The sequence below is a fragment of the Lampris incognitus genome, chromosome 13 (genome assembly GCF_029633865.1).
Source record: "Lampris incognitus isolate fLamInc1 chromosome 13, fLamInc1.hap2, whole genome shotgun sequence".
Taxonomy (NCBI): Eukaryota; Metazoa; Chordata; class Actinopteri; order Lampriformes; family Lampridae; genus Lampris; species Lampris incognitus.
The window spans coordinates 28241846-28313934 of record NC_079223.1 but is presented as its reverse complement, the minus strand read 5'-3'; the positions used below and the strand labels follow the sequence as shown (position 1 = coordinate 28313934).

At 43.9% G+C, this 72089-nt stretch overlaps 1 protein-coding gene across 1 annotated transcript; it reads right to left on the bottom strand.

Annotated features, from left to right (window-relative positions):
• Positions 1 to 13644: 13644 nt before the first annotated feature.
• On the bottom strand, positions 13645 to 55930 carry pkdcca (protein kinase domain containing, cytoplasmic a). The gene is made up of 7 exons (XM_056291427.1): positions 55163 to 55930; positions 28527 to 28649; positions 21618 to 21892; positions 21231 to 21310; positions 18658 to 18765; positions 16216 to 16389; positions 13645 to 13730 (listed from the first exon to the last, which is right to left on the bottom strand). The coding sequence occupies exons 1-7, from the start codon at positions 55928 to 55930 to the stop codon at positions 13645 to 13647; spliced, it is 1614 nt and encodes a 537-aa protein (XP_056147402.1).
• Between the last annotated feature and the right edge of the window lie 16159 nt (positions 55931 to 72089).

Below are 72089 nucleotides of genomic sequence, written 5' to 3'. Positions count from 1 at the left end.
CATATTTACACCTATGTTGCCTTTGATATATGCTCTGCTTAATGTAAAAGTTGATGGCTATACCCAAGTTGTTTTTGCATTTTTTCCTCTATGATGCTGTTCTCGTATCATTCCATTTTATAGTTATTAGAGTTTAAGCTGTGTTGCTCACGTTTTCAAGTTAGCCTAATCTTTCTGATACAAGTTTGTCATTTTCTATAGTTTCTCTCAACGCCAGGGGGTTAAGGAATAATTTTAAGCGAAAAGCTTTATTTTTATTTGTGAAACCATGTAAAACAGACTTGTGCTTTTGGAGGTCTCAGTTGGGAAATTATGTTTTTTTTCTTCACATGCTTCACAACGTTCTGCGGGGGTTTGCACTCTTAAAAATAATTTTACAGGGGGTGTATTGCATACAGACTGCGATGAGAATGGTCACTATATCTGTCAGGTTTTTGACACTCACAACACCAACTTGATAATAATAAACATTTATGGATATAACTCCATGTCAGGTAACAATATTTTGCTGAATATTATTGAAAAAATAATTCTCTATTGGCTGGCCAAATATCCTAGTGCTTATCTAATCATAGGTTGGGATTTTAATATTACTTTGGACAACACTATTGACAGGTGGCCACCAGGACTCCAGACTAGTGCCAATACATATCTTAAAATGGTAATGCAAAGATTCAATTTAGTGGATGCCTGGAGAGACCAATACTCTCTTGACAGAATTTTTGCTTGGAGCAATAAATCAAGGTCTTGACAATCTAGAATATAGATTCTTGGTTAATCTCAAACAATCTTAAAGACTCTGCAAATGTTAACATTCTTTCCACCCCATTAACTGATCACAAGGCTGTACAAATTCATATATCTTTACTGCCCTCTACTGTGTCATGAAGCAGTTCAACTCAGGGTTAAAGAATTCATACAAATCTTCTGGAATGAGGCCCAGGCTGATGCTGTATATGGTAGTAAATGGGAGCTTCTAAAATTTGAAGTGGGTAAAGTTTTAGGAAGTACTGTAGTAATCTTGCGAGGGATAAAAGATATGAGGAAGAAAAGGTGATTTCCATGATTACTGCCTTATCCTCTGTGTGTGTGTGATGCACGGGGCGTGTGTGATGCGTCAGTGCAGTAATACTGGGGTAGTAGTGCTTGTAGTTAGTGCATGCTGCATGCTGCTTCTGCTTGCTACTCTCTGCTCTCAGCTACTGCCGCCGGCTAGCCCTCTTTGTCGGGGTGAAAAGAGGAGCCGAGTGCATAAGTCTCCCCTGCCGGTACATAGCCTCTCTACCGCCAAGACTCCTGCAGTGCCTCCTCGTGGCCACACACGGTAACTGGGTACCTTGCGGTCCCTGGCTAAACTGTAGGGGATCTCGGAGCTACAGTGGTCCCCAGAGGTCTAATGCGCAGGCCCATGTGAAGTGGATACGCCCTGGCATTGACCAACCACTGTCCCACTGCCTTGTGGGTAAGTGTAGGACGACAAAGGCTAGGGGAGCACACCCTGAGAGAAAAGCAATGTGCATGGCGGCGCACGATAGGCGGTCCTCTGATGGAGCTCCGGCAGCCTCCTGCAGCTGTGGAAGAGTGCTGGTCGTCTTGGGCCCCCCTTGCCACCAGATCCCACCCTCTCACAGTGAAGAAGTGCTGCTGGGACATGCGCACCCCCAGCAGCACTGTAAATAATCTCTTTGCGCAGGTATCCACCTCTGCCTCGGTGAGACCAGCAACCGGAATATGGATCAAAGTCTGGCGGCGATGGGGTGTCTGGTGACGGGAGCAGGTATGAATGCACTGGAAGCTCCTAATCAGACCCCTGCACGCCAGCGGCACAGGGCTATTCATGGTCGCCAGCAGCTGGGCTTGAGTGGCAGCTGCTCTCGGCAGACCCCTGTGTGTCTGAGCAGCCCTATTTAGGAGCCACACTGCTCACCCCAACTGGGGAGGGGCCTAGAAAAGGTGGCCTAAACATTGCCCACTCAAAACATCCTGGATAGGCTACCGCACCTATCGGGACATTCCACTCTGCGGTCGAAATAAAAAAAAGAAAATAATTCCCTTTAAACTGGCAACATGGAACATAAGAACTCTGCTGGATGTTAATGCTGAAAGACCTCAGCGAAGGACTGCACTAATTGCAGCGGAACTCAATCGCTACAATATTGACATTGCTGCACTCAGTGAAACCAGGTTCCTGGATGAAGGCTCCCTGAAGGAGGACACCTACACCTTCTTCTGGAAGGGATACCCTGCAGGAGGACAACATCAGCATGGTGTGGGATTTGCAATAAAAAACAGCCTCCTACCAAGACTCACTGAAACACCGATTGGCATAAGTGAAAGGCTCATGTCGCTCAGGATCCCTCTGGCCAAGAAACGTTATGCCACCCTCCTAGGTGCCTATGCACCAACACTGCCATCAGAGGATGACGTAAAGGACCGCTTCTATCAGTCACTAGATGAGGCTCTCCGTCATATACCCAAGGAGGACAAGATCTTTTTGCCGGGCGATTTCAATGCCAGAGTGGGGAAAGACAACAAGGTGTGGAGTGGTGTCATTGGTGGGCATGGCATTGGGAAAGTCGATGCAAATGGACTGCGCCTCCTAACCCTCTGTGCTGTGCATGGCTTGGCCATCACAAACTCCCTCTTCCAATTAAAAAATAAGCACAAAACATCCTGGATGCACCCACGCTCCAAACATTGGCACCTATTGGACTACATCATTGTGAGACGTGCTGATACAAAAGACGTCTTACTCACTCGTGCAATGAGAGGTGCTGAGTGCTGGACAGATCACCGGCTCATCATGACCAGGCTCCAGGTGGAGGTACGCCCTGCTGTTCGTCTCCAAAGGTCAGGAAAGAAGAGGCTTGACTGTACCCGGCTAGAAAAGGCTGAGGTCCAGAACAATCTCCGCCTCTCTCTGGCTGAAAACCTGGAAGACATTGAGCTTCTCTTGAGCACGGATGATTCCATTGACAGGAAATGGTCTTCCGTGAGCTCCAGACTCTACAAGGCAGCATCCCAATCCATCGGTTACAAGAGCAGAAAACACCAGGACTGGTTCAATGACAACACAGGCACAATAACTTCCATACTCAAAGGCATGCATAAAGCACACAGTGCTGTCCTCAACAATCCCACATCAGCTACACTCCGGCAACAATGGCAAGCATCCAGGAGAGAGGTGCAGTCAAAACTGCGTGCCCTGCAGAATGAGTGGTGGATATCGAAGGCAAATGAAATACAATCCCATGCCGATAGAAATGATATGCACAACTTTTATGATGCAGTGAAAACCATCTACGGCCCAAGAAACTGCTCTGTCTCCCCCCTGAAGTCTGATGATGGTACCACCCTCATAAAGGACCAGAAACTCATCACAAAAAGATGGGCAGAACATTTTGAGACTCTTTTGAACCAGCCCTCCCCAACAGATCCCTCGATCTTGGATGAACTACCTGTCCGCCCCACCATCCAAGACCTTGACCTTCCACCAACCTTTGAAGAGGTTCATTGTGCAGCTAGGTCGCTGAAAAATAACAAGACCCCCGGCCCTGACAGTATCCCTGCAGAGATTTTTAAACAGGGAGGCTACCTCTGCACCCGTGCACTTTTCCTGTTCATCTCACACGTATGGAAGAACGAAACTGTCCCTCAGCAGTGGAGGGATGCTAACATCATCTCCACATACAAAGGCAAAGGAGACAAGTCCCTCTGTGGCAACAGCCATGGCATTTCACTACTGGCTGTTGCTGGAAAAGTCCTGGCCAAACTCATGTTACACAGGCTGGTAAAACACATCTCAGAGGAGCTGTTGCCTGAGTCGCAGTGTGGGTTTAGGAGGAATAGGAGTACTGTGGACATGGTGTTCACAGCACGGCAACTCCAAGAGAAGTGCAGGGAGCAACATCAGAACCTCTTCATAGCCTTCATCGACCTGTCAAAGGCTTTCGACACAGTCAACAGGGACATCCTATGGAACATTCTCCTGAAGTTTGGCTGTCCACGAAAGTTTGTCAACATCCTTCAAAGATTTCACGTGGGGATGATGGCACGTGTGACCATTGGAGGCCAGGAATCCGAGCCCTTCAGGGTGTGCACCGGGGTACGTCAGGGGTGCATCCTTGCTCCAGTTCTCTTCAACATATTCCTCCTGTGTGTGACATTGCTGCTCCACAAGGAAATCAGGAAGGACAGTGGGGTTACTGCGGACTTCAGACTAGATGGAAACCTATTTAACATCCGTAGGCTCCAAGCGGTCACAAAAATGGCATCGGAGCACATCATTGAGTTACAGTACGCAGATGACTGTGCAGTTGTGGCCCACACACCCGAGGCACTACAAGCTACCCTTGCAGCTGCTGCAAGGGCGTATGGTAGGCTGGGGCTCTCTATAAATGTGACAAAGACTGAAGTAGTATGCCAGTGGGCATCTACTCCTCCATCTCATTCACCAACCTTCAACATCTCCGACAAACCACTTGCAACAGTGGAATCCTTCAAATACCTGGGCAGCTTCCTCTCTGACGACTGCAGCATCGACAGGGAGATGCAAAACCGGATTAAACAAGCGTCATCCTCTTTTGGCAGACTTAGGAGAAGGGTCTTTCAAAACAAAGACCTCAACCTCCACACCAAAATATCTGTCTACTTGGCAGTTGTCATCACGACTCTCCTCTACAGCTGTGAGGCGTGGACCCTGTACAGCCACCACCTCAGGATGCTTGAGGCCTTCCACATCAGATGCATACAATGCATCCTGAGGATAACCTGGCGTGACCGAGTGCCCCATACTGAAATACTCCGCAAGACCAACTGCATCAGCATGGAGGCTACCGTCACCCAGCACCAACTTCGATGGCTCGGTCACGTCATCAGGATGCCAAAGGAGCGCTTACCGCGTAAAGTGCTGTATGGCCAGCTACATCTTGGCCGCCGCTTTGCAGGGGGCCAGAAAAAACGGTACAAAGACCAGCTGAAGACCATCATAAAGAAGTGCGGCCTGAACCCGAGCCAGCTGGAAGACACTGCCGCCCAACGCTCCATCTGGCGGCAGCTCTGTCAACAAGGGGTGCAAAACCTCGAGAAGGACCGCGGTGATCGACGGACCAGAAGACGTCTGAAGAGACATGAAGCCAGTACCACACCTACATCCCCAGTCAGTGATTTCACCTGTTCTGTCTGCGGCAGAAATTGTGGATCGCGGATAGGGCTTTACAGCCATAAGAAGACTCACAAGTGACAGAGGCAGGATTGTCATCATCGGACACGACGGACAACCTAAAGCCTTATCCTCTCTATTTGTCCTGATAAATTGTCCTCAGAAGAAAAAGATACACTGTTTGAATATCAGAACAAATTGGACCAGCTCTATCAATCTAAAGCTAAAGGGGCCTTTGTACGGTCTAGGAAGCATTGGCTGGAAGAAGGGGAACAGAACTCGGCATATTTCTTTAGGTTAGAAAAATCCCAGTCCAAAAGTAAAACCATTCTTCAACTTAGGATAAAGAACATAATTTGTGATGATGCAAACCAGATTGCCAACTTTTGTTCCAATTTCTATAAGAATCTATATAGTTCTCAATATTGTGATGATAGTACTGTCTCATTTTTAGATAAATTGACTGACACTAAGCCAATCACCACTGCTGACAAAGATTTTTGTGATCGTCCAATCTCTCTTAAGGAAACAGTGGACTCAATTAATAGTCTGAAGAACAACAAATCCCCTGGTGTAGATGGTCTTACTTCAGAGTTATATAACTCTTTCTCTGAGGAACTGTCTCCTTTTTTGTTAGAGGTATTTTGTGACAGTATTGCCAAAGGTGTTTCCCCCCCACACACTTTAAAACAGGGCTTAATAACCCTTATTCCTAAGCCCAAAAAAGACTTGCTACTTGTTGACAATTGGCGCCCGATTAGCCTTCTAAATAATGATTACAAAATTTTAGCCATTCTTTTTGCTAAATGCATTAAAACTGTTTTGGATGATATCATAGATGAAACTCAGTCCGGCTTTATGAGGAATAGGCATATCTCTAACAACATTAAGCTAGTACTTTATACATCTGAGTACCCAGAGTTGGTTAGTAATGAAAGTTTCCTCCTTTTCCTGGACTTTTACAAAGCCTTCGATTGAATTGAACACAAATTTATCTTTAAATCACTCAACAAATTTGGTTTTGGTAATTTTTTTTCCAGAGCAATTAGAACATTGTACACTAATGGAATTAGCTCGATTAAATTGAAAAGTGGTACATCCCCCATGCCACGTTGAGTTACAACGTGGCATACGTCAGGGCTGCCCCATCAGTCCTTATTTATTTTTGCTGTCCACCCAACTCTTAACTAATCATATCAAAGCTAGTGGCGTGAAGGGCATGTCTAGTATAGATAGGGAAATCATCATCAGCCAGCTGGCTGATGACGTTACCCTTTTCTTAAAGAACTCCTCTCAAATTCCTCTTTCTCTTAATTCAATTCAGGGGTTTTCTAATGCTTTGGGTCTTCATTTAAATGTAAATAAGTGTGAATTAATGGCTGTAAAGAAATGTGAGTTGGCCTCCATCTGCAATATTCCAATTAAGGACAGAGTCACCTACCTGGGTAGTTGTAAAGTATACCTCCAAGGGCAAATCATAGCTTATTATTCTACAATTAAAAAAAAGAAAAAAAATAACCTCAAAATTAAATGACATTTCTCAACAAATCCTGAATATTGACTCAAAATATGTTCAATCCCCGACCCCTGATCTATATAGGGAACATTTGTGGCTGCAAACTGAATTTAATCTTTTATCCACTGATGAGGCATGATGTCTTATTTTGAAATCCAGACACAATGTCTATGAATTTGGAGATAAAGTGGGTAGATTGGCTTTGCATGCCCGTCAAGCAGCTGCTACTCACTCAATCACAAAAATTTATTCAGGAGAGATGCTGACACATAAATAAAGCTTTTTTTTTTGTTGCAATTTTACTAACTTCTATGCATCAGAATGTAGTGATGACCTTGCTCCCCTACATGCCTTCTTTGAAAACTTGACTATTCCCAGTGTATCAGGAGAACAAAATACCAATATGAGTGCAGACATTTCGATTTCTGAAGTAATTATGGCCATTAAATCTATGCAAAATAACAAGTCACCTGGTCCTGATGGGTTTAAGGCTGACTTTTATATAAAACGTTTTCCCTCCAATTGGCACCAATTCTTCAAGCTATGTTTATAGAGGCACTCTCTTCAGGCATTCTTCCTATGACTTTGAGACAGGCCTCTATATCTCTGCTGGCAAAGAAAGATAAAGATTCATCGTTATGTGCATCATATCATCCTATCTCTTTGCTAAATGTAGATTTTAAAGTATTAGCTCTTAGCTCTTAAAGTATTAGGTCTTAGCTAAGCGCCTGGAGAGTGTGATTCCAAATATCATTTCACCTGATCAAACAGGATTTATTCAAGGCCGGCACTCTTACTCAAAGCTAAGAAAACTATTCAATGTTGTCCACTCGAACCGGTCAAAGTGCCCAGAAGTCGTGAGTTCACTTGATGCTGAGAAGGCCTTTGACCGGGTCGAGTGAATATCTATTTTTCACCCTCCAAAAACTTGGCTTTAAAGACGAATACATTGCCTGGATTAAATTGCTTTATTCCTCTCCCCTTGCAGCTGTAATCTCTAATAACACTCAGTCTGGTTATGTTCCCCTTGGAAGGGGGACAAGACAAGGGTGTCCACTCCAGTGGCGCCGGCATCTGTAATCCTGTACGCACTGTGCATGATGATCTGTATGCACCGTGCGCTATTAGCCAGTGATGTTAACCCCAATCATCGGCCTTCAAATGTATTTGCGTCAAACGGCACGAGTGGCAAAAAAAAACCAAAAACGCACAAAATCATAAAAAAAACACACACGTGCATATAGGATTACGGCTGCTGGCGCCACTGGCCCACTCTCCCCCCTATTGTTTGCACTAGCCATTGAGCCCCTAGCAATAGCACTGCGACACTGTACGGACTGTAAAGGCATACATCGATGTGGGCTAGAGTTTAAAGTTTCTCTCTAACTTAACTCATTCAGAATTCTATACCGTGTTTCGTCATACAGGTCGGGAATTATTTTGCATGCAATGTGGTGCCTTGATGGTAAAGTGTAGTGGAGCTCCAATATTTTAATCATGCATTTAAATCCAGAATCTTCCACTGTTGCAAGTGGCTGCATGTCCTTGGCTATGAACTGCCCTAATGCTTTAGTGATTGAGTGTGATTTTGCTGTCTGAATCGGCGGGCAAAGGCCGTTTCAGAACAACAGGAATAAGTTGCTGCGTCGTTTTTTTGTTTTTGTTTTTATGGGGGGTTGTTTTTTATATTTTGCTGACATTAATGACATGACGTTAATGACACCACGGATAACGCCTGCGTAAATGGGCAAACATGTTCGTCGCGCTCCCGCCTGCGTGTCGAACAATGCCTGCACACTGTTTCCCTACTTGTTATCCCCCCTCTTTATCGGATGTAAAACTAAATCTATTGTAACTGCTCCCAAATACTTTCTTCTGGTACAGACAAAACTACGTTCGGACTGATGTTTGACAAGTGGTTTATTGTCTTCTTTCACAACTTCAAACACCGTGAACAAGAAATGAATCAATTGCATTCACTATAACCTATGAAACAATAAATGAATCACACAAAGGTAGACTGTTTCACAATCACATACCGTGTGCGCATTCTGACCAGAGATTAGGAGTCATTACTTTCTTTTAATGTCGCACTGACCCTCTTTCGCAAAGACACCTTACTCCGTCTGGCGTGATTTCCGACAAGGTACGTATTTCCTCTTAAATTAGTCAACTTGATCACATGACCGATATCTTGCCTATTCAACGTCGCTCACTTATCTGAACAGTAGGTGTCATTATTACCGAAACCAAATGTTGTGTTTACGTCTTAATACTTGAAATTAGACCATTACAATATTCACTGAATTGCAGCAGAACTCTGCTGCTCAAGCAGTCCATCTCCCATGACCACATCAACCCTGTCCTCCAGAACCTCCCCTGGCTCCCTGCCCCACAACGGATTCAATTCAAAGTCCTTCTTCTCACTCACAAAGCCATCCATAACCAGGCCCCCTCCTACCTCACTGACCTGCTCCACTACCATACTCCTTCCTGCAGCCTTCGTTCCTCCGATGACAACCTCCTGTCTCCACCACACAGGACCAAACACCGAACCTCCTGTCTTCACCACACAGGACCAAGTATCAGACCTGCTGTCTCCACCTCACAGGACCAAGCACTGGACCTCCTGTCTCCACCACACGGGACCAAACACCTCCTGTCTTCACCACACAGGACCAAGCACTGGACCTCCTGTCTCCACAACACAGGACCAAGCAGTGGACCTGGGGTGACAGAGCCTTCTCCATAGCTGCCCCCTCCCTCTGGAACCCCGTCCCCAAACACATCAGAGACTGTACCGATCAGTCCACGTTCACATCATCAACATTCACCTATTCAGAATTGCTTTCAATGTGTGATTAATGTTGTGTGTTACATGTTTTTGGTGTATTGCGTTCATGTTAATTTTATCATATGTAAAGTGCATTTGAGTATTTTGAATAGTGCTGTATAACTAAAATGCATAATTATTATTGTTATTTGTCTGTCTTTCTGTTCCTCTTCCGACTCACAAAGAGAAAACCCTTCCAGATTTTTTCCTTTTCTAGGGGAAGGAGGGTGATGGGAATGTTTGGAAGCAGCTGGAGGCTCTGTGACGTTGACACGGCATCAGATAACTTGTTAACAAGCCCGTCTATTGTCCTGAGCAGCGTGGGGTCGACAGGTCACAGGTCAGAGGTCACTGCAGCTAAGTTCCAATAGAGTGGTCACACATAATGAGCTCCCACACTCACACACACACACACACACACACAGTCGCTCTCGCTCTATCAAGAAATGTTCCTCTAGAGTTTGTTGATGTTTTTTCTTATGAAATTTGTGGTCCTGTCTCGGCCCATCGGGGCCCCGTCACCTGACAGAGCCGGTCCTCAGGTACGGGGGGGGGGGGGGGCATTCCTCTGTGAATATAAAATGATGTTTACTCTGAAAACAGGTTTGGTTTAAGTTGTACTCGATTCCTTTTCCCTCTGCCACCAATTACAGAGAGATTCCACATTCCTTCTGCCTGCTGACGCGTCCGTCTGCCGTTCTGTTGTTTCAGTATTGGGTCGGGTCACGGACGGCTGAGCCAGATGACAGATGCCTCACATCAGCAGAGAAAAGCATCATTACGCCAGCCCAGAGGAGGACGCTGCTGTTTCGCAGTCATATTGGTTTGAATGTGTGGCGCGCGGGCGCTGAACATTTTTAGTCATTATTGTTCAGATTTACTGCGATAAAATGTCAATTATTTTCATGCAGATTACTTTATTTATCTATTCAGTTTCATCAGTGGTGACATGTTTTACGTCAGAGCGTCAAGGGTTTAACTTCAAGGCCCCATTCGATGTTGGATTAGACCATAAATCAACATTAACCTGTAAATTAAAGGGCAGAGCATATCTTTGACCACATGACAGTCAAAGTTGGCGTTTAAATGCATGTTGATTTTCTGGTAATCTCTTTTACATAGTCTGTTATGTAAAACTGATTCAGACATATACAGCATTTGAAATTTTAATCCTTAAATGCTAAAACAGGGACATCGTTTGACAGATTACCTGCAAACTCGCTGAGTAGTCTTCTTCACTTGATGAGGGATGGATGGATGTGACAAGGACAGACTTGTGTTTCCTGAGGTTGAAAAGGAGGACACGGGGGCGTCCGGGTAGCGTGGCGGTCTATTCCGTTGCTTCCCAGCATAGAGATCGCCGGTTCGAATCCCCGTGTTACCTCCGGCTTGGTTGGGCGTCCCTACAGACACAGTTGGCCGTGTCTGCGGGTGGGAAGCCGGATGTGAGTATGTGTCCTGGTCGCTGCACTAGCGCCTTCTCTGGTCAGTCGGGGAGCCTGTCCGTGGGGAACTGGGGGGAAGAACATGATCCTCCCATACGTTAAGTCCCCTTGGCGAAACTCCTCACTGTCAAGTGAAAAGAAGCGGCTGGCGACTCCACATGTATGGTCGATGCTACATCCAACGGGGTGTAGGCACGGAAGTAGACGTTGTTGGTTAGGGTTTAAACTATTTGAATTTCCATTGTTAGCAAGCGTTAACATCAGCTATCGTTACAGTACAATCTGGCAATGTTAAGGTCAGCTGTACGCTAGCTAGCTAAATGTTTCAGTGCGCATCGTTTGTTTTTTCAAGCGCACTTCGAGTTTCCGCGCTGTCTATTGGCCGACGCAACAGTCAATCACGGCTACTTCCGTGCCTACACCCAGTTGGAGCTAGCATCAATCCACATGTATCGGAGGAGGCATGTGGTAGTGTGCAGCCCTCCCTGGATCGGCAGAGGGGGTGGAGCAACGGATGGGACGGCTCGAACCGGCGATCCCCGTGTTGGACGTCCGTACCTGTTGGTTGGTTTGACTTCGTGTCGTCACACCTGACAATGTTGACAGTAAAACACAGTCGAGTAATGTGAAAACTACTGTGAAAAGTAACACTAGAAAGTTAATTCCCGGAGAAACAGGTGTTGTCAAGGTGGTTCCACTGGTTTAAACTGATTTTATGGATTAAACTGGTGTAATCTACTAATAAGACACGTTAGCCCCTAGCTAACGGGTCTGACCCTTTAGTCGAGCAGTTAGTGATGTCGCCTTGTGTTGCAGTGCACTCGTGTCGAATCCCGCACCGGGCAAGAAAATAACCGATTACACTGGATTAAATCAGTCTTCTCTTTGAGACAGGAGATTCCCAAAAGTCGACTGTTCAGTTATGTTTGATTTTTTCTTTTTGCAAAAAGTTATTTATTTTAAATATTTCAAAGATTATATAGCATTTTTAAAAATTGCTCACTCATGTCTCCAAAAGGATCTGAACATGCAACATGTAACATGAACATGTCTGAACAAAGGAGCAACATTAAAGTCTGGGGTATTCATTCAAAGTTCAAAGTTTTGGCGAGGAAAAAAGGGAAAATCATGCCAAAAAACCCCGAGTGTTCATGCCCAGCTAGCTCGCTAATGAAGTTAGCCTTTCAGACCAGAATAAAATGTCCAAACAACGTCCCGTTTAAATGTCAGAAAAACCGACCCGCCTCAGTCCGACATCATCTAGCAAACACACGAATAAGCCGGAAAGCAGGAACACACACACACACACACACACACACACACACACACACACACACACACACACACACACACACCTGTGTACTACAAGGCTTTTATTTTCCATATAAAAATAGTTATTTCAGTGACACCAGTGTTCACATTCAATAGAAATACTTCTGTCAGCATTATTTACATGTAACAGTCCTGTGGATGAGAGAGTTGTCATTTTTTTCAGGAATAGATTGATTGATTGCTTGCGTTTGATTCGACTGAGCTTTCACTGAAAGCAGATTTCTGGAGAATCAGTCATTCCTTTCTTGTCCGAACGGCCGACATTTCCTTTGGAAATGTGTCTGGTTTGACTTTACAACTCCGGAGCTGTAAAGTCAAACTAAACACATTTGTGAGCCCACCCAAATAAATACATGATAGAAAGCAGGCGTCGTCATGAAGGTCACATACATTCACATAAAACATCACACAAAACACAAAGATTTGCTCATCATGCACAATTTCAAATCAGTCACAACGTCCTGGTTCTCTGACATCACTTCCTGTCTCAGACTTGTTAGATCTGGATCATATGGTTTGGTTTTTCAGTTTAATTTCTCTGGTGACTTCTGTCTTTTAACCAGAAACATTAGGGTGTTTTTTTGTAATTGTATTTTCTAAGTGTTCGCATGAGGCTGGTCCTGTTCCCTCTTCATCCAAACAGCCTTACAAAGAGACTCAGCGACGGCTGACCGCCCACTCTTCCCTCCGGCCAGCTTTCATTAATCAGCAGTGTTTTACTGTAAATTCACTTCTCCATACACATTTCTTGATACAAGCATTTTAAATGAACTCACTGAGGAAACCCCTTCCTATGACACCCCAGCTAGGGCAAAGGGGTCAAAGGTCAGTCAGATCACGTCTGTTTCCAATAACCGAGTGTTCATCTCCCCCTGGGAAGTCTCTCTCTCTCTCTCGCTCTCTCCCGCAAAGATTTTTCTGTTTTTTTTTTTTTTTTTACAAATTCCTCCCCAGTTTCAATCAAAGTTCATTTCTTACACTTTTAACCTTTTTTCTCCAGCTAACCTGAAAGCATCTTGTCAGCAATGGTACCACTTCTCGTTGAAACTAACGGCTACAGCTTGTGGCAGGTTAGCGGCCATCCATTGACCTGAATAATGATGATATGCCATCCAAGGTCTTTCCTCTCGCTGTGAAGACCTATGATGGAGACGGACGGTTTGCGTCCACAGCCACTCCCTCCCCCGCAGGGCGGATCTTCATTTGGAGGATGTTTTGACTGACAGCGGTCGTTGTCAGTTAGAATCCACTTCCTCCTTTGATACCATTTAACCAATCAGGTGTCTTAGTGCAGTGCCAGGGCCCGCCCCAGAACAGATCAGAACCACTGAGGAGTTTCCTCTTCCTGTGGGCGGGATCAGCTGCCCACCCTGACATAGGTGACCCGTCCGCTGGCAGGGCTCAGTCTGGAGCTGCCCGATTTAAAGCAAACCAACCGGTGACCTGCAGAGAAATAAACCACATTTCCACAGAGGAACATCTCAGATTCAGTCTGTTCATTTTATCTTTGAATTATCTTTGAATTGGAATTCAAGAGGAAAAGAGAGGAGGATGAATAGGTACCATTTTACAATAAGACCACCCTTATAAATTGTTTATAATTAGGTTATTAATTAGGTTGTACACGCTTGATAAACTTGACAAAAACAACTCTCCCTTTAGCTTCAAGCTAACGTAGCCTTGTTTCTCTATTGGCCTCTGGATTCGATAAACTATCTATTCTGTGTTTCATCCTGTTCTGTTGAAATGACTGGTCTTATGATCCTTCTAATGACTCCATATGACATTTTTCACGGCTATTCTTACGGTTAGAACAGTTAAGTGGATGTTTTAGCACTGTGTTTATTATTATCATCAGTATTATTATGATCATTGTCATAACAATAACAATAATATTATTATCATCATCTTAATATTATTATTATTGATATTAATATTATCATCATTATTAAGGTTTTATGCTTGAAGAGCCGAAACCTTATTGTTTTTCTGCTGGTTTATCATTACTTGTCCTACAGAAAAGTTTTTTGCAAATTCCTGTGAGGTGGCACATGATAGAGGCATGGAATTTTGCACAGTAAAATATATTGATGTGCAAATGCTGGCAGTGTTGGGAGTGACGTAGAAGGAGAGGATTAAGAATGAGTATATTAGAGGGACAGCTCAGGTTGAATGGTTTGGAGACAAGATTGAGATGGTTTGGACGTGCGGAGGAGAGATGCTGGGTATATTATGAGAAGGATGCTGAATATGGAGCTGACAGGGAAGAGGAAAAGAGGAATAACACAGAGCAGGTTTATGGATGTGGTAAGGGAGGTCATACAGGTGGCTGGTGTGACAGAGAAAGATGCAGAGGACAGGAAGAGATGGAAACAGATGAGCTGCTGTGGTGACCCTTAACGGGAGCAGCCGAAAGTAGTAGTAGCACTAGTAGTTGTAGTAGTAGCAGTAATAGTGGTAGTAGTTGTTGTAGTACTAGTAGCAGTATTAGTGGTATTGGTACTAGTAGCAGTAGTAACAGAAGCAGTAGTAGTAGTAGATGCAGCAGTAGTTGTAGTACTAGTAGCAGCAATAGTAGTGTTAGTAGCTCTAGTAGCAGTAGTAGTACTAGTAGCAGCAGTAGTAGTAGTAATAGTAGTAGTAGTAGTAGCAGTAGTAGTAATAGTAGTAGTAGCAGCAGTAGTAGTAGTGGTAGTAATCGTAGTAGCAGTAGTAGTACTAATAGCAGTATCCATAGTAATAGTAGTAGTACTAGTAGTAGCAGTAGTAGTAGTAGTAGTGGTAGTAGTAACAACAGTAGTAGTAGTAGTAGTAGTAGTAGTAGCAGCAGTAGTAGTAGTCGTAAATGTTGGTAATGTAAAAACTTTCCTAGTCAGCCAGATGGTGGCACTATAATTAAAGATCTAAACTTCCAGTTTTGATAAGCCATATCTCCCACACCATAGTTCCAAATTGGACCAAACATACTTCACATATTCATGCAGATATGCTCTACAACTTTGCTGCTTGGACCACTATCATCCGCCTGTGACATTTTTCCGCCATATTGAAAAAAAAAAATGTAAACCACATTTTTCCCCTGTCTTCCTAAAGAGGAACTTGACCAGAGTAAAGTATGGGAAAAGCCTCACACATTCTCCATACATATATTTGATATCATTATGTGTTTTGGAGACATTAGCCAGTAAATGTGAAAGAAGATGTGGCCTAAAAGGAAAAGGGCTACAGCTCCATGATATCACAGAAAGTTCATCAGTTCATCTGGACATAACATTTATTGAGAGAAACGTTTCATTACTCATCTAAGTGACCTCTTCAGTCTCAACTGACTGCAGGTATCCCCACCCTTATAAGCAATACAGTGGCATAATGACCGAAACCAACGATCAGTTCCATGTGCAAATTGCCGTGACCATTAACTAGAGCTACAATGGCCGTGTGTACTATTCACAGAGGATTTGGGAATCATTGCAATCACAGCATTGTAAGATGGCAACAGATGTACTCTTAGCCCCCCACCCCTCGGCTCAGGGTTGGTCATTCCCTCTTCACATACATGGCCTCTATGACTCCCCATTCAAACCAGCGTTCCTCCCTATCAAGGATGCGCACTTCCTTGAGGGTGATCACTTACATAAGTGATGAAACGTTTCTGTCAATAAACGTTGTGTCCAGATGAACTGATTCAACTTTCTTTGATTTTCTTACCTGGATTATTTAGTATGCATAAAGACAGCCCCATGATAGTTTGCTTGGTTGTTATGAAACTTTGTGCAGATGATAAAGTGCGATTAAAAAATATGTGTGCAACAGTATTCCAACAAAAACCAATAGGGGGCACTACAAATGCAAACAGGAACAGAGGGAGAGGGCGAATCACTGAGACAATCTGTTGCTGTGGAAACTGTCAATGTCATGTGATCTCTACCTGTCCAGGTTGTCTGATTGGTCAGGACGAAGGCTTTGCAGTGGGCGTGGCTCTCACACACACTGACGGCCTCCTGCAAGCTGAAGACGGACAGCAGACAGCTGTCATGTTGATACGACGGCCAGCATCGGTAATCCTCCCCAGCAACAGACACGTCCAACAGCCCCCGATAATCTGAAAGAGAGGAGAGGGTTTCTGTTTCTGGTGTGACAACCTGAAACATAATTTGAAATGTGTACATGTTAACTGAAATGAGTAAAAATACTGTAAAAAGTGTCAGGCCTTTCATTGGGGAGGTAACTGACATGTCTGACATTCTTGTGTAAGAAGTGGGGTTGTTGTGAAGCGTCTAGTGTGTTGGTGTAGGGTTCTGTGCCTGTCACGTCTCACTCTCAACCTTCACCGCTGGCTAGCAGAAATATGAACAGGAGAGCTGAGCACGCAAGTCTCTCCCTGCCAGTACATAGCCTCTCCAACAGCAAGCCCTATGTAGTGCCTCCTCGTGGCGACACACCTTGGACCCTGGCTGAACTACAAGGGGCTCGGGGGAGGTCTGGCCCCTAGAAGTCCGGTACGCAGGCCCACCAGTGTGTGGATATTTCCTTTTGCCCACAAACCAGCCCCCCGGCTATGGGTTAAATAGTGCCACTACCTAGTGGATACCTCGGGAGAGGAATAGGCTACGGGAGAAAACCACTATAGAAAATCAACATCTACAGGGCTGTTGTTTTTTGTTTTTCTTGCCCTTTTTATCTGTCTAAGTCAGACAGTACTGCTGGCGTCGTGTGTGGCTGCCGCTTCTCCCTCTTGTAGCCCCCCCTTCCCATCCACCCCTGTATGTTTGTGTTATGTTTATCTGTTGTCTTGTTTCACCCCGTTTATTGTAAAGCAACTTTGAGTGTTAGAAAAGCACTACGTAAGATTTATTTATTATCATTATTATTATTAACTACTGAAACCATGTTGAAAAGTGTTGGATGACAATCTGATTTAAACAAAACAAGGCTGCTGGACAATATTACCGTGATATTCATAAGGAATGTTCCACAACACTGGTATACAACCTGCTTCCACATGTAAAAACACCGTGTTTAAGAATCCAGCTGAGAGCTGGGCATCCGAGCAGCATAGTGGTCTATTCCATTGCCTACCAACATGGGGCTCGCTGGTTCGAATCCCCATGTTACCTCCACTTGGTCGGGCGTCCCTACAGACATAATTGGCCATGTCTGCGGGTGGGAAACCGGATGTGGGTATGTGTCCTGGTCACTGCAGTAGTGCCTCCTCTGGTCGGTCTGTCTGTCTGTTTGTGTGTGTGTGTGTGTTTGTCTATCTGTGTGTGTGTCTGTTTGTGTGTATGTGTGTGTGTCTGTCTGCGTGTTTGCTTGTGTGTCTTTTTATCTTTGTATCAGTTTGACGGCATCAGAGACGATGTTAACTTTAGTGGATGTGACGGGGTCAGATGGAAGAAACATCAACAGGAAAAAAACACTTCACTGTGCATTTGATTCCCTTCAACACACATCCTGATGTACCACATAGTCTGTGTGTGTGTGTGTGTGTTTGTGTCGGGGGGGATGGGTTCAAGCCATTGAGCAGTGAAAGGAGAACATGTCTCCTATGATCTTACTCTCATTAGCCCCTTGTTACCACACACACACACATTCACATACACACACACACACAATTTAAAGGTCAAACCTCGTGACCCCCGACCACAATGCATTCCACTGTTGTCTTGGCAACTGCAGCCCAGAGCACGCGCACACACACACTCTCTCTCTCACACACACACACACACACACACACACACACACACACACACACACACACACACACACACACGTAGAGAGAGAATGCAGTCTAATTTCTATAGTTGTATTTTAATAAAGTGATTTATTTCCAATGAAACAAGTGTATGTGCTTTGACAAACAAAAAGAGTTGAATCAGTTCATCCGGATACAACGTTTATTGACAGTAAAGTTTCATCACTCATCTAAGTGACATATTCAGTCTCAACTGACTGCAGGTATCCCCGCCCTTATAAACAATACAGTGGCATAACAACTGAAACCAATGATCAGTTTCATATGCAAATAGGTGTGACCATTAACTAGAGTTACAATGGCCATGTGTACAATTCACAGAGGATTGGGGAATGTCAGCAATCACAGCATTGTAAGATGGTGAAAGATGTACTCTTAGCCCCCCCCCCTTAACTGCATTACTGAGCATGCATAGCAAGACATAAAGACAGACTTATGTATTTCTGGTTTCCCTAAATAGAATTATGAGTTAAATTGAATTGAGACATTTAAACTGTATATGTTTGTGTGTGTGTGTGTGAGAGAGAGAGAGAGAGAGAGAGAGAGAGAGAGAGAGAGAGAACGAGAGAGAGAGAGAGAGAGAGAGAGAGAGAGAGAGAGAGAGACCAGACGTACCTGCTGTGTGTGTGTGTGTGTTGTTTTGCAGGTATCTGCCGGTCTTGTAGAGTTGCAGGATTTTCTCCATCTGAATCAGAGTCTGGTCGATGCCCCAGTTCAGCTCTCCTACAACCATCAACACAGTCTGTGTGAAAACATGTCGGCTGAGATCACTTTCATTATTCATCTACCAACAGGAATGTGAAGTAGATATGTCCAAATGATAAGAGGTGAGGAAGAGAGAAGGTCCTGTCCCTCCTTTACTCTTACTATGACATGGTCTGGGTTCAATGTCGATAAGTAAAAGTCAGGTTCAAACAGGTTTCATGTTTGTTTCTGACACAACAGCGCTGTTGACTCTCATTTATTTGGAAGGAGCTCAGACAACACTCACCTTACCAGGGAGGCCATAGGTCAAAGGTCAATGTGAAACTCTACACCCAGTGAGACTTGATCAGACCAGCTCCTAGTGAGAATATCTAAACTTCTAATAATGGCAAGACAAGGTTTGTATACTGTTGCTGTCTGTTGAATCTCTAACAAGAAGTGTTGTAGTAATCGAGTCCAGGACTCGAACTCGAGTCCGACTCGAGTCCTGATTTTCAGGACTCATGACTCGACTTGGACTTGAGCACTGATGACTCAGACTCAGACTTGGACTTGAGCATTGAGTGCATTCGGACTAGGAAATTGGAAATGGGGACTCGGACTTGTTAATTGATAAAGACTGTTTTTTTGTTTTTGTTAGGTTTTTTGTAATAGGCCCTAATAATTTGGCATAAGATATTGATAGCTATATTAATACTGTAACATTATTCAATTTCGTGCAAGGGCAGGCATGTGTGTTCCACCTACATGCGGATTCACGTGCATACCCTCATGTTCAGTAACAGTTGGTGCTAAGATGCCTAGAGATGCCCCAAATTGTGCACTTTGCTTACATGGATTTTACATCAAATTCAAGCAAGAGCACTGCCAGATGTTTGATATGTAAACGCACTATTGAGGAGAAGACCGGGACAACCTCAAACTTCAACAGACATCTGTCATGTCTGTTGAAGATACATATAGTGCGCCACTCTGGCACCGTAAAAAAGTACATGTATCTTCAGGATACATACACTACAATTTGTATGGATCTTGATGATACATGTACTTTTTTATGGTGCCAGAGTAGAGCACTGGAGCCCATCTTGGAACTTAACTCAGACTCAACCTTGATGACTCGGACTCAGGTAATGGGGACTTGACTCGGACTTGACTCGGGACTCTTCACTGGGGACTCGGACTCGGACTCGAACACTGGGGACTCGAGACTTGACTCGGACTCGAAGTTTAGTGACTCGACTACAGCACTACTAACAAGAATGTTCTGCATACAAACCTGATTGTCTTCCGTAAAGAAAATGAGATACCAGCACCGCCACCGCTCCACTCAGAGCTCACACATCTGATGTGTGTGGTATCTGTGTACTGTGTGTGTGGTATCTGTGCGTGTGTATGTGTGTGTGGTATCTGTGTGTGTGTGTGTGTGTGTGTGTGTGTGTGTGTGTGTGTGTGTTGTTTTGGCTAGTTTTTGTTGATAAAGTTCTGATGAGGTTATGAGGTTGTCAGGTTTGTCTGTTCTCCGAAAAACAGGATAAGATCAGAATCCCTCTCTCACCTCACACACACACACACACACACACACACACACACACACACACACACACACACACACACACACACACACACACACACACACACACACACACACACACACACACACAGCCTGCAGCTTGTTCATGGCTTGCTTGTATTATGATGACATACCATCACTGATGCACAGACAGATATGACGGAGAGAGGGAGGGACAAAAAGAAAGACAGAGAAACAGACACAAAAAGATACACAGAGAGTAAGACAGACAGACAGACAGACAGACAGACAGACAGACAGACACAGAAGAGAGACTCACAGACAGAGACAGACAGACAGAAGGACTCACAGATAGGTACACAGACAGAGACAGACAGATACACAGACAGAGACAGACAAACAGACAGACAGAAAGACACAGACAGAGAGACAAACAGACAGACAAAAAGATACACAGAGACAGACAGACATAGACAGAGAGACACAGACAGAAAGAGAGACAGACACAAAGAAAGACAGACGGACAGACAGATTGAGATAATTTGTATTATCAAATATAATTTACCTGTAAATGTCCTTTTTAAAGATTTTTGACTGTTTTATTAGTTGATTTTGTTTTAATAGTTATTTCATTATCATATCACATTTCTGCTGTCTGATTTGTATTGACTACATTTATTTTTGTTGATCTTATTTCATTCAACATAAACAACTTTTTAATGCTCCAATTGAAGTTTATAATCATTACTATTATAATAACTATATTATCATTGTTATTTTTATCAAACCTATGATTGCTATTCTCATGATCATTATTATTATTGAGTAAGGCCATATTTTGGGAGCACTCAAACTGTTTCATATAAATCAGATGGAAGTGGATGTAACGTGAATGGTTAATAGGTTGGAGAGTAAAAGAAAGGAAGAGCTTTGCATTTTTCTTTCAATTTACCAGTAGCATTTACTATCTGGTCCAGCAGGGGGCGTAGTGCTGGCGGACCACTGTGAGGCAGGAGGTAGGTGAAGAAGAACCTGAAGACAAAACCAGAGAATGCTTTTCTGAAGAGTAATCTGTCCAGTACTTATCAAAATATGATAAGAAAATACAATACGACTAATAAATGTCATAATGGCTAGTAAACCACATAATATGACTAGCAAATACAATAGCTGACTAGTAAATATTATGATTGGCAAATAGCATAAGACTAGTAGATATGACAATATGATTGGTAATAATATAACCTCTATTCTATTTGAATTAGTTTGTCTTGTCTGGTCTGTTGGTTGAACACATAGTCATAGTAGCTGCATCGCAATCCTCTGTTCTTCTGTTCACCTGTAGGCGTTGTAGAGGTTTCGCTTCTCGTTGATGCCCTCGCAGTGCCCCCTGTGGCAGGGCAGGCTGAAGTTGCGTGCGGGAAAGGTGATGGTACAGCGGTCAGGGGTCAAGGAGGTGCAAGAGACCTCCTCAGTACTGGCGTCGTCCAGGTCCGTCACCTTCAGCTCCTCCCCAACCAGAACAAACTGCCTTGGCCGGAAGTCCAGCAGAGACACCGAACCCAGTGGAGAATGAGCCAGGAAATGAAGCAGGCGGACAAGACTCAGACAGATCTACACACACACACACACACACACACACACACACACACACACACACACACAGGTCAAAGCAACATATGCAGATCTAGGTTAACATGATGCTGAAGGAAGCATGTTCTTTAAATAAACCATTATTTTATTTTTAAACTAAACTGATAAAAACTACTGTCTAAACTAAATTAATTAAACTAAACTGTCTAAACTATGCACCCTAAACTGTTTTAACTAAATTAACCTAAAATAACTAAACTAAACTAACTAAAGTCTAAACTGAATACATAAAAACAACTAAATTAAACTAACCTGAAAAAACTAAACTAAACTAAACCAAACTACTAACCTAACCTCTAACCCTAACCTAAACTTAACTAAAATAACCTAACCTAACATAAACTAAACTAACCTATCCTAAACTAAACTAACTTAAATTAAAGTAACATAAACTAACTTAACCTAAACAAGCCTAATCTCAACTTTCCTAAGCTAACTTAAACTAAACTGATCTAAACTAACCTAACCTAAACAAACATAAATTAAACTAACCTAAATTAACCTAACCTAACCTAAACTAGCCTAAACTAAACTAACCTAACCTAACCTAAACTAAACTTAACTAAAATAAACTAATCTAAACTATCCATCCATCCATCCATCATCCAAAGCACTTATCCTGCTCAGGGTCGCGGGGATGCTGGAGCCTATCCCAGCAGTCACTAGGCGGCAGGCGGGGAGACACCCTGGACAGGCCGCCAGTCCATGACAGCCCCCCCCCCCAAACATACACACACACACACACACACACACACACACACACACACACATTCACACCTAGGGACCATATAGTACAGCCTTTTCAACTGACCTACATGTCTTTGGACTGTGTGGGGAAACCGGAGCACCCGGAGGAAACCCATGCAGATATGGAGAGAACATGCAAACTCCACACACAGGAACTAAACCTAAACTAACCTAAACTAACCTAAACTAACCTAACCTAACACAAACTAACCTAACCTAACTTAAACTAAACTAACAAACTTTCCTAAACTAACCTAACCTTAGCTAAACTAACATAACCTAACCTAATGTAAACTAACCCAAACTAACCTAACCTAATCCTAACCTAAACTAACCTAGATTAAACTATTATAACCTAAACTAAAATAACCGAACCTAATCTAACCGAAACTAACCTAAGCTAAACTAATGTAACCTAAACTAAACTGTCCAAACTACGAACCAGCGGTTGAATGCCTTCACCCCTCCCCGTCCCACAAGTCAACTTCAGTCTGTCAGATTAGATCAATCTAAAATATGATTTATTTGTTAATTTTATTCTTTCTATGAAGTGTCTTGAGTCTCTTTTTTTTCTTCTTTCCAGTCATTTTCTGTGACGTGATGGTGTGCGACTGTAGGGGTATGCTGGTTTTTCTTTCTGTCGTACTTTGGAAAATAATAGTAATGATGAAAGACGTTATCTCTCAACAGGGTTTTTAAGTCTTTGTGAGTTCTACTGTGTTTCTACTGTGCAGCCAGAGCCTCTGACGTCACTGACTGAACGACTCCAGTTTCACACACTTCCCTTGGCTGAGCTTACCGTGTGTGTGTGTGTGTGTGTGTGTGTGTGTGTGTGTGTGTGTGTGTGTGTGTAAATAGGTAATATGTACATACGTATGTGTGAATAGGTGTATGAATGTGTATGTGAATGAATATGTGCATGTGTGCACATATTCTTGTGTGTCTGTGTGTATATTTGTTTATATATGTATGTGTATGTCTGCACGCGGGTTGAGGGTTGAGATAGGTTGACTCTGAAAACTCATGGCTTTGACTTTAAATCAAACATTTCTGCTTCCCAGGCAGGCGGAGCTGTTTTTAAATGGATAGTGAAAAAAAAATCCCAGAGCAGTCTGCGTCTCGCCATCACACACTGGGACATAAATCAAACGCTCGCACATTAGCACCTTGTCTGAACAAAGGCTCTCCGCTGAGGTAGGACGCTGGCTGTACTGGTGGTGGCAGCAGGATGGATTGCGGGTAACAGTGATGAAGGTGAGATTATGTCTGCTGTGTGCCAGACATGTTCAGCTGACCCTCAAACGTAGGATACGCCTATTCCGTTGCCCACCAACATGGGGATCGCCGGTTCAAATCCCCATGTTACCTCCGGTTTGGTCGGGCGTCCTTAGTGACACAATTGGCCATGTCTGCGGGTGGGAAGCGGATGTGAGTATGTGTCCTGGTCGTTGCACTAGTGCCTCCTCTGGTGGTTCGGGGCACCTGTTTGGGGGGGGGGGGGACTGGGAGGAATAGCGTGATCCTCCCACGTGCTATGTTCCCCTGGTGAAACTCCTAACTGTCAGGTGAAAAGAAGCGGCTGGCGACTCCACATGTATGGAAGCATGTGGTAGTCTGTAGCCCTCCCCGGGTTGGCAGAGGGGGTTGAACAGTGACCGGGACGGCTCGGAAGAATGGGGTAATTGGCCAAGTACAATTGGGGAGAAAAATTAGGAAAAATCCAGAAAAAAAATTAATCTCCTTTTACTCCATATTGCGACTCTTTATGCTAGGTTGCCAGATTTGTAGAAAATTTGTGCATTGAGTGTTTATTATTGTGATGGATTTTTCCAATTGGCAGATATTTTTGTTTTTTACCAACCTGGGTCTTAATGTCTTGATGCCTGCTCAATAATCCAGGTAAGGAGAGCACAGAAAGTTGAATCAGTTCATCTGGACACAACGATTATTGAGAGAAATGTTTCATCACTCATCTATACAACTTGACTGATTGATTGATTGATTGATCTAAGTGACCTCTTCAGTCTCAACTGACTGCAAGTATCCCCGCACTTATAAACAATACAATACAATAAGGTGAAATGATTCAACTTTCTGTGAACCTGTGTTTTATTTTCATAGTGTTTTCCATCATTCATATCAGTTATGATGTCATTTTACTTGCCATCTTCATTTAGGAGATTTTGGACAGGGGACAACTGCTGGACTCAACTTTACAATGGTGTCTTATGGGACAAGTGAACATGAGTCTTAAATGTGTCCTTTAAACAACAAACCCCCCTAGTGTCTCAGTCAGACTGTGTCCATGACTGTCCATTATCTATGACTTCTCTATTGTGCTGGCTGGATAGCTTATGGGTGGTTACTACTACCTACGGTAAGTATAGGCGGCTACTTCCTGCAGGTTGAACCAGGGAGTAGATCAGCAATGTCATCCATCATTGATACTATTGGACATCTCACATCATAACTTCTAACTTGCACTTCAAAATACCTGGTTTGGATAATTGGCTTAAATTGGACTTGCTGAAACATGTCTGACACTCCTGTTCAGTTGATATTGTAACTCACATGAATGATGGTAATGGTATGAAAATAAGGTGCAAAAACAGAATGATCTTCCAATTGGAAAAATCCATTGCAAACATAAAGAATCAACACACAAATGTTCTACAAATCTGACAACCTTCCATTCCCCATTTGGACTTGGATGGAGCTGATGAACATTACCACAGCTCAGCCTACAGGCTGCTGAATCTGACCTTTTAACTTTCCCCCATTAAATTTCTAACAGTTATGTGTGAATTTTTGTTTTGTGTTCGATTACAGTGTTATATTTGATTAGTTGCCTTACATCTTTTGTTCTCTTTTTCTTTGTGTGTTTTTGTCATGTGACTGTTCTCTATGTTTGCCTTTAAAAAAAATCCCACACACATGTTGAAATGTGGCGGTGCTGATGTGTTCAGAGAGGCCTAGCTGGCGGTGTGTGTGTGTGTGTGTGTGTGTGTGTGTGTGTGTGTGTGTGTGTGTGTGTGTGAGTGAGTGTGAGTGTATATGGGGGGTGTTCTTGCTGATTGACAGGCATTGGGAGCTCTGCCATGAGAGACTTCATCAGGGCAAACAGGAAATGGCCACAGACCCAAATGGAGCGTTTGAAATTCAAAGTGTCCCCAGAGTCTATTAGCACCTCATACCGACCACTAATGTTGGAGGGAACGTTTCAGGAGAAGCTGTTTTTCATTTCATTGGCTGAAGGGAGGGAGGAGGATGGAGAGGCGAGGAGCAGGGACAGATCTTCTATTTGTGTGGAAGAAGAAGAAATATTGAACTAGTGAAAGTTGACAGGGACACAGAGCGAGTCAAACCTCCAACACCTCCTCCCGTCTCTCCTTTCATCCCTCCAAACACACTAACAGGAACCTTATGTACACATCAGCAGAGCTGGCTGGAGAAAGTCGCCGACGTTTATGAGGAACTGGAGATGTTTAAAAGCCTGTTCCCTCCACATACGACTGAGAGACAAGCTGTAGAAAAGTCTTTAAAACACGCTTCACAGAAAGAGAGAGAGGAATGAGAGAACGAACCAAGGAAAGAGACCGGGTTGGGGGGGGGGGGGGGGGGTTGGAGTGTGGCGGAGCTCTGGGATTGGGCCACAGGAAGCAACAGGAAGTCATTAGAGCGCGACGGTGTGGCGATAGCGATCAGCGCCACACAGACAGACAGGAAACAGGCAGCACAGCCCGTCCAGTGTGGACATGTGGGAGCTGTAGGAATCAAATGTAAAATATGAGTCCAACATGTCCATAATGACATTTACATTGCATTAACGTCTATTTGCAGTCTAGTCATTAAGATGAAACTCTGCTCCAGTAAGATTGGAAAGTAGAGTTGTAATGTCAGGAAGACGACCTACATGTTGTGGTTTAGTGTTGTGGCGTGTAACTACACCTCGTATCCCCAATTTACCTCCTACAGATACCTGCAATAGCAAACTGGCTGGAATTTAATAAGGGATCATTGTGTTAGGTTTGTATCTGGAAGTAGGTCTAATACTGACTGCACATTTTCGATGGACTAACTAACATCACATGTTATTTACATCATATCATGACTGGACACTTCAGAGTGCCATGAAACAGCATGAGGAGCACCACACACTTCCCTGAGTTGACCTATCATGATGAAACAGAACGGTCAGGTGGGATTCAGTGAAGGGAGGGAGACTGATATGATGGAGAACCAATCACTGCTGGGCATCTTTACAAGTATGTGGACATCAATATGCTGTTGGCTTATTTCAGTTTGGTCAAAGAAGATCACTTGTGTTCTCCCAATCCCACTCCCATTCTTTCATTCCTTGGATACTTTTGTTGGTGTATGATCTCAAGTCTCATGTCTTACATCTTAACATGCATCTCTGGTGATGTTGATGATGTTTCTGTGAATTCCTACCTCGAATAAAACTGCATGGGAAATACCACGACAAAGAATATTCGGGAGACACTAAGAGATAATAGTGGCATTGGGGAGAAGAAAAAATATATTTTGCCAATTTTCTTACCAATTGTTTTGCTTATAACAACCCCCACCCCCCACCCTCCCACACACATGCTCAACATCACCCATACTGCATATATTTTAGATGCACGTACTCACTCACAAACATTTTGGAGGAGTCACAACCCCCCCCCCCCCATGGTAAAGCTAAACATAAGACGCAATGACGATTTGATGGAGTTAGAAGCGGGTCATGAGGTGCTTCACATCTAAAAAGCTTTAGTACCTGTACAGATACAACAAGTGAGACCAAATGCAAGGAGGTTAAAGGTGAGAGTTATACAGTTTGGCTGCAGTGTGACTGAGAATGTTTTTATTCAGGAGGGAAAAGAAACTTCCTTTTCCTCAAACAGCAAAAATGAAGATGTTGATGGAAAAAGAATCTAAACAACAAATTATTGTTGAGACCAAACAGAGTACTGAAATATTTTACTCCATTGAAAGTATGACTACCTGAACAGGATTACTTAAAGCACCAGTAGGTAACATTGAACTTTCCAATACAAATCCTTCCACCTCTATCTCTGCTGCCTTGTGTCACTCCGCTAAACCAAATGACCTCCGCATCACTCTTCGGCCCCTTACGCCCACCCGTGTACAACCAGGAGATGTCTACGCGAGATTTGTGAAACTTGTATCGTGGTTGATAATGTATGTAAAAAAAAAAGTTCTTCAGCAAACCTCTTACACTAATGTTCATGTGAAGCAGCTATTTTGAGATGGTCTTATTTTTAGGGTTAGGTTTACAACCACAAGCAACCGGCGGGGCAGAGGGGATGCAAATTGATCATGTACACCTTCACCTGCGTTTGTTGAACAGCCAATGGGAACGCCCTCTCTCTGAAATGACCTGTGATTGGCTAAAATCTTCCATCCCAGGCTCGATTTTTTAAAGCCTGAATACAGAGCCAAGAGGAAGTGCAGAAGTCTAGTTTCCTCTCAGATCACTTGAATTACAATATGCTGAAAGGTTATTATATAATTTTTGCCTAATGATGCCATAAAAAAAACGGCCTACCCCAGCTTTAAGGTAACATCTACTTAAGTACAGTTACATTTCAACTTACTTTTTCAGACAACCCCTAAAAGTATAAGTATCATTATCAACCACAGAAAAAAAGTAGGTTTGTTTGCATCTGTGCATAAATGAAAATGTATGAGTCTGTCTGAGTATCTGCATGTGTGTGTATATGTATTTATGAGTGTTTCAGTGTTTCGGTGTGTGTCTGTGCATGTGTATATACATATTTTTCTCTGAGTGTATCTATATATGTGTGTGTGTGTGTCTAACCCTGAAGCGTTGTTCCCAGGGTGTCTGCAGTAGACTGATCATCTCGAGAGGACGGCCCAACTCTGTGATGGCCGTCACTGTGTCCGCTATGTCGTTGGTCTCCTGGTAACAGTAACCATAAAGCTGGCAGCATAAAACACACACACACACACACACACACACACACACACACACACACACACACACACACACACACACACACACACACACACACACACACACACACACACACAGGTTGACAGTTAGTTATAACCAAGTTCAGGCACATATTTAGTGTTGCAGATGATGACTCCCCAAACAATACAAAGCTTGAATGTTCTAAGAGAACAAACAGATTGCCTTTTACTGTGTGTGTGTGTGTGTGTGTGTGTGTGTGTGTGTGTGTGTGTGTGTTGGAGAACAGTGGTTGTTAATATGTGTCACACAGCTGGGGAACAGACTGACCCCCACCTCACCCTACTGGATCTAAACACTGATTTGACCTGCCCCTGTCGCGACCACCCTGATTGACAACTGAGTGTGGCCACTGGCTGCCAAACACAGGGACTCCTGCCAATCAGGGCCTGAATGTCCGGTTGGACAGGCGAGAGTCTACCATGACACATCTGTGTGTTGTCTCTGCATACACCAGTCTCTGCGTGTGAAAACCAGAGATATTTCTGGCAGTGGTGCATGTTGGGATAGATGAGATGCCAGCTCTGTGGTACCAGGGTGTGTGTGTGTGTGTGTGTGTGTGTGTGTGTCTGGCATCCTGACAACTAGTCCCGCCCATGGATACCACTGTGAGCCACAGGAACACAACAGCAGTATGTGTGTGTAGGAACGTACCACCAAACCACTCTGTTATTACTGGAGAAAAGTAAATTCCCAAAGCATTCAATGGGAAAATAATTCTGTGAGAGTTTATTTACAGACCCAGTCCAGTATATACCATGTTTTCCTGTCTTGTGGTATTTTTTTTATCAGGTTTGTTAATGTGAAGTTAATCAAAATATCAGAACTGCTATTGTAGTGAAATGTGACTAAAGCCCTTTTGAGAAACTCTCCTCCTGATTGTCAACATAATTCAGCCATTTCAAAAAAGCAATCAGCTTCTGGTAATACTTGACATCATCTAATACTGTAATTTGATTGGACAGTCAATGACTTGTCATCATCACTCTGTCAGCTGGTCCGTTTTTGAATAGTTGCCTAGCAACATCATGCTAGTTAGCGAGCTAGGTAGCTATGAATAAAGAGTCATGTGAACTCAACCTGCTGAGAATTGTCTGTGTTCAGAGAGGGGGCGCTAACAGTGACAACAAATCAAAGGATATTTCTGAAGATGAAGAAATGACTCCTAACGTTAATATTACACAGTAAACATGTCTGGCTGAATTAAAAACATTAGACTGGATCTGAGAAGGTACAATCTACCAAATGTTCTTTCTGATCCTTTCTATCTCTGGTGTATCTAAGACAATATGTAACCCATGAATATCACATCGTGCAGACATTAGTAGTATGTGATGTGGATGGTTGGTGTCTGGTAGGACTTTGCCAGGAAAAATGATAGGGTGCATATTGTTTTCCATCTTCATCATAGCAGCCAAATGAGGAAGAAGAAGGCAGGTAGTGGTCGGTCCCCCTGGCAGCTCAGATTAGCAGCTGGAATTGGAAGGCTTAGCTGGTTATGTGGACAAAGACCATTGGTGGGGTGAGCGGAGAAAAGGAGGATTATGGGAGATTTCATTTTCTCTCCAGTTTTCAATTTTCTAAAAACAAATACAGGAGGTCAGACTGCCCCCCACCCCCGTTTACTGTGTCTATCGCTGAATTTCAATTAAATTCAATTTAATGAGCTTTACTAGCATGACGGATGTATTCAGATATATTTGAACATGAACAAAATAGAAACAAAATAAGGCATAATACATCAACAGATTCCTCATGTAAAAAGCAATTTCTCTCTCATCAACACTGAACAGCAGCTCTGTGCTGGATTCCTTCAGCCCTGAAGTGCGTGTGCGTCTGTGAGTGTATGTGTGTGTGTGTGTGTGTGTGTGTGTGTGTGCGCGCGCACATGTTTAGGGTGGGGTGGGGGGTCTACTGACATTCTGATACAGAGCAGGAAGTAGACAGGCAGATTGCATGAGGTAGAGCGAGAGACAGTTAGAGAGACCTGGGAATGTTAGTGGAAGGTGTCTGGTAGTGAAGAGGTTAAGGGTTAATCCTGTCCACATTACTATGAACTTCTTGTCTCTCTCTCATTAAAATACAGCCCTCTCTGTAACACACGCTTACACAATCAAAAAATTGTGACACACACACACACACACACACACACACACACACACACACACACACACACACACACACACACACACACCATGTCATCCTATACTTGTGGGGACCCCTCATTAACTACCTAGCCCTTAACCTAACCTAAACCATCATAATGACATGAGTAACCTTAACCCTTAACCTAACCTTAACCTAATCCTAATTCTAACCTTAACCCTAAAACCAATTCCTAACCCTAAAATAGACCCTTTTCCCTCACAGGGACCCATAAAATGTCTTCACAAGGTATATGGTTTCAGGTTTTTCTATCTTATAAATACATGCATGTTAGGGTTAATACTCCTGCCTGTGCCCCTGACCAAGGCAAAGGAGAGAAGAACTGGAGTTGGTCCCCGGGTGCTGCAGCTGCCCACTGCTCCTATACAATAGGATTTCATTGTAAGAATACAATACATTGTAAGAATGCAGTGGCAAAATAAAGTGGCTTTCTTCTAAAGCTTATCTTTCTACCTTAATGGGGACCAAAGCCTGTTTTACACACACACACACACACACACACACACACACACACACACACACACACACACACACACACACACACACACACAAACACACAAACTACCTCTCCAAACATGTTTGATACTGACCACCTCACATCTGCACGGACTTGAGCGTCACCTACCAATTTTAAAGTAGTTTAATTCATACTTGTGAGATAGATCTTTTAGGGTAGCCATTGGCAAGTCACAGTCATCCTCTGTAAAGATGACATGCGGGGTTCCCCAGCGGTCTGTCCTTGGACCACTCTTGTTCTCTCTACATATTAGCCCTGGGGCATGTAATTTGCAGGCATAATGTGAGCTTCTGTTCCTATGCAAATGACAATCAATTGTACCTCTCTTCTCTCCCTAATGATTTTAATCAAATTGATAAACTCTATGACTGCATGCATGGCCTTAAACCCTGGATGGCCACAACTTCCTGCAGCTAAATACTGACAAGACTGAGGTATTTATCAGTGGCCCTGACACAATTTATTCTAAAAACATCTGGGCTCTCTGTCTCAAAATATACTCCAAAACAACGAAGATTGTGGCGTCATCTTTGATAACCACCTCAGCTTGAACAGGCATGTTAACTCAGTTGTCCAGTCATGTTTTTTGCAGCTCAGGAGACTCTCCAAGATCAGTTCAATTTTATCCAGTAGAAATTTAGTTTTGACTATTGTAACTCCCTCTACACGTCTGAGTCAACAGAGTGTACATAAATTACAGCTTGCCCAACACGCAGCAGCCAGACTCCTCACCAAAACCAAAAAGAAAAAAAAGAAAAAAAGAGCACATCACTCCTATTTTAGCTTCTCTTCATTGGCTCCCACTAAAGAATTGATTAGAATTGATTTTAAGATATCATTGGTAACTTTTAAGGTTCTTTTAAGGAACCCAGCCACTGAGGACGCACAAGCCAGTGCATGCTGAGTGCCAGTCCCATACCCGGATAAATGGGGAGGTTTGCGTCAGGAAGGGCATCCGGTGTAAAAACCCTTGCCATATCAAATATGCAGATCATAAATCAGATTTCCATACCAGATCGGTCGAACCCCAGTTTAACAATGAACACCAACGGTACTGTTGGCCAGCAGGGTGCTGGGGGAAACTATGCTTCTGTTGGGTGAAGGAGAAGGAAAGGGGGAAGGCATGTCCAGAGGCAGTGGGAGAGGAGGAAAGGTAAGAGTGTGGAAGTGAGAGTCAGAACTTTGAACGCTGGCACTATGACTGGTAAAGGGAGAGAGCTGGCTCATATGATGGAGAGAAGGATGGTAGCTATACTGTGTGTACAAGAGACCAGGTGGAATGAGAGTAAGGGCAGCAGCATTGGAGATGGGTTCAAACTCTTCTACCATGGTGCAAATGGGAGGAGAAATGGAGTAGGGGTAATTCTGAAGGAAGAGTATGTCAAGAATGTGTTGGAGGTGAAGAGAGTGTGTGACAGAGTGATGAGTATGAAGCTGGAAATCCAAGGTGTGTTGATGAATGTTATCAGTGCATATGCCCCGCAAGTTGAGTGTGTGATGGAAGAGAAAGAAATGAAGTGGTGGAGAGGGTACCCAAGCAGGACAGAGTGGTGATGGGAGCGGATTTCAATGGGCATGTTGGTTAAGGGATGAAGTGATGACGTGATGGACCGGTATGGTGTCAAGGAGAAGAATGTGGAAGGAGAGATGGTGGTGGATTTTGGGAAAAGGATGGAAATGGCAGTGGTGAATACAAATTTCAAGAAGAGGGAGGAACACAGGGTGATGTATAAGAGTGGAGGAAAATGCACACAGGTGGACTATCTCTTATGTAGGAAGCGTGATCTGAAAAGGATTGGAGACTGCAAGGTGGTGACAGGGGTGAACATAGCTAGGCAGCATCGGATGGTGGTCACACAACAGTCCACTAGGACTGTTGTGTGAAGTTCAGGGAGGAATTAAGACAGGCACTGGGTGGTGGCTGGACAACTGCAGTAACAGTGAGGGAGACAGTTAGGAAGGTAATTGGTGTGTCATCTGGACAGAAGAAGGAAGACAAGGAGACTTGGTGGTAGAATGAGGAAGTACAAAAAAAGTATATGTTGGGAAAGAAGTGGGATAGTCAGAGAAATAAAGAACGTAGACAGGAGTACAAGGAAATGCACTGTAAAGTGAAGAGAGAGGTAGTGAAGGCAAAGGAAAAGGTGTATGGTGAGTTGTATGAGAAGTTAGACACTAAGGAAGGAGAAAAGGACTTGTACCGATTGGCTAGACAGAAGGACCGAGTTGGGAAGGATGTGCAGCAGGTTAGGGTGATCAAGGATAGAGATGGCAATGTGCTGACAAGCAAGGAGAGTGTGCTGAGAAGGTGGAAGGAGTACTTTGAGGGGCTGATGAATGAAGAAAATGAGAGAGAGAGAGGGCTGCATGATGTGGAGATAGTGAATCAGGAAGTGCAGTGGATTAGCAAGGAGGAAGTGAGAGCAGCTATAAAGAGGATGAAGAGTGGCAAGGCGGTTGGTCCTGATGACATACCTGTGGAGGCATGGAGGTGTTTAGGAGAGATGGCAGTGGAGCTTTTAACTAGATTGTTTAACACAATCTTGGAAAGTGAGAGGATGCCTAAGGAGTGGAGAAGAAGCAAACTGGTACCAATTTTCAAGAACAAGGGTGTTGTACAGAGCTGGAGCAACTACAGAGGTATAAAGTTGATCAGCCACAGCATGAAGAAATGGGAAAGAGGAGTGGAAGCTAGGTTAAGAGGAGAGGTGATGATTAGTGAGCAGCAGCATGGTTTCATGCCAGGAGAGCACTACAGATGCGATGTTTGCTTTGAGAATGTTGATGGAGAAGTATAGAGAAGGTCAGAAGGAGTGACATTGTGTTTTTGTGGATTTAGAGAAACATATGACAGGGTGCCGAGAGAGGAGGTGTGGTATTGTATGAGGAAGTTGGGAGTGGAAGCGATGCATGTAGAAGTGGTGTAGGATATGTATGAGCACAGTGTGACAGTGGTGAGGAGGATTACATCAAGGATCGGCTCTGAGCCCTCTCTTGTTTGCAATGGCAATGGACAGGTTGACGGATGAGATCAGGCAGGATTCTCCGTGGACTATGATGTTCGCGGGTGACATTGTGATCTGTAGCGACAGTAGGGTGCAGGTTGAGGAGAGCCTGGAGAGGAGGAGGTATGCACTGGAGAGAAGAGGAATGAAAGTCAGTAGAGGCAAGACGGAATACCTATGCGTGAATGAGAGGGAGGACAGTGGAATGGTGGGGATGCAAGGAGTAGGGGTGATGGAGGCGTTTGAGTTTAAATACTTGGGGTCAGCTGTTCAAAGTAACGGGGAGTGCAGAAGAGAAGTGAAGAAGAGAGTGCAGGCAGGGTGGAGTGGGTGGAGAAGAGTGTCAGGAGTGATTTGCGATAGAAGGGTACCAGCAAGAGTGAAAGGGAAGGTTTACAAGATGGTAGTGAGACCAGCTTTGTTGTATGGTTTGGAGACAGTGGCACTGACAAAAAGACAGGAGGCGGAGCTGGAGGTGGCAGAGTTGAAGATGCTAAGATTTTCATTGCAAGTGACAAAGAAAGACAGGATTAGGAACAAATATATTAGAGGGACAGCTCAGGTTGGATGGTTTGGAGACAAAGCAAAAGAGGCAAGATTGAGATGGTTTGGACATGTGCGGAGGAGAGATGCTGGGTATATTGGAAGAAAGATGCTGAATATGGAGCTGCCAGGCAAGAGGAAAAGAGGAAGGTCAAAGAGGAGGTTTATGGATGTGTTGAGGGAGGATATGCAGGTGGCTGTGTGAAAGAGGAAGATGTAAAGGGCAGGAAGAGATGGAAATGGATGAGCCGCTGTGGTGACCCCTAATGGGAACAGCTGAAAGTAGTAGTAGATTGGTAACTTTTGAGGCCCACTCTGGACTTGCACCCAAGTTCTTTTCAGATCCTCTGACGCCATACGTACCCAGTCGGAACCTGAAGTCCTCAACCAAGGCTCTACTAGCCATTCCACAATCTAGGCTGAGGACCAAAGGTGACTGAGCGCTTTCTGTTAGGCCCCCTACTCTATTCTGTTAGAGACCCTACACTGTTCTGTTAGGGACCCTACACTGTTCTGTTAGGGCCACTACTCTGTTCTGTTAGGGCCTCTACACTGTTCCGTTAGGGACCCTACACTGTTCTGTTAGGGCCACTACTCTCTGGAACAACCTCTCTGAGGAGATCAGGCTGACGAGCTCCATAACCTCTTTTAAATCCCTCTTGAAAACAATTTTTATTAGTGTGCTTATTCAGAATTTGTGGTCTGAATTTATCATTTTGTTTATCTCATTTATATTTTATTGCTTCTTAGTCATTGACTATTGATTATATTAATTATTTTATACTGTTTTATTGTACTTAATTTTTCCTCATATGCAGCTCCTCTTGCTTTTATATTTCCTTCCCAATGTTGTTTAACTTTTAAAAATTTTTTACATTATTTTTTATCATTGTTTGTCAACCACTTTTTTGTCTTGTAAAGTAATTTTTAACTGTTTAGAAAAGTGCTTAATAAATAAAGTTATTATTACATTTTTACTACTACTACATATAGTACTACTATGTATTAGTTGACTGTTAAGTCACTTTGGATCAAAGTCTGCTAAATGAGTAAATATGAATGTAATAAATCATCTGGTGTGATCTCAGAATCAGCTGGAATGTTATTCTATTCGTTCAGGATTTGAAAAGCTCTCCAGTACATTCACTGTTAGTGAAGGAGGTCAGAGAGAGGAGCAGGAGGAGAACAGAAGGAAAAGGGTAACGGAATGTTAAACTGATGTAAACAGCCTGCTACATCTCACACACACACACACACACACACACACACACACACACACACACACACACACACACACACACACACTTTGAGGCTTATCTCTCTGTGATCTGCTGGAATCTGTCTTGTTCACACTCAGACTAACATGGAGGAGGGGCAACCAGGAGAGAAAGCACATGTCCCCCAATTTTCAACTTCTTGCCTCCAAGCATGTTTACACACACACACACACACACACACACACACACACACACACACACACACACACACACACACACACACACACACACACACACACACACACACACACACACACACAGGTAGTTAGCAGTACTGTTCACAGCACAGTGTTAGTTCTGGTTATTTTGAATTAAAGTGCCTAACATAATTTCCTTCTCTCGTCTCTGGATTTAAACGTTCAGGTCACTGCTTCTGAGCAAGACACAATTAAAGCTACAACCTCCCCCAATCCGGGGAGGGCTGCAGACTACCACATGTCTCCTCCAATACATGTGGAGTCAAGCAGCCGCTTCTTTTCACCTGACAGTGAGGAGTTTCGCCAGGGGGACGTAGCGTGTCGGAGGATCACCCTATCCCCCCCCCTCCCCCGAACAGGCACCCCGACCGACCAGAGGAGGCGATAGTGCAGTGACCAGGACACATACCCACATCCGGCTTCCCACCCACAGACACGGCCAATCGTCTCTGTAGGGACGCCCGACCAAGCCGGAGGTAACACGGGGAATCAAACCGGCGATCCCCATGTTGGTAGGCATCAGAATAGACCGCCACGCTACCCGGACGCCCCAACGTTATTTTTTATGTACTAACGTTAACAGTGATCCTGGCAAGTGCAGTGGTGTTTGACCATTCTACATGCTTTTACACACCAAGTCCAAATTGTTTTGTTCAAAAATTTGGCATATTGAAACATAAATATGACCTCACCTTTTGTCCACTATGTTTACACATTAACTCTGAAAAAGTAATTTGTCATAAATGTTTCCGGAATAGTTTTGATTTTCTTTTTTTTAATTCACATCAATAAGCTTGCCAAGTTTTTTTTTTAGAGTTGTCAGATCATGATGATGATGGGAGTTTTTAAAAACACATATGAAAAATTTGGATTTGGTGTGCAAAGATCTTGAATGCCAGAGCTTCATTCCAAATGAATGAGAGTCAGCAGTGCTGTTGTATCAAAAACAAGCCAAAAAACCTGGCTTTACTTATTAATGTTGTACTAATCTGTTGGCAAAGATCTTCTACCCGCTTGTTCTGTCATATCTGCTTGTTAGACACAACTTGACTTCTTCAAACTCAACACTAATAATACTAATAATAATAATAATTGTATTTATATAGCTCTACCTGCCTTCTTCTTCCTCATTTGGCTGCTATGATGAAGATGGAAAACACCATACACCCTATCATTTTTCCTGGTAAAGTCCCACCAGACACCAACCATTCATATCATATACTGCTAAAGTCTGCAGGATCTGATGTTCATGGGTCAGATGTCGTCTTAAACACACCAGAGATAGAACGGATCACAGAGGACATTTGTTTGAGTGTAAGCCTTTATGACTGTATCTTTAAACACAACACACTGCAGGACTTCACCTCATCTGTCAATCATTGAACCCAGATCATGCCATTGTAACAGTAAAGGGACAGGACTTCCTTTTTTTAAAGATTTTTTTTCACCCTTATTTGATAGTGATAGTAGAGAGACAGGGAAGGCAGGGCAGAGCGAGGGGATGACATGCAGCAATGGGCCCAGGCTGGATTCAAACCCAGGCCACTGCGGTCAGGACTCAGCCTTGATACATGGACCAGTCTGCCAGGTGAGCCAGTGGGACGCCCCGGGACTTTCTTTATCTATTTATTCCCAACTTCTTATCATGACATTTTTAAGATGTGAATTTTCTGATTTGTATCTACTTAAGTGAAGGTTTCCAGGTTTAGTCTAGAGACTCGGGGGAACGCACTCCGACCTTACTTCCTGTCCACTTCACTTTGACCTTTGACCTGTGGAGGTAGGCAGCATTTCTACCTTTTTCCCAATTAACATTTCTCCTCCATCGGGGGTTTTGAACGGTCTTTCTTTCTCCTGACATTCCTTGGAGCCATGCGGCTCAGAGATGAAGGAATAATATTTTCCCAAACCTTCCCCCAGAACATTCCATCAGCGCTTATTCCATTCAGCGGTAATCTGCCAGCAGCCAGTTGGTTATTTTCCAGTGCCTACTTTATTGCAAAATATACAAATAAATAAAAGAAACTGCACACTTGATTTTCACCATGACAATATGTCTGCTGTAGCCAGATGTTAAAATAACCATGTATTGCATATGAGGGCGGGGGAGAGGGAGAGAGAGAGAGAGAGAGAGAGCAAGAGAGAGAGAGAGACTTTGACTTTTAAAACAACTTTTATTTACACCATATTATCAAGATTTTCCATTCCAACCATTTCAATATAAACTAGTAAGCTGAAACAATAAATTTTCAGGCATCATTACTGTGGCGCCATCAAATCATTTACACAAAAAAACTTTCCCTGTCATGTACACACCTACACACACATGCATGCACACACACACGACCATAGTAAATTAAAAATTAAGAACAACTGAACCACCTTCCCTTAGTGAACATAAAACTTGTGTTAACCCCCACAGAGCCCTGAAAGAGTCCAGATTACTGGTCAGGCTGAAGAAATTGTGCTCTATCCTCAGAGGAGCCACCACCAAACCCTTCAGACTCTGCACCACATCAGTCTAGCCCTGACCTAACATCTTATTTTTCCTGGTCTTTCAGATCACTAGCTTGGCAGTTCCAAACAAAAAGTTGACTAGAACCAGAAGTGGTCTTTTTCTTACTGTGTATTTAGGCCCAAAAACAAACAAGAGGACAGAGAATTCCTCTCCCAAGGCTTCCACCCATTCCTGCAGTACTCTAAATAAGCCCACTAATCGAGGACAAGAGACAACTAAATGCTCTAATGTTTCCCTTTTTGCACAGAAAGGACATTCCTCCCCAGTGTTTGGATGCAGGTGAGCTCTGTGTGTGTTCGTTGTTATTGCTCCATGTATAATCCTCCACAGCCATCCATTTCTCAACAGGAGGCTTATACAGGACCCCCCCCCCCCCACCTGCTTTTAGGAGTACAGTCTGAAGCTAAAACCCCAGTCAGCATTGACTCCTTTACTTCAAGCCAGAGAGCGAAGGTTGAGGACCTTCACACAGCTGTGATGAAGCTGCTTCTCCCCACAAGAGCTGAAACTACCCAGCACTGGTGTTTTCAGGAAAAGAAGCACTCCGCTCCCCCCTCGCCATGCCTCAACAGCAGCACTGATGATCAGGGAGGGAAAAATGTACTCATTGTCATCATTCCATTGGTCACCTAGAGCATAATTTTTGGCAAACGCTCTCAGTAGCCCAGACAGGGGCTTCCAGACTTCCTCCATCATCCTCCTCAGCACTCCGGAGGACCTGACGTTAGTGATGCCATCAAGTGTTTCCATTGATGTTTTTGTAAGATGGCTCAGTTTAGTGATGCCAGCCTCAACAAACTAAGTCCTTACTGTAGCAGAGGAAAAGGTGGTATTTGGAAGGAAGTCAGTATAAATGGCATGGTGGCCCAGTGGTTAGCGCTGCTGCCTCACAGCAAGAAGGTCCTGGGTTTGAACCCCAGACCATCCCAGGTCCTTTCTATGTGGAGTTTGCATGTTGTCATTGTGTCTGCGTCCTCCCACCATCAAAAAGACATGCATGTTAGGGTTAATACTCCTGTCTGTGCCCCTGATCAAGGCAATGGAAAGAACGGGAGTTGGTCCCCGGGCGCTGCAGCTGCCCACTGCTCCTATACATTAGGATGGGTTAAATGCAGAGAACAAAATTCATTGTAACCCGTACAATAACAAAAATAAAGTGGCTTTCATAAAGTGGCTTTCAAACAGCAGTTCCTTCTAAAGCCAAGCACCAGGCATCAACCACCAAGCTGTAAAAAGGTGTAAGTCTATTCAGGTCAGCTTCAGATTATCTCAGCAGAAAACACTGTTTATCCAACCCAAGTCGGCCAGCTTTCCTAAGAAACAGCCTCTGCACCCTCTGCAGTCTGAAGGCCACAGTTCTGGATAGAATGTCTATAAGTCCTTGCCCTCCCTCTGCCACAGGGAGATACAGGGTCAACGCCCTCAGCCAGTGCTGACCAGATCAGAAAAAAATCACCTGAAACCTCTGCATCTCTTCTGCAAGGCCTGGCAGTGGCACTAAAACAATGAGTCTGTGCCATAGAGATGAGGTGACCAGGTTATTAACTATCAGAGATCTTCCCCTGTAGGACAGCTGGGGGGGGGGGGGTTCTGGTAGAGCTGTACTGCTATGGAGCACGCCCACAGGTGGCGGATAGTGGAATGCTCCCTCAAATATGGGAAACAGCTGTGAAATAAGCAGGCTTACCTGACGAATAGCAGTCATGGCCCAACAGTGGCGGTTGCTACCAGGGTGCAGTCGGCCATTGGGTGGCACTGGTGGACCTATAAAAAGCTGCAAAGGCCCCATAACGGCACTGTGACAAGGCGTTTGAAGGTCGCCTTTAGATAGACCTGCTGTACACTGGGCAACAGTAGTGTAGTACCTGTAGCTGGTGGACGAGCCAAACCATCTGGCCAACGATAGCTTCAGGACAAAGGGAGGCATGTAGGAAACTCTAGTACCTGGTCTCCTGTACTGCGGGCAGAAGGGAATGGTAAACCACTTTCTATTTTAATACCAAAAAAAAAAACCAAAATAAGTTTAATAACACAAAGGACAGTTGTTGAGCATGTTTGTTTTTTGTTTTTTTTTGGCGGCCAAAATCATAGCTGATGATGTCGAAAGAAAGAACGACAGCTGGGGTAGCAATAGTTTCCATTTAGACAGCTTGGCTTCCTCCTTCTCCAGCACTCCCTCCCACTTCTACATCTAAAAGTCCTCACTTCCCAAGTATACTGCTAGGATTTTAATACCTCTTTCTCTGTGTCTGGGTAGCGTAGTGGTCTATTCCATTGCCTACCAACACGGGGATTGCTGGTTTGAATCCCCGTGTTACCTCCGGCTTGGTCAGGCATCCCTACAGACACAATTGGCCGTGTCTGCGGGTGGGAAGCTGGTTGTGGGTATGTGTCCTGGTCGCTGCCCAAGTGCCTCTTCTGGTCAGTTGGGGCGCGTGTTCAGGTGGGAGGGGGAACTGGGGGGAATAGCGTGATCCTTCCACGTGCTACGTCCCCCTGGTGAAACTCCTCACTGTCAGGTGAAAAGAAGCGGCTGGCAACTCCACACCAATCAGCAGTTCAATATTTTTAGTCTGTTTGACAAAACTTTGGAGAGAATTTTATAGACTGTGCATAAAAGAGCCACTGGTCTCCAGTTTTTTTTAAAAGGACTAAATCTCCTTTCTTAGGCAGCAGAGGGAGAACTGCACACCGACAGGAAGCTGGAAGTGTCCCTTTTTTAAAACACTTTTTTAAAATGTCCAAAAGATCCTGCACCAAACACTCCAGAAGTGTTTAAAAAAGTCAGATGGGAAGCCATCTATTCCTGGAGCATTTCCTGACACCATCTGAGACACAGCAGCAGTGAGTTCATCCAGTCATGTCAAGCTCAGTGTATCCTGTTCTTCTGGACTCAGCTGAGGAAGGCCCTGTAGAAGCTCTGCAGCAGCATCCACATCACAGCTGTCTGTCCTGAACAAGTCTGTGTTGAAGTCCACTTCATCTTTCCTCATCCCAGCTGAATCTGTGGTCATCTTTCCATCAATTAAATGAAGACACACCATTTTTTTTTAACCACTGACTTTTCTAAATTAAAGAAGAAAGTGGTTGGTGTTTCCATGTCCTGGACTCTGGTGAAGCATGCTCAGACAAAAGCTCACTTAGCTCTCTCTTGTAGGAAGGAGTTCAGCTGCTGTCTTTTACAGTGTAACAGATCATTATTCTGCTGATCAGTTTGTGAGACAGAAACATCTTCCAGATCTCTTATGTCTTCTTCTAACTCCTGTACAGCTCACTTAATGTTATTTGTGGAATTGTATGTGTATTGCTGGCAAAACACCCTAATTTGGGCCTTTTCTATCACCCACCACTGAGTAAGAGAAAGAAAATTGTCTTTCTTAGACTTCCAATAATCCCAAAAATTTTCTAATTTTCATAAATATTAAGATTATGTAATAATTTAATGTTAAAATGTCAAAATAATTTGGTTTTCCAGTGGGAGATAAAATCAGCTCCATTAAAACTAAATGATGGTCTGTAAAAGCGACAGGATGGATCTGACGTTTAACAAGTCAAGCTGCAAAAGAACCAGATACATAAAACCTGTCTAATCTAGCTGCACTAACTCTGCCATATGATATTTTGACCCAAGTGTACTGAAGGGTGTTTCATCCTCCACATATCAACCAAAGCCGTTTTCTTTAAGACATGGGACAAGATGGAGGATGATTGAAGGTGCGGCTCCTCTCCAGTCCTATCTAAAGTAAAGTCAGTGCAACAATTCCAGTCTCCACCCAATACAATGCACCCCCCCCCGGATCAAAACTACTTAGTTTTTCTTTCAATATTTTAAAAAGCCCTTCATGCCCAGAGCCTTGGTTTGGTGCATAAACATTAATGAAACTAAAGCTAAACTCCTCTATTTCAGCTTTCACCATAAGGACTCTGCCCTTCACAATGTCTGTGCTGGATAAAATGTTTGCATTTAAAGTAGAAGAAAATAAAATAGCAACTCCTGCACTAAAATTTGTCCTATGGCTAAGGACATACTACCCTGCCCACCATAAGCCCCAATCTATTTCATCTGTGCTGTCACTGTGTTTCTTGTAGAAAAACTACATCTAGTCTTTTCTGCTAGGTTACTTCTGTTATTAAAGCTCTTTTCTGTGTGTCTGTGCCCCATACATATTTAATGAAGCCACCCTTAAACCTTGCATATGAGAAGAGACAGACCAGTAAGAAGCCAGACAGAAAAAGACAGCAGAGATGAAACACTCACTGTTGTATGATCATGGTACATTTAAAACGAGTTTCATTTCCTTTACCATTTCAGCCTTAGGCACTTTTACACCTCTCCTTAGACCACTGACATGCTTCTTGAGATGATAACTTGCTTTGCTAGCCAGTAAATCTAACCCAACAACTTTTTGAAATGTAGTAACTGACTGAATAATTTTCTCAACATCATGAAATCTTTGAAATTAACTGATTTACCAAAGGTGCCATCCAGAAATCCGTTAATCTCTTCTAATGAATACAGTTTACATTCATACGTTACATGATCCAGAACGTGGCAGCACATCTGGTCTTTCAACCAACCCAAAACAGCATGTCACCCCACTGTTCATATCCCTCCACTGACTCCCAGTTGCTGCCCTCATCAAATTCAAAACCTTAATGCTCACTTACAAAACAGCAACTAAAACGGCTACCGCCTACCTGAACTCCCTCACTCAGGTCTACACTCAGTCCTGCTCACTACGCTCTGCCAGTGAAAGGCGCCTGGCACTTCTGCCACAATGGGACCCTAAGTCACTAACTAGACTCTTCTCTTCTGTAGTTCCCCAGTGGTGGAACGAGTTACCAAACTCCATTCGATCTGCTGAGTCGACCCAGCTCTTTCTTGAATACCTCCACACCTGATGGTATAAAAAAAAACGCTGCTATGCACCCTATGCATTGCCTTTGTGCACTGCTTATTGACACCTGTGTCCTATCGGACTTGAACCTAGTTTTTTGGCACTTACTTGCGTTGTCGTCTCCTGACTAGATCCTTGTTTGTGTTGTATTAACTCTCAGATGTACATCACTTTGGATGAAACTGTCTGCTAAATGAAATTGTGATATTGTAACATTGTAACATTCTGAGAAATACTGTCCGCTCCACTCTATGTCAGTCACATTATCATGGCAACCAGGAGGCTTCATCACCTGCTCCTCTGCCTCCCTGTCCAGCCTGACCTGCAGCATCTCAGCCTCCTGTACTGCAAAACGTTCCAACCTCCCCATGTCGTCCTCCCTCTGCATTGTCTTGACCACAGGTTCAGACTCCACCTCCCTTGCTAAATTATCATTAGACACAGAGCTGCACACACCGGCGGCTCCGACCACAGAGCCACCAGACTCACTCCATACAGGGAGAGCAGCCTTGGGCAGCATCTGCCAACCGCTGCTTCCCTCCCCACTGTCAGCCAATTTGGCCGCAGCAGCCTATTGCCCGCTGCTCCCCTCCCTGCAGCGGCTTGTTGCCCCCCATTGTCAGCCACAGCGGCCACAGCGGCCTGTTGCCTGCTGCTCCCCTCCCCACTGTCAGCCACATCTGCCTGTTGCCCGGCATTGTCATCCATATCTGCCACAGCGGCCTGTTGCCCGCCATTGTCAGACACATTGGCTTGTTTCCCGCTGCTCCTCTCCCTGCTGTTTGCCACATTGGCTGCAGCGGCCCAATGCCCGCCACTGTCAACCACATCGGCCTCAGTGGCCAGTTGTCCTCTGCTCCCCTCACTGCTGTCAACCACATCGGCCACAGTGGAGCATGCTGCATGCTGTTTATGTAGACAAGCAATCCGCTTGTGAGCCACGTCTCCACACTCAAAACACGTCATAGCATATACCATTTAAAATCCCTCCTCATGCTTAACACAGAAACAGACATCCAGTGTTTGAGTTGGAGTGTCTAAATACATGAACACTTGTCTCCGCAGAGACTGAACATGCTTCAATTTGGTTTCTTTACAGCCCAGAATCACCATCTGGAATCCACTCGTAAACCTCCCAAAGCACTTCAGTTCTTGAGGAAATAAAAGGAGGTACTCCGGACATGGTGATCCGGATGAATGGCATCGCCAGTGGGGAAACTAGTGTAAAGTCATCGTTTACAAGCAAACCGTTTTCTATCAGCCGGTTGACAAACCCCTGCTCCATCATACATACAACAACCACTTTATTCATGTATGATGCGTACGAGACGTTTCCGTGCCCTACCTGTTTTCCTACCACCAACAACATTTGCTTCCCCATGGTACTGGGCCGTGGTACGACCCTTACCCCATACCTCAAAAACAGGGACAGCATCTCAAAGGACGCCATGCCCACGAAGAGCACCATTCACCATCTGCCAAAAACAACCACCAAAAACAAACCAAACTACAATAAGAACAACCACAACTACAAAACAATCATACAATAAATACAGTTGGGGGGGGGGTGGAGAAAAAGTCACAGACTGTCAGCCAAACTCACCAAACTCTCCACAACCAAACTCCCAGCATGCACTCAGACAGAGAGGGAGAGGGAGAGAGCGCGCGCGTGTGAGAGAGAGAAATTTTGATCATACAAAACTCTTTATTAAGCACTACAACTGTGACAAAAGGACATCAAGTACAACAGTGAAAGTGAAAAAATAAGCCAACAATACAGCCAGGATCTTCCCTCGTTACACCGATCAAAAAGAGAAGACCAGGTCTTCATCTCCCACTGAGCACAATACTCCCCCTACTCTCCATTTAAGGCTGAAAGCCTCCAGATTGTCTTCCTTTTTGTAGTAGGCACCTGGAGCTGAGCTTCCAGCAGTGGTGTAAGAACCTGCACTGGGTCCACACAGCGCACTGCCCTGGCTCGGTTCTTACGGCTCAGCCATAGCACTAATTTGGCAGTAGCTGATATAGAGTTTATAAGTGTGTGTGTACCTTTCTCTCTGGCTAGGTATTTGTGACCATAGACAAACAACTGAAAAGAAAAAGCCTCCCCCAAGCCCAAAAACCAACCCCTTAACAACTCAAACACACCCACCAACCTAGGACACTGGACAAATAAATGTGTCAAGAGTGTCCCACCGTGAACAAAAAAAGACATGCCTCCCTGTGATCAGGATCCAGGTGCGCTCTGTGTCTGTTTGTGGCTATCGCTCCACGCACAATTCTCCACTGAAGGCCAGCTGACCATTTTTCAACTGGTAGCATGTACAGGGACCACCAGCAGCCTTTTGGGGAAAAGCCTGGGCCAAAAAACTCAGTCCACCTTGACGCTTTCATGGCCTGCAGAGAGTGAAAGTGCCTCACCTTCACACACAGGATGTAAGCTGCCTTTTTCCCCTGGTCCTCAAACTTATCCAGCCATGGGGTCATGAAAGAAAGGAGTCTGCCCTCCACCTCTTGCCACTCCCCCATATTAGGAGAGACAGTCAACTGTGGAAAGCTATATTACACACCCTCCTCCCACTGGCCAGCTAGCTCACAGTTCTCCATCATAAATTTGCTCAGGTACTCTGAAAACGATGGACACACCTCCCCAATAATATGATTCAACAACCTAGGTCTGATGTTGATGCGTTGTTGCAGGGTCCCGGTGGGTGTCAGCAGTCCCAGAATCACACATCCAGCCTCCTTCAAAGAAGATCTTATGCTGACTGAGGACAGTGTCCAGGCCTGAAAAAGGTGTTGCAAAACAGTGGCTCCTCAAACAGCCACAGACTAGCCATAGCAGCAGGTTCCCTAGTGGCCTTCAGGATCTCCCATACATCCAGAAAGAGGCATAGAAAGGCAAAAGGCCTGTCCGATTTGCCTCCTCCAGCCTCAGCAGAAACAATTTCTTACTGTATCCCAGATGACCAGCTGTCCGCAGGATGAGCTTGGTTGTGTCTAGCCACCACAAACCTCAATGGTAAAGCAGTGTGTGTGCAGACTTCAGCCTAAAGGCCATCACCCGAGAGGTAATGTCCACAAGACCCTGTCCTCTTTCTTCCACTGGCAAGTATAAGGCAGGGGCTCATATTCAGTGCTGCTCTGACCAGAAAAAGTCCACTATGGCCCATTGAACATCGTCAATCAGGCCTCTTGGTGAAGGTAGAACAATCAGTCTGTGCCACAGCGTCAAGGCAACCAAGTTATTGGCAACAAACCTTGACCCTATAGGACAGCTGGGGTAGCAACCATTTTCATTTAGACAACTTGGCACACACTTTCTCCACCACAACGTCTCATAATCCTCTGTGTCGAAAAATACCCCCAACACCTTCATCCCTCTTCTCCCCCCACTGTAGACCTGCAGGCAGACTGGGTGCTGAGCTCTCTCTCTACTGTCCTACCTGTAAGACCTCATGCTTCGCCCAGTTCACTTTTGCTGATGAAACCTTCTGATACAAGCCCAGACTGTCCTGTTGTGCCTCCAGGTCCCCCTGATCCCTGACAAACACGTTTCAATCATCCACGTAGGCAGAAGCTATCAGATAGGTTGTGTGCCTGACAATGAAAGTCGACTGAGACAGCTTCTCAGCCTGCACAGCAGAGGTTCAAAAAAGAAGAAAGAAAGAAGAAAGTCACTTTAATTTGTCATTGTAGGTACAATGAAATGTGTTTTCTGCATTTACCCCATCCTATTGTATAGAAGCAGTGGGCAGTTGCAGCACCTGGGAACCAACTCCAGATCTTCTTTCCATTACCTTGGTCAGGGGCACAGGCAGGAGTATTAACCCTAACATGCATGTCTAGTCAGACTGTAAAGCTGCCCTGAGATGGGACAACCCTGCCTTATCCCACTCTGCACAGTGATTGGCCAGCTCAACCCTCCCTTAACCTTCACCAAACACTCAAAACCACAGTACAACAACCCTACCCATGGTCCATCCTGTCAAGTGTTTTTTTTTGTTTGTTTTTTATCTAAGGAGAGAATATCAATCTCAAGATCATAAAGTTTACATAGGTCAATCACATCTCGAAAAAGAAAAAGATTGTTCTTTATTGCTCTGCCCTGTACACAGTGTGTTTGGACCATATGAACAAGTAGATCCAGGTAGTCTCTTAGTTTGTTTGACAGTGCTCTGGAAAGCACTTTATAGTCCGAGCATAAAAGGGCCACCCACCTCCAGTTTTTGAGCAAAGCTAAATCTCTCTTTTTAGGGAGCAGGGAGAGAACTGCCCTCATAGAAGAAACAGGCATCATCCCTGCATGGAAGCACTCCCAGAGTACTTCATGCAGGTCAGGTCCAACAGAACACCAGAAACGCGTATAAAAGTCAGTGGTAAGACCATCTATTCCTGGAGCCTGCCCTGAAGCCATCTGATCAACAGCTACAGTCAGCTCCTTCAAGTTGTGTTCTCTGTCCAGGTCTGCCTTTTCCTCAGGACTGAGCTGAGGAAGCCCCTCCAGCAGCTCTGCAGCACTGTCCTGATCACACCCCACTGCCCCAAAGAGAGAACAGCAAAAAGCTACAGCATGACTCTTCATTTCCTTTGGACCAGTTTTCGCCCTGCCACTAGCAAGTTTTAGGGATGTCATCAGCTTGCTCCTGGCAACAGTCTTCTCCAAACTGAAGAAGAAAGAGCTTGGCACATCCATGTCTTCTGATGTTGAGGAAATGAGACATAATGGGGGCTCCTTTCACTCTCTCCTGCATGAAAGTCCTGAGCTCCAGTCTTTTTTCTTTCAACAGACCATCAGTAGCAGAGTCTGGATTACCAGCAGTGGAGTGAGATGCACACTGCTGACAGAAGATGTGAATCTGTGCCTTGCCCACTTCCTACCACTGCCCAAGCAAACCCAATAGACCCAAAACTGTTCAAAGCTCTGACGGAAAACGCTATCCTGCAGCAACATACTGAAATGCCAATATGACCTAACTTTTTGCCCAGGAGAAATGATCAAATCCAGTGATGAGATGGTGATCAATGAAGCCAACTGGAGTAATGGAGATACTAACTAGACTGGATGCAAGTGACTGAAATGTAGAACCTATCTAGCCTGGCTGCACTCACCCTGTTATTATTATTATAAGGCATTCTGATTGCTCACCCTGACCCACATGTACTGTCTAGCAGTTTGGTGGTTCAACCTCCATGTATCTAGCAAATCTAATTGAGTAACTATTCTGCCTAAGCTACCAGATGACTGAACGTGTGGTTCCTCACTTGTCCTGTCCATGGTGAAATCAATGGTGCAGTTCCAATCCCCACCTATGATCAGCTGCTCCTGACCATACTTCTGAAGCTCTTCACTCAAAACACTGAGAAAAGTAAATCTGTCAGTCACCCTGAATTGCAGCGTATACGTCGACCAAACAGAAAAGGCACCCTTCAATTTCTACTTTTACAGTCAGAAACCTCCCCTTGACTAACTCCACAGATGATAAAATCCTTGGATTGGATCTTTTAGTTAGCAACACTGCTAGCCCCCCCCCCACTAAAGTCGGTGCCATGGCTGAGTGCATTTGACCCCCCCCAGTCTATCTCATTAGTTTGATCACTATGACTTTCCTGCAGAAAAACCCACATCTATCGTTTTCTGCTTCAGCTACTAAAGCTCTCTTACGTCTGTCCCTCCCACCATTAATGTTAAGAGATCTAACCCTGAGCCCCTGCATAAGATGGGTAGAACGGGAAAAAGATAGTCAGAAACAGACTCACATGAACCAGAAAAAAAAATAAAGCACACTGTGATGCATGATCATTATTTATTTTAAAACTTTTGTCCTTCTTACAGTTTTCCCCTTTGCTGCCTTTCTCAAGGCTGTGACATGATTCTTAAGGCAAAAACGTTTTATCTCACCAAGCAGCTCAAAACCAACCAGCTTCTGCAGATGATAACCAGACCTGATGAACTTGTGTTATTGAAATAATCTTTCACTTTTACTGATTTCCGAAAAATTTCATCCAAAAACCATATGTCCTTCGGAGAATAAAGATCCGTGCTGCAGTATGATATTTCACCAACTGACACAGTCAAATCCGAATCGTAATCCATATCCTCAGCCTCACCTGTTACCTGGCTACTGGGAATCTCTACACTCTCAGTATTCCCTTTAGCAGGCCTACCTCCGCCCTTCATACGCTGTCCCTCATCCTCAGTCCCTACCGAGCTGCTGGATGCAGCCATCTGTTCAACTGCATGTGTTACTGCAAGCTCTGCCCCTGGCTACGAGGCCATAGGCTGAGAGCCTATTTCCTCATCTACAACTGGTGGAGCGGACTGTTTCTCCGACTGACTGTTCTCCTTTCCCCGCCCCTGTCTTCTTTATAAGCTTTATTTACAAACTTAGTAACATACAAAGAGGTTCACTCATTCAACCAGGGATGTAGAATGTGAAAAAACAATAACTGCAAGAGTAAAATCATGACACAGGTCGAGAATTGTGAATTATGTGTCTTAATTGCTTCATTATTTACAGAGACATTATCAGGGGCAGGATATTCCAATCCGCCGTGTTCGCGTTCGCTTGCCGTCTATTCGAACATGTGAGCCGCTTATGGCCGACATCGCCACACGTTCTAGCATACACCATGTACGAGCCATTGCCGTGTTTAACTCTAAAGGAACCCTCCAAACTCTGTGTCGGAGAGTCCAAAAACATAAATACCTGTCTCCTGAGTGACTGAACATGTTTCAGCTTCAGATCTTTACATCAGAGACTGACACTTTTGAAAACACTGGCCCACTAACAGAAATATCACCACAGCCTTGTTCATCCTGGAAACAAACAGTAGATTGCCATGTCCAATTTACTCTCCTACGACCAACAAAACCTCTTCCACCGTCACACTGGGCTCCGGCGGGACTATCCGAATCCCAGCACAGATGGACGGAGGCGGTGACTCGGAAGACGCCATTCCTCCTGAAACCAGCTGACAAAAACACTGAACACACGGTAATAATACATTAAGAAAAATTACCTGATCATCTCTATAGGCCAGATTAAAAATACAGGGGAAAATCAGAAAAAAGGACAGCAAATAACTCAAACTCCACGACAATCACATCCATCACCCTCACTCACCCAACCTCCCAGCATGCAGTGCAGAGAGAGAGAGAGAGAGAGAGAGAGAGAGAGAGAGAGAGAGAGAGAGAGAGAGAGAGAGAGAGAGAGAGAGAGAGAGAGAGAGAGAGAGAGAGAGAGAGCTCAGTGATATTCCCGTCAGCAGAATAAATCCCTACTTTCTCTCCTGTTAACCTGATTTTCTATTGTCAGTTCAATTATCAATTCAGTGATGCTTTATTGACATGACTGCATTAATTACAATGTCGCCAAAGCAAGTGACAGCAAAACAGGTCAACAAAGTAACAAACAATCAAACAAACAAACAAAAATAAAACAAATGAAAAGGGAATAGATAGAACTGGCAGAAATATAGAACAGCAATTGAAAAGCAACTGACAGTAATTGAGAGTGTTTTGGTCCCTCACTGACCCTTAGGCTATGGCGCTATAAAAAATGCAACTTGATTGATTGATTGACTGATTCTGACACATATTGTGCCGCAAGGTGTGCACTTTGGCCCTCTCCTAAAATAAGTGGTCATTGTTCTTTCTCATCCAGGAGTAGAAAATTTGGAATCTGATTTTCAAATTTCTCCTGGTATTTTCTTTTCTTATGTGCTGGCATTTCTCATAATTTAGGAGGAAGTGCATCTCTTTCTCGACCTCACCTGCCATACAGTGACCACATATTCTTTGCTCTTTTGGTAGCCAAGATGTTTTGTGTCTGCCCTTTTCAATGGCTAGACTGTGGTCACTGAGCCTGTACTTGCTAAGGGTCTGTCTCTGCTTACTATCCCTGACAGTGGAGAGATAGTCAGCCAATTTGTATTCTCCTCTAATTTGTGTTGTAATTTGGTTTCTATGTCCAAATGTTCCAAATGTGAGTTTTTGCATTCTTTGATTATTTGGTGTACTCTAATCTGTGGTGGGTTAGCAGTGCTAGTCTGAAACTCATCTGTGTTAGTGGTTACGGGGTTAGTTAGTTTCAGAACCAGCTGACTGAGGGGACTCTTTCTTAGATCTTGGGTTTGAAATGCTTTAAATTGCAATGAGTCATCGGGACTTGATTTAAGGCGCATCCAGAATTTAAGTGATCTTTTTGGCTATTTATTATCAATGGTAAAAGGCCTAATTCTGCCCTGCAAGCATTTGTCGGTGTTTTTCTTTGTACGTTTAGCAAATTTCAACAGAATTCTGCATGCAGGGCTTCTACTGAATGTTTGTCCCATCTAGTGCAGTCTTACTGAGTGGTCCCCATACTTCATTTCCATATACTGCAATGGGCAGGATGACACTGTCACATATTTTGGACCAGATTTTAATTGGGATGTCTGTTTTATAGAATTTTCTTTTTATTGCATAGAAAGCTCTTCGGGCTTTCTCTTTAAGTGCATTCACTGCCAGACCAAAGCTTCCCGAGGCACTGATTTTCAGTCCCAGGTAATCATAATTAAACATGTGCTTTAGGGCGGTGTTACCTAGAGTAAATAGGTGTCTACTTTCCTGACACCTGGGCTTCTTTTCGAAGATAGGTAGGTAGGTCTTTATTTCAAATATAGTAAACAAGCAAATATTATTATTTCAAACACAGCAAACAAGCAAACGTTTTATTCTGCCAAGATCATAATCTTTGTCTTTTGTTTACTGCCAGGGCCCAGTTCTGACAGTATTTCTCTAGCAGATCCAGATGCTGCTGTAGACCCTGTTCTGTGGATGACAGCAGCACCAGGTCATCTGCAGAGAGCAAGAATTTAACTTCTGTGTTGTTTAGGGTGAGGCCAGGAGCTGCAGATTGTTCCAGTAACGCCGCTAACTCATTGATGTAGATATTGAACAGGGTTGGACTCAAACTGCAGCCCTGTCTCACCCCTTGCCCTTGAGTGAAGTATTCTGTTCTTTGGTCGCCAAGTTTTACTCCGCACTTATTTTCCAAATATGTAGATTTGATTATGTCACACACTTTACCCCCTACTCTACTTTGGATGATTTTAAGCCATCGTGCCAGATAGAATCAAATGCTTTCTTAAAATCAATGAAGCATGCAAATATTTTTTTGCAAGTTATTTTTTCTTTTTTTGGTGAACATGTTGATTAATTGAGCATTCAGTTAAACTAGCTAAATATTAAATATGTGCTGCTCCTTTAAGAGAGATGCCTGAATGTTGAGTGTGCTGCACTGTTTGTCCATGTAGACTTGCCGTAGTTTCCTTTGCACTGAAGAAGTCTTGAAGAAAAGCTGTTGTCTTTCCTCTTCTCCTTCCCTTTTTCTCTGCCGAACTCTAAAGAACATATGTTTTTTCACAGTGCTTCTGACAGTAAACATCTTAAACTTACCTGCTGTCTCCTGGATTTTATCAAGGAACCTGTTTAGCTATCTGCCAAGCTAGCAATCACATCTACATCCTAGTAAGGGCTGAATAAAATATATCATGCAAATTATGAAATATTTTCACGTCTGCATTCAAAATTTACAGTTTACTGGAAATTGAATTTGTCCATTTAATTAATTGTACATCTGAGGATCAACTCATCTTTTCCATTTATCACGTTGGTTTTATTCTGAAGCCTCTCTGGATAAGAGCCTTCTCTAATGGCCACACTGTAAAATGGTCAAAGTGAGGAAAGACATACATAAATCCTTGCTGTTTTACCAGCATATGAAAGTATTATTGGCTTATTTCGTAAATTAAGATATTCAGATTGGGTCTGCTGTCAGCTCTCTATCACCTGAACCGAACTTCATTTACTTTAATTTCATTTAAGTCCTCTGTGTTGTGACAAAGGGCGCTGCAGCCTTGCTGTCACAGAGAGCAATACTTTCAACTCCAACATGGTTCTTATTTTGTTTCATTTACTGCGTGAGCTCTCCTCCTCTTCACTGTACACACACCACCGCTCTACACTGTACACACACCACCGCTCTACACTGTACACACACCACCGCTCTACACTGTACATACACCACCGCTCCACACTGTACATACACCACTGCTCTACACTGCACATACACCACCGCTCTACACTGTACATACACCACCGCTCTACACGGCATCTCTGATGGAATAAATACACAGCAAAGAGGAGCTGTCTGGAAGACGTCAGACTGTTTCTGGGTCGCCTGATGACCCTGTGCAGGCAGATTCAATATTCTGCAAGTAATTCATTTACCAAGAAGCATCGTCCCCGTATGACCTCTGATCTTTCAAACCCCAGAGGAGCTGCTGAGCCCTGATCCGGACGGTTGTAAGAATCAACACATCTCCAACGATGAAGCAAGTTAATCAGTATGCACACACACACACACACACACGCACACACACAAACATACGCATGCACGCACACACAGACACACACATACACACAGACACAGACACATGCACACACACACATACACACAGGCACACACATAGACAAACACACACACACACGCACATACATATGCACTCACACATATATACACACAGATACACACATACACACAAACATAAGCGCGCGCACACACACACACTTGCCTACATGCTGTTAGTTCCTCTCAGGTTAATCAAATTTACTGAATGTGAATGCGGTGTTATGGTTGTTAATTAAGTAAAACAAGTTGTGAGTAAACTGCTGTCAATACGCTCTTCACACCTCTGCTTAATGGGTCGTTAAGGAAAACAGCCACAGCGTTTCTCTATCTCACTGTTCAACACAAACATGACCAGAGCTACATGAAGCGCTGCAGTCGCAGGCACCATGTAAATAATATATAATAATAATAATATATTATTACCATATATCATAATAATATATAATTATTACAATAATAATAATAACACACTGTTATATTGTTATTAAATGCAATAATAATTTAATTGTAATAATCATATTATAATAATAGATTATTAATAACTATAATGTAAACATATGTTATAATAATGATATATTATTATAACATATTCAGCAGTAGCCGTTGTGGAATATGAAGGACCTGGTCTGAAGGAGAACATCAGAGAGGAACCGTAGAGACGTTGGAGCTGACGGAGGTTAATCAGCGCTAATAAAGGCTGGATTAGGGAACACGTGTACAGGATGAACAGGTCTTGGTTTATAAGAGTTTAATTGGCAGAATTCACTATTTGGTTGACCGAGTTTCTACTTTAAACAGTGACGATAAAGTTGGATTGAGGTACCGAATAAAGGCCTCTCGGCTCCTTTCCCTGATCAGTAACATGCAGACGTGATGCCACTCACAGTGAGCACGTTGGGGTGCTGCAGCCGCTCCATCAGACTCATCTCCTTCAGCAGTTTGAAGGAGGCCAACCGGTAGCAGTCTCCCACCGAGCCGTACTGCCTCACACAGCTCTCCATGTCGTGTCCTCCGAAGTCTACCGACTTGAGCGCCACGGAGAAGCTCCGGTTCAGTGCCGCCCGGTACACCGCCTTGGTGTAGCCGGAGCCCAGGTACCGAACCTCCGTCACGTTGTCTAAACTGCTGCAGCCGAGCGGCACTCGAGTCCGGTTGGAGTCCCGCAGAGCCGCGGTGAAATCCTGCAGAGATCCGGACGAAGGAATCTGGGGTCGGTCTTTGGTGCCATCCGAACCGGGGGCCGGGTTATTCCAGCTCCGCTCTCCCGGCTCCAGATCCATCAGCCTTCGCCTCTCCAAAGGTGGAACCGGGTCCGCCGGGCTGCCTCCGTGTCGTCGGTACCGTACCACCTCGTCGAACCGCTGCCGAATCTGCAGCTGCAGGTCTCGCTGTGTCTCTGAGGTGTCGGACCGGCCGCCCTGCGCGAACACAGACTCTGTTCCCACCGGCTCCCCGACATGCAACCGCGAGTCTCGGGCTGTCTGCTGCTGCCTCTCCTGGTGGAACCGGACCCCGTGGTCCCGGGCCTGATGGTGGTGGTCGAAACCCGGGATGTAAAACAAATTCATGACGGTACCGAGGAGGAAGGACAGGCCCAGTCCCACCGCCACCACCGTTTTCCTGCGCTTCATCATCTGTTGGATTCCCGGCATGAAGCAGCTTTGTCCGCGGCTCGACTCGAACCTCGAACCTCGAACCCTCCGGATCCGGACTGTCCAACAAAACGAGCGAGAGTTGACCCCCCCCCCCAAAAAAAAAACGAGAAAAAAAAAACGAAAAAAACCTGGGATGCGGTCCGACGGATTCAGGTCTTCATCATCGGGTTTTATGCTTGATCCTCCATAAAACCAGAAACCATAAAACGCCTTTTTCACTGACGGTCCTGCAGAAAGAAAAAACCCCAGTGAGCGCCTCTCTCTCTCTCGCTCTCGCTCTCGCTCTGTGTGTGCGTGCGCGTGTGTGTGTGTATGTCTCTCTCTCTCTCTCGCTCTCTCTCTCGGTGACTGACAGTCTACGTCGCGGTGCAGCTGTGATGACTGTAGTTCTTTGCGTCGTTGGCTTGTGTATTGGCGCGGTATGGTCGGGTGTGTTTTGAAACACATTACCCAGACTGCAGTTCGGCTAGACGGCTGCAGGAGGAGCAGGTCTGTCCGAGAGAGGGAGATCCGAAGGAAACGGGGGACGATGGACATGTAGTCAGCCTTTTTATAGATGCTTGGATAGACAGGTTTTAATCTACGGAGTGGACACAACTCAGCAACACGAGGCTCACTTTTTACATCAGCATCCGATTATTCAACACGGTTTTTATCACGTGTGTCTGCGTTACAGACCGGGACACGGTGGAGAATTGGTTCCGTTGGAAATAATGGAGGTAATGAGTGGGACGTGGCTGAGGTCTCCGAGTCCATTAGTCCCATAAACAACTGTTATTTCAGACCTGCCGCCCCTCCCCTCCCCTCCCCTCCCAACACACACACACACACACACACACACACACACACACACACACACACACACACACACACACACACACACACACACACACACACACACACACACACACACACACAGAGTTTATCTTTAAATATCTGCGCTGTCCTTTAAGCTGATGCAGCCAGTGGTTGACTGGGACAGGGAGGTGTGTAATTATGTCCCCGGAGTCGGAGAAGTGAAAACAGACATGGACGACTGATAAGCAAATAATGGGATAAATAATGGGATAGATAATGGGATAGATAATGGGATAAGCGGCTTGGATAATGAATGGATGGATGGATGGACGTCAAATGTAGAGCCCATAATGAAATGAATGAATTTGGCCAGTCCTTGTTAAGGTGTGGGTGAGAAGAGCTCCTCGTGTCATTATCGGGACTTGCTGGGATGCTGAGCCGCCGCGTGTATAACACAGGGTCTCTGCCGGGGGGGGCGGCCTGTCCATCAAATCACCGCTAACGCTGTTCGCAACTCGTTAACTAATTAGCAAATACAATCAAAGGGGAAGCCTACAAACACAGCGGGGGGCAGGCCGGGGGGTAATAAAAAGTGTGAGGGCGTCATTAACTTTGTTGATCTGATGAAAATAAATGTTTGACTTAATTCTTTATAATGAGTCTTACGGACTCAGACAGCGCTGGTTTATTGTCTCTGATCCTCCTCTAATGTTGTATAGTCTGGAAATGGTTTTGTGTGTTTGTTTAAAACTGCTTTTCAACTTGTTCTGTATTTCTTATTACCCGTCTTTGACTCCGTGAAATGTGCCGTGCATCCAGATGAACCGATTCAACCTTCTTTGAACATGAAAATGGGTTTTGTTTGCTGCCGTTGACTTTACAGAAACAGCCGAAGCCAAACAGCGCAGAGTTAAGTCAGCCACACGAGGAGACGCCGGACGGTTGAATGTGCTGAGAGGAGCGCGTCGGCGGGGCGGAGCACCTGGCACCGGCCCAGGAGGGCGCAAGGGGGGAAGGAGGTCACCTCTCTAAATCCTCTCATTTTAACGAGATCCTTTAGAGACAATGGTCGGTAGGAGTGTCCTTAAAAATACTAGATTTTCATTTAATCTTGTATCGGTTGAATGACAGTCCACCCGGCAGGAGGTGGAAGAGGAGGGGGAGGAGGAGGAGAGGGAGCAGAAGGTGGAGAGGAGAGGAGGAGGGGGACAAGAGGGAGGTGAAGGAGGTGGATGAGGGAGGAGGAATGGAAGTTGGAGGAGGAGGAGCGGAAGTTGGAGGAGGGGGTTGAGGGGGAAGAGAAGGTGGAGGAGGAGGTGGAGGAGGAGGAGGGGGCGAGGGAGGAGGAGCGGAAGTTGGAGGAGGGAGAGCAGGAGAAGGAAGAGAAGGGGTGTAGGAGGAGGAGGGAGACAAGGAGGAGGACAAGAGGAAGGTGGAGTAGGGGGACAAGGGAGAGGGAGTGGAAGTTGGAGGAGGGGTGGCAGAGGGGCAGGACGAGGCGGTGCAGTAATCCGGGTTCTCTGGTTTACACTGGATTCAGACAGTTGACTGCGTTTGTTTTAGTAATCTGCTTTAATTAATCAAGGCTAAGGGTTGGCGTTTCTAAATCCTGTTTGCACCCTGAACAATCAAATAATATTTTCACAAATTATAAAAATTAACACTTAAATCCATTACCTGAAAATGGTTTTCAAAAATCCTTAAAATCTACTTTTGTTGGTCATTTTAACGTTAAACTCAGTTTGTCTGACTCATTGGGAGTCGGTTGGTCTTCGGAGTGAGAAGCACATTTGTACTGAGAGAACGGGACGGAAGGCAAAGTGTGCTTCAGAGATGCTGCATGAAGACGCCTGCAGGTGCTGTTTAGAGGTTCTCATCAGCCCAGAGCATCTTAGATTGCTGCTTCACATTAGAGGTCATATGCGTTGAAGCTGGTCTGAGCAGAGCGGACTCATGACCCCAATGGTGCTCCCAAGATGTCCACAACAAACACATCTTATTTAAACACACAAGTTATGAAATGCTCTCAATTTACCATCAATCTTCATTCCAACCCTCACCTATGGTCATGAGCTTTGGGTAGTGGCCGAAAGGGTGAGATCGCGGCTACAAGCGGCTGAAATGAGTTTCCTCCGTAGGGTGTCTGGGCTCAGCCTTAAAGATAGGGTGAGGAGCTCGGACATCTGGAGGGAGCTCGGAGTAGAGCCGCTGCTCCTTCAAGTTGAAAGGAGTCAGTCGAGGTGGTTCGGGCATCTGATTAGGATGCCTCCTGGGCGCCTTCCTTTGGAGGTTTTCCAGGCACATCCAACTGGGGGGAAACCCTGGGGTAGACCCAGAACGTGCTGGAGGGACTACATGTCCAATCTGACCTGGGAACACCTTGGGATCCCCCAGGAGGAGCTGGAGGGCGTTGCTGGGGAGAGGGACATTTGGAGTGCCCTACTTAGCTTGCCGCCGCCGCGACCCGACCCCGGAGAGGCGGCTGATTATGAGATGAGATGAGATGAGATGATATGAGATTAGATGAGATTAGATGGGATTAGGTGAGTTTATTAGTAGGACAAGGACAAGCTGAACGGAACAACACAGAGGACTGCTTATTATCTCACTGTCCAACTTTAATGCTCATTCTCTGCACAAAATATTCAGGGCCAAATAGTATTTCCACAGATGGGATATGACAAGTCCAGCTGTCAATCATCATAACAGATGTGCAGTGGGCGGGACTTGCTTGGGGACAGTGAGGGGAGGATTAGATGGAGTGATAGGAGAGGAGGGGAAATGGTCTGGGAGCGCATCCGGAGGAGCAGGCAGGAGGTGCTGGGGAGTGGTTGGAGGTGTGTGTGTGTGTGTGTGTGTGTGTGTGTGTGTGTGTGTGTGTGTGTGTGTGTGTGTGTGTGTGTGTGTATTTGAGTGGGGGGTGGTGGAACCTGACCCAGAGGGATGCAGTGGACTGTGGAGTATCCACAAAGGAGGGTCGAGAGCAGTAGACCACATAATGAAGAGAGAGAGAGAGAGAGACAGAGAGAATACCTTATCTGTTCCCACTGTTTGGAGTTTAATAATGAACATCATGGTTTTAATCATTGTAAAGTGAATGTTATGAGGACAGAGACACAGAGAGAGAGACAGAAATGTGAGATATTTAACATACTGGTAGAAATATATAAACACAGAGTGATATTCTGTGTGTGTGTGTGTGTGTGTGTGTGTGTGTGTGTGTGTGTGTGTGTGTGTGTGTGTGTGTGTTGCTTCACAGGCACTGGGCCCCTTCTACAGACAGAGGGGCTCTGTGTGTGAGCCTGATCTGTACAGCATTCAGAGAGAGAGAAACCCAGAGACATGTTGCCCTCTCCTTCCCTCCTCTCAAGGAATAACTGTTGTTTCTTAGTCTTTGCAGTCACCAGAAGGCTGCTACATCTGGACACAACATGGCACCCAGTTCACCCCATACGCACATGCACACACACACACAAACACACGCACGCACACACACACACACGCACGCACGCACGCACGCACACACACACACACACACACACACACACACACACACACATTTTGAATTCTTTATGTCCACATTTTATAAACACATTACAAAAGGACATAAATTATTCAGATGCATGATGTTAGGACTTGTGTCATATGTGTTAGTATGGCAATAACATTTGCATGCACAAAACCAAATGTTCAGCTTCCATACAAGGATGGAGAACGCAGGGTCTTCTCCATACAGAACAGCTGCCAATAACAGCTGAAACTGAGCAATATCTCAGTAGTTGCTTGGCCCTTCTCTTTGTCAATTCCACCATCTGTAAACACACGCGCGCACGCACGCACGAACGCACACCAGTCAGATTCCTGCTCTGAACACGGGCAGAATCTAGTTTTCCTGACGTAAAGTCGTGTGTTAGCTAGGAGTTTAGCTAGCATGTTAGAGTTACTGAAGTGGTTCTTAACCAATGTTCCAATGCCTCAGGTCTACGACTAAATGTGTCCAAATGTGGAATTTTGTCTCTGCATGATTGTAAGGATTCTGTAATGGGAAATATCCCGGTAAAAGATTTGGGAATATATATATATATATATATATATATAACTAAACATCTTATAGCTAGAAAACACCTACATTTCTGGCTTCAAAGGGATTTATCTATTTTAGGTAGAACTCGCCTCCAAAGCAGAGGGACTGTCTCACTTTGTGTATCCATCTGTAAGTGATTCTACAGCCACAGAAGTAAATAAAACTTTCTTATATTTCATTTGGCAGAATAAATCACATAAGCTTAAAAAGAAGGAGGTCTTGAAGTTCTAGATTTTGTTGATACTGTTAATACTTTTAAAGTTAACTGGTTAAACAAGTGTCTTAAAAATCCCGATTCCATATTTGGTATTTCATCCCAAATCCTTCAGAAAAGTGGAGGCCTTTCTTTTCTTTTGATTTGTAATCATTTGCCAGACAGATTGCCAGTTAAATTGTCAAAAAATTCCATCCTCAAGCCCTTCTAGCCGTAAGCTGTCTTATGTCCACAATTTCTCACCCCACAAAACTTTTCTCTGGAATAACTGTGACATACTTATCAGAAACAAATCCTTATTCTTTCCTAAATGGTTCCAAAGAGATATTAATAATATTTTCAATAAATCTGGCAATATCTTGTTGTATGAATGCTTTATGTCCATACACAGTTTTCCTATTCCCTTCAGAAAATTTAATTCCTGAACTTGTGCTATTCCAAAAGAGTGAATTCATCTTGTGAAAAACTACTTGCACTATCGTGAAAATAAGATAACACAACCTTTGCTGATGTTGGATGGAATTGAACTAACAGAAAGTGTAACAATAAACATATTCACCAAACCTTTCAAAGAAAGAACAAAACTGTACCTAGAGACAAATTTTTCTGGAGGTCTAAAATTGAGGACATAAAGTGGAGAAGGGCTTGGCTTTTACCTTACAATTACTGTATTTCTAACAAGGCCGAGAAAATACACTACCGTTCAAAAGTTTGGGATCACCCAAACAATTGTGTGTTTTCCATGAAAAGTCACACTTATTCACCACCATATGTTGTGAAATGAATAGAAAATAGAGTCAAGACATTGACAAGGTTAGAAATAATGATTTGTATTTGAAATAAGATTTTTTTTACATCAAACTTTGCTTTCGTCAAAGAATCCTCCATTTGCAGCAATTACAGCATTGCAGACCTTTGGCATTCTAGCTGTTAATTTGTTGAGGTAATCTGGAGAAATTGCACCCCACACTTCCAGAAGCAGCTCCCACAAGTTGGATTGGTTGGATGGGCACTTCTTGCGTACCATACGGTCAAGCTGCTCCCACAACAGCTCAATGGGGTTCAGATCTGGTGACTGCGCTGGCCACTCTATTACCGATAGAATACCAGCTGCCTGCTTCTGCTCTAAATAGTTCTTGCACAATTTGGAGGTGTGTTTAGGGTCATTGTCCTGTTGTAGGATGAAATTGGCTCCAATCAAGCGCTGTCCACTGGGTATGGCATGGCGTTGCAAAATGGAGTGATAGCCTTCCTTATTCAGAATCCCTTTTACCCTGTACAAATCTCCCACCTTACCAGCACCAAAGCAACCCCAGACCATCACATTACCTCCACCATGCTTAACAGATGGCGTCAGGCATTCTTCCAGCATCTTTTCATTTGTTCTGCGTCTCACAAACGTTCTTCTTTGTGATCCAAACACCTCAAACTTGGATTCATCCGTCCACAACACTTTTTTCCAGTCTTCCTCTGTCCAATGTCTGTGTTCTTTTGCCCATCTTAATCTTTTTCTTTTATTGGTCAGTCTCAGATATGGCTTTTTCTTTGCCACTCTGCCCTGAAGCCCAGAATCCCGCAGCCGCCTCTTCACTGTAGATGTTGACACTGGTGTTTTGCGGGTACTATTTAATGAAGATGCCAGTTGGGGACCTGTGAGGCGTCTGTTTCTCAAACTAGAGACTCTAATGTACTTATCTTCTTGCTCAGTTGTGCAACGCGGCCTCCCACTTCTTTTTCTACTCTGGTTAGAGCCTGTTTGTGCTGTCCTCTGAAGGGAGTAGTACACACCGGTGTAGGAAATCTTCAATTTCTTAGCAATTTCTCGCATGGAATAGCCTTCATTTCTAAGAACAAGAATAGACTGTCGAGTTTCAGATGAAAGTTCTCTTTTTCTGGCCATTTTGAGCGTTTAATTGACCCCACAAATGTGATGCTCCAGAAACTCAATCTGCTCAAAGGAAGGTCAGTTTTGTAGCTTCTGTAACGAGCTAAACTGTTTTCGGATGTGTGAACATGATTGCACAAGGGTTTTCTAATCATCAATTAGCCTTCTGAGCCAATGAGCAAACACATTGTACCATTAGAACACTGGAGTGATAGTTGCTTGAAATGGGCCTCTATACACCTATGTAGATATTGCACCAAAAACCAGACATTTGCAGCTAGAATAGTCATTTACCACATTAGCAATGTATAGAGTGTATTTCTTTAAAGTTAAGACTAGTTTAAAGTTATCTTCATTGAAAAGTACAGTGCTTTTCCTTAAAAAATATGGACATTTCAATGTGATCCCAAACTTTTGAACGGTAGTGTACATTTCAAAATCTTACATAAAATATACCCTGCTAACTGTTTTGTTGCCAAGTTTACAGACATTGATGTTGTACTTTTTCTTAAACATAATACAGAAACCATCTCGCACTTATTCTTTGATTGTGAAATATCCCATAAATTTTGGATTGATCTACAGTCTTTTTTTAAACTGCATACTCTGTCTACTCCTTTAACATTAGAGATATTATCTGTTACTATGATAATCCAAAAGATGGTGCTCTTGATTATCTGATTAATTTTGTTATTTTATATGCAAACATTTTTATTCACAAACAGAAATTCTCTAAATCACTACCAGAGATAATTCCTTTACTCCAAGAACTGAACTGTTCACTTAACAACAAAAAAGTAATAAGCTGTTGAATTACGATGAAACTTTTTTCCCTGAAACCTCTGTTTGATTATTTTAGATTTGTACATATGTACACCGGTCGATGGACGATGATGTTCACGGATAACATTGTGATCTGTAGCGAGAGTAGGGTGCAGGTTGAGGAGAGCCTGAAGAGGTGGAGGTGTGCACTGGAGAGAAGAGGGATGAAAGTCAGTAGGAGCAAGACGGAATACCTATGCGTGAATGAGAAGGAGGACAGTGGAATGGTGAGGATGCAAGGAGTAGAGGTGATTAAGGTGTACGAGTTTAAATGCTTGGGGTCAACTGTCCAAAGTAATAGGGAGTGCAGAAGAGAGGTGAAGAAGAGAGTGCAGGCAGGGTGGAGTGGGTGGAGAAGAGTGTCAGGAGTGATTTGCGACAGAAGGGTACCAGCAAGAGTTAAAGGGAAGGTTTACAAGATGGTTGTGAGACCAGCTATGTTATATGGAATTAACATGTGTCTCTGTGGTCCACATTGAGATTGGATTTAGCTGTCCCATACCAAATAATCCCATGCATTATATCTGTGCAAAGTGTTATATTTCAAAGAAAACCTTGGTTGGCTGGGCAGGCTGCACTCATTATGATGAATGTTCAGTAACTTATGCTGTTATTGAGAATATATTTTAGAAAAGGTCGACACTGTCTTAGACATTTGCTAAACCATAGACAACCCAGTGACAGATCTGGTGCAGGTCAGGGTCCATTTTGTGGTCAATAGGCCGGGTTCAGTTAGAATAGCTATATTCACTCTTTCACAAATGCGCATATATACACGCCTGCCCCCCATTGCCAGCATGACAGACTTCTAGATGTGCACGTGTCGATGCGTGCATGAGTACCAGTGTATGGAGCAGTTCCTGCGTTGGAGAATGTGCTGGTATGCAGGACGGTTATCTCCCATCGTGCATCTGTTGCAGCATGGAGGCTCAGCGAACAGGGTGGTCTGACATCACCACCAACAGCTACTGACATGTCTGTCTGTCTGTCTGTATGACTGTCTGTCTGTTTAGCACACTCTCTCCAAACCTCCATTTGGCCTTGATAATAGAAGTGCAAGTTTAATCGTAAGAAAACCTCTGACATCACCACCAACAGCTACTGACATGTCTGTCTGTCTGCCTGTATGACTGTCTGTCTGTTTAGCACACTCTCTCCAAACCTCCATTTGGCCTTGATAATAGAAGTGCAAGTTTAATCGTAAGAAAACCAATGAAGAACTCAGATTAAAACTGAAAACTCAGGCATAAAACAGTACTGACCTGAAAAATGGTTTACTCTGTGTGTGTGTGTGTGTGTGTGTGTGTGTGTGTGTGTGTGTGTGTGTGTGTGTGTGTGTGTGTGTGTGTGTGTGTGTGTGTGTGTGTGTGTGTGTGTGTGTGCATGTGTTGCATTTTATGATGTGTGCACAAAAATATGCATTTCCTCAGACACACCACTGCATAGTGACTCCTCTCTCTTTCTTTCTCTCTCTCTCTCTCTCGTTCTCGCTCTCTCTCTCTCTCTCTCTCTCTCTCTCTCTCTCTCTCTCTCACACACACACACACACACACACACACACACACACACGCACACAGTCACAGAGACTTGTCATTGAGGAAGCTCTTATTAAAGTAGGTTTTCAGAACCTTTCATGTTGCATCAGGAGACTCTGGACTCCCTAGTTCAGCCTGAGTGGGTCTGGTGGGTTTAAGTCTGGACTCTGGTTCTGCAGTCTGGATACAACACATTTTATATTTAGAATATATTAATTTAGCTGATTCAGCTGACTCGGAGCAACAAGCTTTGAGGATCAAATCAGCAGCCAGCAGTGTGGAGGTCAAAGGTCAAAACTATGACATGGCTACAGTAGCAGATCAGAAAGTTAGTAGCAGACCAGTTCTCCAACCAGACGCTGGCTCAGATCCCCATCATCTGTCCACACAAACTCAGCTACAGATGTCTCCTTGTGTTTCAGTCGGACCAATTCAACTAAATTAGTTTCAGTAATTCCTTTAAATTTAGAGAAGAAAATCTGATTTCCCTAAATGTTGGTCTCAGATCAGTCCTCAATAGCCTCACATGACTCTTTACTTTCCCGCTCGGTTTCCTCTTTTTTCTGTCCTCTCCTCTGGCTCCGCCTCCCTAAATGGATGAACTCTCTTCTAACTTCATGCCGTCTATAGATTAGTTAAAATTAGATTATTTCATTTCAGATTATATTATATTATTTTAGAATAGATTAGGTTATATTATTTTACATTAGATTAGATTAGGTTATATTATTTTAGATTAGATTAGATGAGATTATTGAGAATAGATTAGGTTATATTATTTTAGATTAGATTATTTTAGATTATGTTAGATCAGATTAGATTACTGGTGAAGTAAACTAAAAGTTGTTTGAATAGATCAGCATAATAAAGCCTCACTGTGGTGTTCTGGTCCAGGTACTGGTGGTTTTGTAGTTTTAGGTTCACAGTGTTCTTCAAATGGATCATTCCAGGGTGTGAACAGGCCAACAGCCACTGCCACTCTAGGACGACATCACCCAGAGGTCAAAGGTGAGAATGTTCTATACCTATACAGATTATAAACAGTACTTGACGATAATTCAAAATGACAAAAACTTCAATAACTCCTCCTTTTGCCTCTTCTCTTTCCTCTATGGTCCCACAGGTAACTCTTTCTCTCTGTCTGTCTCTCAATTTAATTTTCACTTTCAATTTCAGTATGCTTTATTGGCATGAATGTCAGATGAACAATATTGCCAAAGCATCAAGATGAGAAAAAAATAAAATGCCTTAAATTGATAAAATAGATAAATTTAAAAAAAGAAAATGGCAGAAAAGAGTAAACGTGTGTGTATGTGTGAACGCGCGTGCGTGCATGCATGCTGTACTGTATGCAGAAGTAATTAATGTTTGATTAGGATCAATAAAGAAACAATTAACAACAATATAGTAATACAAAATCGTACCCAAGTATAAAATAGTCGTCGTCGTCATCGTCGTTGGTGTCTCTTGTGTCCGAGGATCCATTCCAAGAGATTAAGGTGTGTGCTCGAAACGAAGACGGCTTGACAGTCCAAGGTGAGAATAGAAGAGACTGGAACAGCACGGACAGGGGATAATAGGGGGTGGACCCGCTCCTGCGGGTCTCTGTTCTTGGCAGTTTTTTTGATGGCAGCGCTTTTCTTCCGTATGCGTTCATTTGTCAGTTTCGGCCTGATGGAACCAGCCAGGCAGGCAGCTCTCCAGTGTTTTCAATTGTCCGCTACTTTTTCCCAGTTCTTAGGGTCGATGTTGAAGGTGATCAGTGTTCCCCTGATACAGTCCTTGTAGCATGCTTTGGGAGCTCCTCTTTTTTTTTGACCTTCAGTCAGTTCGGAGTATAGGATTTGTTTCGGGAATCTGTCGTTTGGCATTCTGTGGATGTGGCTAAGCCACTGCAGCTGGTGATGTTCAATTGTTGTCTCAATGGAGGGGAGATCGGCTCTTTTGAGAACTTGATTGTTGGTGACCCATTCTTGCCAGGAAATTCCCAGAATACTTCTCAGTTTTTGCTGGTGGAAGCATTCTAGTTTATGGATTTGGTACTTGTAGAGGGTCCAGGCTTCACAACCATACAGGAGGGTTGAAAGAACCACTGTACAGTAAACCATGATTTTGTTTATGTCTTGAGATCACAATCACATAGAAAACACGGTGAGAAAGTCGGCCAAAGGGAGTGTGGGCAGCTTTCAGTCTGTTGGTGATATCCGGTTCTAGACTGCATGTTTCTTTGAGGATACTTCCAAGGCACTGAAAGGATTGAATTGTTCTATAGGTTGGCCATGGATGTTGATTTGAAGCGGAAGTCCTGGAGTATCCTGAGGCACAACAGCAAGCGTTTTGGTTTTCTTGATGTTCACAGAAAAGTCAAAAGTTTCGTAGGCCTGAACAAAGGAGTTGGTGATCAACTGAAGACCTTCTGGAGTTATGGCAAAATCATATCAAAGTATAAAATAGTATGAAAGTATCAAATGTAAACAGTAGAGAGAGTAGAGAGGTCAATCCAAAGGCAGAGCATGAGTTGTGAGGAGACTAACTACAAACCGTCCTGTGTTGGGCTGCTTGTCTCTCAGGCTGACATGACCTGACATCTCTTGCTGCTTCTATGCTGCTGACACTGTTTTCTCCAAGTAGATGTTACATATCGTCACCTTCTTAAAATAATGGCCCAAGTCATATTTTCAAGTTTTTCAAAAAACAGAATAAACTGAAACTGAAACAAAATTTGTCAGTTTATTCTGTTTTTTGAAAAACTTGAAAATATGACTTAGGCCATTATTTTAAGAAGGTGATGATATTAGTCTGGCCAGAGAGTGCATCAAAATCTTGGTATTGACATTACATTTTTGTGAAGAACTTTTTTCTAATTTCTTCATATGTGGTACATTGTAGCAGGAGATGTTGCTGTGTCTCCACCTGTCTCTGTGGACAGAGCTGACAACCTGTCTTCTCTGGGCAGCAGGTCTGCCTGTGTAGGCCAGTCTCTATGGCCAGGCTGGGATCATTGAGTCTGTACATAGTTAATGTCTCAGTTTCTCATCAGTCATGCTGGTCAGCTAGTTTGATAGAGAGACTGAAGTTTGCTTTGAGTTTTTGTGATAAATGTCCAGTAGTTAATGTAATTTTCTTGTTCTTTAGCTATGATTTGGGTGGGCCAGATGGTGTGAGGGCTGTCCTGATGCCTTGTGCTGTTGGCTGAGCTGAGCCTCAGGCCCAGCTGGCTGACAGGACTCCTCTCTCTGTTCTCCTCATGGTACTGGAGAGCTTTGTAATGGTAGGATCTGGGATCACTTGTGTTTAGGTGTGTGTAAAGTTTGAATGCTCTTTTTTGGATCCTAATTAAAAGGGGAAATTGGCGTAGTTCAGCTCAGCATCCATTGTTGGGGGTGTTCCTGTAGACTCTGGTGCAAATCTCAGTGTGCAGTTTCCACTGGCTGTTTGCCCATTTTTCAAAGTCATGATTTACAAAAGGACCCCGCACTTCTTTTTTTTGAGAATTTTGAGGAATACCCCACCCATCCTCCCACCCAACCCACCCCATCCCTTTCAACTACCCCCGATTGACCCCTCAGGTCCAGATCTTCACAAGGATTGATTGTCCATTGATGTGTACTTGGGATAATTGCAAAAGGTTTCAATTCAAAGAAAAACTCAATAAAGAAAGCAAATAAACAAATGAATACAAAACAAATTAAATTGAAATAAGTAAAAATTAATAAAGATGGAAGGGGGGGCTCCACTGCCTCACTCTAACACTGCTATTTTAGTCTTCCTTATTTTGTGGGATTTGTAAATTCTTATAGTACTCTAGAAAGGGGGTCCAAATCTTCCTAATGTTTTGTAAAGAGCCTTTAAGGGTATATCTGATTTTCTCCAGTTTCAGAAACTGCACAGTGTTTCTAATCCATCTCGTAGGAGGAGGTGCTAGTTCCATCCAGGAAAGAAGAATGAGACGTCAGGCAATCAAGGAGGCCAATGTTATGATTACATAAGCTTTGCGTTTAAGGGAAAGTGTTTTAGGAGTAAACCCGAAAAGAACACATATGGGGTTGGGAGTTATGTTTTTTTGAAATCTTAGTATAGGCCATAAAAATTCTTGCCCAAAATGTCCTAAACTTGGGGCAGGACCAGAACATGTGTATGTAGTCTGCAGGTTGACCTTCACAGGGAGGGCATGAAGGGTCTACATAGGCAAAACATTTTGCCAGCCCTGTCTTGGTCAAGTGCGCACTCAAAAAAAAAAAATTGAGTTGTATTAAGCTGTGCCTTGCACAAGGGGAAGAGGTATGTATTAAGTCAAGTACTGCCTCCCATTGATCACCTCTCCAAGATCATCCTCCCAATGTCTGCTATCATCTTGCAGTGAGTAAGGGAGAATATTGCATATATTTTTATAAAGAATAGAAAAAATTAGACCTTGGTGATATGGGGATAATGATAGAATATGATCAACCGTGTTGTTTGTTGGTCTGGAAAAGGTCTGGAAAGGAAGCCGTACTTTTCTGGGCAAAATGTCTAATTTGAAGATATCTAAAGAAGTGAGACTTTGGTAAACCAAATAATTGAGAAAGTTGAGCAAACGGTCAAACGTGCCATTAACATATAGATTAGAAATAGATTTAATACCCTTTGAGGACCAAACACCAAAGGTAGAATCAGAGAGAGAGGGTGGATAGTTATGATTATCCTTGATGGGGAGTGCACCGATGTTGCATGCAAATTGAAATGCCTTCTAAATTGCCACCAGATTCTGACTGAGTGACTGGGTTAGAGCAAAATCGGTTGGGGTGAAGAGGAGGTGATGGGGCACATATTAAAAAACCTAGATTAAATTGACAACAGGCATACTCCATTTGCACCCAATCCTCCCATTTACAATTTAGGTCTCCTTCAAGCCAGTGTACTATCTTAATATTATATGCCCAATAATGATAAATAAAATTAGGTAGGGCCAGGCCAGCAAGTTTCTTAGGTCTTTGAAGGGCACTCTTTTTTAAATCTATGTGGTTTACCATTCTGAATAAACAATGTTATGCTCCTCTCCATTGAATTAAGGAATATCTTTCTGATCAGAATGGAAAATTTTTGAAAAAGTTAAAGGAAATTTGGTAACATAATCATTTCAATTAGATTAATTTGGCCAACTATGGACAGTGGGAGTTTCATCCATTGAACCATATCTTTGTTTTACATTTTTCAACTAAAATGTAAAAGTCCTTAATGAAGAGAGAAGAAAAGGCCAGTGTGATCTCAACCCCAAGATATTTAAAGCCTTTGCTAACAATTCTAAATGGAACAGGCTGGTGTGACAGAGGTTGATGCAGAGGACAGGAAGAGATGGAAATGGATAATCCGCTGTGGCGACCCCTAATGGGAGCAGCCGAAAGTAGTAGTAGCAGTGAATATATATTAAGAATGTGATGAGGAGGATGCCAAACAGTCTCCAGGTGGTGACCACTGTCATCATGGAGACCTGGGAGGAGGATAGACTATACGAGCACATGGTGGAGACTCGCATCACACCATTCACATACACAGCAGAAAAGAGAGGAGAAGACATCATTCAGAGAGAGAGGAAAGACATGTGGGGGAAGATAACAGTTTGCAATAATCTATATATGCTGTAATCTCATTGGCAGGACAGTGCTTGGTAAATTCATTGAGACAGAAACTGACCTGCCATGCAGCACAGGTCATAAAGTACTCAATTTAAATGACACTAATTGTAGGTGAGTTTTTCTTTTTTTGTTGGATTTTTCCTCCCTTTTCTCCCTAATTGTACCCGTCCTATTACCCCACTCTTCTGAGCTAACCTGGTTGCTGCTCCACCCCCTCTGCCGATCCGGGGAAGGCTGAAGACTACCACATGCCTCCTCTGATACATATGGAGTTGCCGGCCACTTCTTTTTCACCTGACAGTGAGGAGTTTCACCAGGGGGACGTTGTGTGTGGGAGGATCACGCTATTCCCCCCAGTTCCCCCTCCCCCCCAAATGGCCAATTGTGTCTGTAGGGATGGCCAACCAAGCCGGAGGTAACACGGGGATTCGAACTGGCGATCCTCATGTTTGTAGGCAATGGAATAGACGGTTACGCTACCTGGACACCCCAAAAGGTGAGTTTTAAGTTTGAATTCAAAGGACTCAACAGACTATGATCCTCTGACAGCAGCAGGCAGGTTATTCAACAAGAATGGGGCCCGATAAGAAAAGGCCCTGCCACCAGCTGAAGTTCTTTTTACTTAGGGTACACACAGGAGCCCTGTATCTTGACAGTGGAGAGCTCAAGATGGAATGTACGGTTTAAGGGTATGATGGGGAAAGCCCATTTAGGATTTTATAAGTCAGCAGCAACACCTTGAAGTCTAACATGGATAGGAAGCCAATGAAGGGAGGCAAGAATTGGTGTAATATTGTCAAATTTCCTGGTTTTTGTTAGGATTCTAGCCACAGCATTTTGAACCATCTGAAGACTTTTCGTACTAGCATGTGGCAGACCTAAAACAGAACATTACAGTAATCAAATCTGGATGAAACAAATGCAAGTATGAGAGTCTCTGTGTCAGCCATGGACAGGAAATACTAAATTTTAGCTATGTTACATAAGAGTAAAAAGGCTGTCTTGGTGATTTCTTTAATGTGCTCATCAAAGGAAAGGCTGGGATCAAATGTAACATCAAGATTTTTGGCTGCCACACTTTGTGAAATCCCAGAGTTGTTGATTTTTTAGTGTTACTTGATCAAATTGGTGTCTGTGTCTAGCAGGACACTGACCAACATCTCAGTTTTATCTGAATTTAAAAGCAGGAAGTTTAGTGACATC

Coding starts and splice junctions, on each gene's coding strand:
- pkdcca (XM_056291427.1), bottom strand. CDS start 55,930: ATGCCGGGAATCCAACAGATGATGAAGCGCAGGAAAACGGTGGTGGCG. Junction 16,390..18,657: donor CACACACACACACACAGCAG/GTACGTCTGGTC, acceptor CCTCTCTTTCAG/ATTATCGGGGGCTGTTGGAC. Junction 13,731..16,215: donor CAATCAGACAACCTGGACAG/GTAGAGATCACA, acceptor ATTTCTCTGCAG/GTCACCGGTTGGTTTGCTTT.